Source organism: Oncorhynchus nerka, linkage group LG14, assembly GCF_034236695.1.
Source record: "Oncorhynchus nerka isolate Pitt River linkage group LG14, Oner_Uvic_2.0, whole genome shotgun sequence".
NCBI classification, from domain to species: domain Eukaryota; kingdom Metazoa; phylum Chordata; class Actinopteri; order Salmoniformes; family Salmonidae; genus Oncorhynchus; species Oncorhynchus nerka.
In genome coordinates this window covers 24,178,501-24,239,770 of record NC_088409.1, presented here as the reverse complement: position 1 = coordinate 24,239,770, position 61,270 = coordinate 24,178,501, and the positions used below count along the sequence as shown (strand labels likewise).

Below are 61,270 nucleotides of genomic sequence, written 5' to 3'. Positions count from 1 at the left end.
AAAAAAGTATTTAGTCAGCCACCAATTGTGCAAGTTCTCCCACTTAAAAAGATGAGAGAGGCCTGTAATTTTCATCATAGGTACACTTCAACTATGACAGACAAAATTAGAAGAAAAAAAATCAGAAAATCACATTGTAGGATTTTAAATTTATTTATTTGCAAATTATGGTGGAAAATAAGAATTTGGTCACCTACAAACAAGCAAGATTTCTGGCTCTCACAGACCTGTAACTTCTTCTTTAAGAGGATCCTCTGTCCTCCACTCGTTATTAATGGCACCTGTTTGAACTTGTTATCAGTATAAAAGACACCTGTCCACAACCTCAGTCACACTCCAAACTCCACTATGGCCAAGACCAAAGAGCTGTCAAAGGACACCAGAAACAAAATTGTAGACCTGCACCAGGCTGGGAAGACTGAATCTGCAATAGGTAAGCGGCTTGGTTTGAAGAAATCAACTGTGGGAGCAATTATTTGGAAATGGAAGATATACAAGACCACTGATAATCTCCCTCGATCTGGGGCTCCACGCAAGATCTAACCCCGTGGGGTCAAAATGATCACAAGAACGGTGAGCAAAAATCCCAGAACCACATGGGGGGACCTAGTGAATGACCTGCAGAGAGCTGGGACCAAAGTAACAAGGCCTACCATCAGTAACACACTACGCCGCCAGGGACTCAAATCCTGCAGTGCCAGACGTGTCCCCCTGCTTAAGCCAGTACATGTCCAGGCCCGTCTGAAGTTTGCTAGAGAGCATTTGGATGATCCAGAAGAAGATTGGGAGAATGTCATATGGTCAGATGAAACCAAAATATAACTTTTTGGTAAAAACTCAACTTGTCGTGTTTGGAGGACAAAGCATGCTGAGTTGCATCCAAAGAACACCATACCTACTGTGAAGCATGGGGGTGGAAACATCATGCTTAGGGGCTGTTTTTCTGCAAAGGGATCAGGACGACTGATCCGTGTAAAGGAAAGAATGAATGGGGCCATGTATCGTGAGATTTTGAGTGAAAACCTCTTTCCATCAGCAAGAGCATTGAAGATGAAACGTGGCTGGGTCTTTCAGCATGACAATGATCCCAAACACACCGCCCGGGCAACGAAGGAGTGGCTTCGTAAGAAGCATTTCAAGGTCCTGGAGTGGCCTAGCCAGTCTCCAGATCTCAACCCCATAGAAAATCTTTGGAGGGAGTTGAAAGTCTGTGTTGCCCAGCAACAGCCCCAAAACATCACTGCTCTAAAGGACATCTGCATGGAGGAATGGGCCAAAATACCAGCAACAGTGTGTCAAAATCTTGTGAAGACTTACAGAAAACGTTTGACCTCTGTCATTGCCAACAAAGTATTGCGATAAACTTTTGTTATTGACCAAATACTTATTTTCCACCATAATGTGATTTTCTGGATTTTTTTTCTTCTCATTTTGTCTTGTCATAGTTGTAGTGTATCTATGATGAAAATTACAGGCCTCATCTTTTTAAGTGGGAGTACCTGCACAATTGGTGGCTGACTAAATACTTTTTTGCCCCACTGTATTTATAAGGGAGTCACTTTAACTTGTTCATATGCTAACAAGTAGACTAGGCCACACTTCCTACATGATGTTAACATTTTAATATGAAATACTTATGCATTGATAGGTTCCTATGGCGAGCTTGCTTCGTGCCAACATAACCTAAAATCTCATCTGAAGAAGTGTCTGAGTATTTGTTTGAAGGAACCCAACATTTCTCAATAAGATCTATACCAAGCTCTACACAGAGGGTGGAAGTGGCAAGGTCAACAATGAACATGAGGTGAGACAGATTGAGAGAGCATGCAAGAGACCAGACACACAAGATGTCATTAGAATGTAATGACATCTTCAAACCCTTACCTGGACAAGACAAGGATATCCGAACTATGCTAACAAAGGGAATCACTGGCATTGGAAAAACAGTGTCTGTGCAGAAGTTTATTCTTGCCTGGGTGGAAGAAAAGGCAAACCAGGATGTCCAGCTCGTCTTTTCACTCCCTTTTCAGGAGCTGAATTTGATGGAGGAAAAGAGTTAATGGAACTTCATCACTTTTTTTTATTGAGATCAAAAATCTGGAATCTCAGACCTCAAGAAGTACAATGTTGTGTTTGTCCTTGATGGTTTGGATGAATGCCATCTTCCTCTAGATTTTGAGAGCAAGACCTGGTGTGATGTCACAAAGCCAACCACAGTGGATGTGCTGTCTTTACAAACCTCATCCAGGGAAATCTGCTTCCCTATGCTCGCATCTGGTTTACCTCCCGACCTGCACCAGCCAATCGCATTCCTCTAGAGTGTGTTGACCAGGTGAAAGAGATGCGAGGGTTCAGTGACTCACGGAAGGATGAGTACTTCATCAAGAGAATGACTGATCCAAACCAGGCCAGAAGAATCCTCACACACATCAAGTCATCAAGAATATTTGAAGAATATCATCAAGAATATCATGTGCCACATTCCAGTATGCTGTTGGATTTCATCCTCTGTTCTGAAGAATCTGTTAGTTGAAGCAGAGAGTAGGAAGATGCCCAAAACGCTGACTCAAATGTGCACACACTTCCTGATGTTTCAGACCAGACAGGTGAATCTGAAGTATGTTATAGAACAAGAGATGGAACCCCCATTAAATCAAAAGATAATTCTGGGATTGGGGAAGCTAGCCTTTCAACAGCTGGAAAAGGGCAACCTGATCTTCTAAGAGGAAGACCTGAGAGAGTAGGGCATCGATGTTGAAGTGTCAGTGTACTTCAGAATGTGTGCACAGGTCTTCAGAGAGGAGTGTGGGCTGTACCTGAGAAAGGTGTACTGCTTTGTGCCTCTGAGCATCCAGGAGTGTCTGACTGCTCTGTATGTCTTTCTCATGTTCAACAATGTAAATCTGATGGCAGAACAGGAAACCACACCCAATGACCCTCTGACGTCTAACGAATTCTCTACAACCATCCTCCATAAGAGTGCAGTAGATAAGGCACTGAAGAGTGAGAATTGACACCTGGACCTCTTCCTCAGCTTCCTTCTCAGCCTCTCCCTGGAGTCCAATCAGACTCTGTTAAGAGGTCTACCAACACAGACAAGAAGCAGCTCACAGAGCCATAAGGAAACAATAGAATACATCAAGGAGAACCCCTCTCCAGAGAAGTGCATCAGCCTGTACCACTGTCGGAATGAGCTGAATGACCATTTAGTGGAGGAGATCCAAAGGCACCTGGGATCGGGAATTCTCTCTAAGGCCAAACATTCACCTGCAGAGTGGTCAGCTCTGGTCTTTGTGTTGCTGACCTCAGAGATGCTAGATATTTTCGAACTGAGAAAATACTCTGGTTCAGAGGGTCTGCTGAGGCTGCTGCCAGTGGTCAAAGCCTCCAGAGTAGTGCTGTAAGTACTGTGAAACCTCAATGTATTTATAAAAAAATATTTATGTACTGTAAGAGAAGCAATCTCACGTTGTTATGTCTTATTTCATATCTCCATACTAGTTTCGAATGTATCACTAGTCACTTCAAACAATGCCACTTTATATAATGTTTACATACCCTACATTACTCATCTCATATGTATATACTGTACTCTATACCATCTACTGCATCTTGCCTATGCTGCTCGGCCATCACTCATTCATATATTTATATGTACACATTCTTATTCAGTCCTTTACACTTGTGTGTGTATAAGGTAGTTGTTGTGAAATTGTTAGGTTAGATTACTCGTTGGATATTACTGCATGGTCGGAACTAGAAGCACAAGCATTTCGCTACACTCGCATTAGCATCTGCTAACCATGTGTATGTGACCAATAAAATTGGATTTTTGATTTGAATGATCTGTTGAAGTAAAGTTTTTGACCAGTTTCATTACTCCATGGTTGATTTCTTTCCACCTATCAGTTTGAAGTCTTTAGCATTATTTTTGTCATGCATTTTCTTGGAGATCAAAACAGAGATACAATTACTGTAGTTTGTGACACTGACACACCTATGTAGACTCTATATTACTGTAATGGCATATTATTTGTAATCAGAAGCTTGTGTAACTCATTTTGTTTACAATGACGGCCTACCCCAGCAAACCCGGACCAATTGTGCACCACCCTATGGGACTCCCAATCACAGCCAGATGTGATTCAGTCTGGATTTGAACCAGGGACTGTAGTGACACCTCTTGCACTGAGATGCAGTGCCTTAAACCACTGCACCACTCATGCCCTAATGGTTTGATACTGTAAAAACTCAAATTAAAGCCATGTTTTTGTCTTCGTTTCTTATTCAGACTGATGGGTTACAACCTGACAGAAAAATGCTGTGAAGCACTGGCCTCTTCTCTCAGCTCCCCTCAACTGAGAACGCTGAACCTGAATGATAATGATCTGCAGGATTCAGGAGTGAAGCTGCTCTCTGCTGGACTGAGGAGTCCACGCTGTAAACTGGAAGTTCTTACGTGTTGGAGTGTAAAGTATTAGGTGACACATTTTTAATACACATTGTATGTTTGCATGTGAATTAATTGTCATAATGGCTTAATAACTTTGTGAAATCATTTGTCAACTGAATAGCGGTGATCATATTTGACATGGGGTGCAACTATGCCACTAGGTGAGTCCAAATCATTCATTGAATGTTCTCTTCCTGTAGTTTGTTATTATATGGAATCACAGAGGAAGGCTGTGCTTCCTTGACCTCGGCTCCGAGGTCAAACCCCTCACACCTGAGAGAACTAAATCTGGACTACAGTCACATAGGAGACTCAGGAGTGAAGATTCTCTCTGCTGCACTGGAGCATCCAGACTGTAATGTAAAACTCAGGTAGAAATAGAATGTGTGGATGTAAAATTGGTATTTTAGTTAAATAAGGTACGTGTACAAATCATTGCTTGCTCCTGATAGTTCTAGAACAGTATAGCCCTCCTGTTAAAGGTGTGTATTTTCCACACTGAACTTAAAACACATGCTGTTTGTGTCACTGTGAATCTCTAATGCAGAGCACTGGTTAAAGTCTGGCCTGAAATGTAGGTGTGTAATCATGTTTGTTGTATAGACCTGACCATCACAAAAACACACAGTGAGTTAAGATCCACATTTAGATGGAGGTATTTTGTGAACTCCCTTGTCAGTTATTTTATTCATAAATAGTCAATTGGATCTCATGATCACGATCAATCAAACATATTTGTCAAAACTACACTAAAAACATATAATTATTTGTAATGTAATTAGTCTATCTGTCTCCCCCATCAGATACCTATGAGCTGACACTGGACCCAAACACAGCTCACAGACGCCTCGCCGTCTGAGGGGAACATAACAGAGACGGGAGACAGAGGAGAAACCGTATCCTGATCACCCAGAGGAGCAACCATATCCAGATTAGAGTTGCTGTTATCCAACACATGTATGATATAGGCTACTGCACAGTACGCACGACAGACAAACATAAAAGCCCATAGATGTAGCTAGCTATATACTCTCTTAGGTAAATAAATGAAACTAGTGCGAACTGTATTACTGTACTGTATTATACTGTATTATATGGGCTGGAATTACGCACATTGTTCAAACCACGATAAAGCAGGAGAGAACATGCGATTCGTGTGCAGCACATGCAGCCTACAAAGTCACAAGTATAGGCTAAAGAATTTGATTTAAATTTTGAAATATAATAGGGCCTATTTGTATACTTAGTAGGCTGACGCATATATACCTTTCATAATATTCCCCTAATGTTATTAGCCTACTTCCTCTTTCTCTATTGTTGCTTCATTCCTTCCTCGCTTTCAACAGTTCAATTAAATACTTTTCGTTGTCCTTATCTTCATCATTCTAATGACATCCATTAATAATATTGGACTAGAATTAGAAACAGAATGCTTACACTTCTCTTCACGAAGATTGAATGGTAATGAGTCCGAATAATTAACTGATATAGCCTACCGCTATCGCGCCCATTTGCTCTTCTTTCAAACTACCCGTGAGTTCTATTGGCTGCTGTATTTAGCAATCATAAACATATTATGCCCAGCAATGTATTTTAGTCTAGTTTTTCCTGCATGGGATTGGAAGAGCTAAGGAGCGTTTTTTAAGGAGAGGTCAGCGGAGCACAGGTGTGTGTGTAAGGGATGTGAAACGGCTGGCTTAGTTAGCGGTGCGCACTAAATAGTGTTTCAATCAGTGACGTCACTTGCTCTGCAAGGGCGGCGGCTTTGGTGGAGCGATGGGTAACGATGCTTCGAGGGGTGACTGTTGTTGATGTGTGCAGAGGGTCCCTGGTTCGCGCCCGGGCATGGACGGTCTAAAGTTATACTGTTACATTGATGCTGTTGACCCGGATCACTGGTTGCTGTGGAAAGGGAGGAGGTCAAAAGGGGGGTGAGTGTAACGGATGTGAAACGGCTAGCTTAGTTATTGTTGCATGTGCGTACTGTAAATTAGACTCTTACTATGCACAACCCATTATTAATTAGCTAAATATAAGGCTATTACTGCATTGAATGTATTACCTGAAAGAGGTAGACTAGGACATCTACATATAGGGCTATATATCAATCTAGAACAAGATGATCTATTTTGGATGCCATTTGAATGGAGTTGAGAGTGCTCGCGCGTGCGTGCACTGATACAATGCAATGATGTTTGAGTGATAGGATGTTTTAAAACTGCAGCTGCAATTGAAATCTTTCAAATAAAAAAACAAGGTGACGCCCGAAAGCCAGATGGAGATGGGTAAATTATATTACTGTAGCATAGGCTATGCTGCAACAACTGTACGCCTACCTGTCACAAGAACAAACGTTGCCATGATGAAATGATAGTTCGACATGCATTGTGAACAGCGCTCCATACTGAGATAGGATGTCTGTCCCCACCTTGAGTGTTGATTCATCATACAGACACCGTAGAGAAGACCGATTTAGACATTGCATATAATTTACCAGTTCCATTTCACGCGGTGCTGTTCATATGAATGATTTATTGTAATTTACTGGTTTCTCACAGTTATTTATCCCGGGAAAGGGGAGTAGTTTTGGGGCAGTAAATCTCGGTAACTGGGCTCCAGCCATTCAACCCTAATCCCGTTCACCCAGACAGATTTCAACGCAGGCTAAAGATTTAGTGTAGTCCACAGGTTTTTCATATTGGGTTTTGTTATTGGGAGGTAGAGTGGCATGGGACAGAAATCCTAGGAATCACCAGGGGCCAACTGTCACTGGGGAGGAGGGGACTGGAACGTGATAAAAAAAACGAGGCAATGGTGTGGTTTAGGAGTGTCCTCTGGTATATTTACCCACCTGTGGACTTTAAAAACAGATCCACTGAGTCCCTCTACCCAGGGGTTTGGGTTACTAGTGTCCTGTAACCTGGCAAAACACCATAGTCCTCAAGGGATCTGTGAACATTTGAAATGTTTTAAAAACGTTGCGACATCAATTCATGTCATCTCCTGAATTCATCTGATTATATTCCAAAATCATGTGATACTAGTGATGCATCATATGGCAGGTATAAGAAAGGTGGCTTTTCTCACAGCTCCAAAAAAAGTTATCCAACATTGTTATCCAATATATCACAGTTCAGTTTCCTCTCTTAACTCTCAACTCAAAAGTGTGCATGCAGTATCTAACAGCTATATAATCACTCTGTCCATCCTTATCTTCTCTCCACTGTCACAGAGAAGAGCTCCCTCTGTCCTCAATATGCTGATACCCCCTCCAGTTTGTCAGAGATCCCCTGCTACAGCCCAGGAGAGCAACCTCAGGCTGGGAAACGTACCAGTCCTGTCAGAGCCTGCACAGAATGCTATAGAACATTGTATTGTATTGTATTCATGACGTTACTCTGAGGACTATGTCCCCTGAATCTGTGGGGAAGTGTTGTAATCCATACATTTGTAACAGTGTAAATAATCTATAAAAGTATTATATTTGATTGTAGCACGCCTTGATTTTATAGCCATTAATTATGAGTGATTTACACAGATGTACACAATAGACAAGTACAGGTTTTATGGTGTTGGTAGCATGCTGTACTACAGTACTTATCTTACTAAAGACATTCCTGAAACTAACACTAAATACATTTATGAAGATTTGTACCATATTTGTAAAGTGTGTTGTCTCTTCCTCTCTATCACTAAAAGGAGGCGTGGCGTAATGCAGTACCAGTGATGTTCTGTACACTGCATCTGGTTCTATCTTACTAAAGACATTCCTGAAACTAACACTAAATACATTTATGAAGATTTGTACCATATTTGTAAAGTGTGTTGTCTCTTCCTCTCTATCACTAAAAGGAGGCGTGGCGTAATGCAGTACCAGTGATGTTCTGTACACTGCATCTGGTTCTATCTTACTAAATAACTTCCTGAAACTAACACTAAATACATTTATAAAGATTTGTACCATATTTGTAAAGTGTGTTGTCACTTCCTCTCTATCACTAAAAGGAGGTGTGGCGTAATGCAGTACCAGTGATGTTCTGTACACTGTCTCTGGTTCTATCTTACTAAATAACTTCCTGAAACTAACACTGTGTGTCCCATGTCCTTATTAATACAGCATTGTACCAATGTTTAAAGTGCATGAAATGTGTAGAGTTAATGTCCAACTACTGGTAGGCTATCTCAGTGTACAGTACAAGAGATTATTTGTGAAAACTCATGTGCTATAGTCTGTATGAGCTATTATTCAATTGAATGTTTTTCTTCCAATTGTGGTTAATCATGAGTACATTTCATTGTACATATAATTCTACTTTGAACTCCCTTTAGATTTTGACTTGGGTCTGTCAGACACAAACACAGCACAGAGAAATAGTTTGACATGTTTATTCACAGAAACAAACACCTGTTACAAGTTTAAAAAACACCACTGAAACACAAACACACTGAGTCCTTTATATGTCAGCACAGGCTAAGAATAGACTCAAATACTGCGGAAATAGAAATGGTGGAAAAGTCATTTAAAATGCTTAAAAGAGAAATGTGATATTGAATATAAAATTCTGTCTTTAGTCACATAATATAATAAGAGACTACTGATATAAAAAAAACAACAAAGCAAAACCTGCTTTAAAACTTTAAAAACTTTAAGCTTTACAAAATGTTCTGTGTGGCTCAGTTGGTAGAGGATGGCATTTGCAACACCATGGTTGTGGGTTTGATTCCCACTGGGGGCAAGATGAAAACCACAAGACATGTGTACACTTAATACTGTAAGCTGCTCTGGATAAGAGTGTCTGTTAAATAACACACACAAATAAAGCACCTAAAATACGATTAGCAAAGAGGAACATGTCAACTGTTGTCTCTTCTAGTTACCCGACTCAAACTATCTGTTTGTGAGATCTATTTGAAAGTCCTCTTTGAATAAACTGTGTGTGTGTGTGTGTGTGTGTGTGTGTGTGTGTGTGTGTGTGTGTGTGTGTGTGTGTGTGTGTGTGTGTGTGTGTGTGTGTGTGTGTGTGTGTGTGTGTGTGTGTGTGTGTGTGTGTGTGTGTGTGTGTGTGTGTTACACACTCTCATTCCCCTCCTCATAGTTGGGTCCAGGTGAAATGATGATGTCACCATAAGGTTCATCCTGCTGCACACAGAGTCTCCTGGCAGTTACCATCTCTGTAGAGAACACACACACACACACACACACCTGACTGTTATACACACACACAAACACACACACACATCTGCATTGTCTTACCCAGTAGGGTCCAGAATGAGTGAGTGACACTACTGCGTTGGGCCAGTGGGGGCAGCAGAGAGTGGAACAGCACCCCTTCATGATCCTCAAGAGGCTCTGTCACTGTGCTAGAGAAACACACAGAAAGAGGCGGAGTGAGTTTTTTAGAAGAATAAATAAAACAGAAGAAGAAGAAATAAAACAGAAGAAGAAATAAAACAGAAGAAGAAATAAAAACAGAAGAAGAAATAAAACAGAAGAAGAAATAAAAAACAGAAGAAACAAAACAGAAGAAATAAAACAGAAGAAATAAAACAGAAGAAGAAATAAAACAGAAGAAATAAAACAGAAGAAATAAAACAGAAGAAATAAAACAGAAGAAGAAATAAAACAGAAGAAATAAAACAGAAGAAATAAAACAGAAGAAACAAAACAGAAGAAGAAATAAAACAGAAGAAATAAAACAGAAGAAACAAAACAGAAGAAACAAAACAGAAGAAGAAATAAAACAGAAGAAGAAATAAAACAGAAGAAATAAAACAGAAGAAATAAAACAGAAGAAACAAAACAGAAGAAGAAATAAAACAGAAGAAATAAAACAGAAGAAATAAAACAGAAGAAACAAAACAGAAGAAGAAATAAAACAGAAGAAATAAAACAGAAGAAACAAAACAGAAGAAGAAATAAAACAGAAGAAATAAAACAGAAGAAATAAAACAGAAGAAATAAAACAGAAGAAACAAAACAGAAGAAATAAAACAGAAGAAATAAAACAGAAGAAATAAAACAGAAGAAATAAAACAGAAGAAATAAAAACAGAAGAAATAAAAACAGAAGAAGAAATAAAACAGAAGAAGAAACAAAACAGAAGAAATAAAAACAGAAGAAGAAATAAAACAGAAGAAGAAATAAAACAGAAGAAATAAAACAGAAGAAATAAAACAGAAGACAAAATAAAAAATAACTATAATTTGATGATATAATAGCTAGATTATTACTCCAGTAGCTCTGCTGATAAATCAGCCATAGGTATGTCCTCTGCCTCTCTCTCCAGCGGTCCCTCGCCCTCCTCTGGAATGTCCTTCAGTTTGGACACAGACCTGGGGACAGGAGACCTGAACACAACACAATATGACATTATCAGGTGTCAACTGTATGTAACTACCAGTTGCACACAATATACAACTCTCTTCCTCCCCTCTTCTCCTCTCTCTTTTCTCACCCTCTGCTCTCGGGTGTGTCCAGGGGGGAGTTCTCCCGGGACATGTCTCTATCAGAGACCTCCAGGGACAGCGGAGACCGAGCTGGAGGAACACACAGAGTTAACATCTATCGTGAGATGGAGAGGGTGTACTGTCGGCAAGATGACCAAGCACATGTCCCTTAGCCTTATATTAATTAACTATGGAATGATACTACAGTATTGTAATATCTTACTGGAAACATCATGCTGGGACAGGCCAGACTCTGCCAACTCTCTAGGTACCTACACACACACACACACACGTGGATAATTGTCGATATCATCATTGTCCAGTTATTAGGTGCACACGTGTAGTCACCAAAAAAACAGTTTGATCCCACCTCACCTCTTTTGAGCTGAGCTCTCCCTCCTGCTCTCTGCCTCCCTCCTCCTTTGCCTTCATCACTCTCTCTTTATCCCTCTCTCTCTCTGACTCAGAGTCTGTCGCTGTCCTCCCTATCCGGAGGGGGGAGCCAGTGAGCGCTGCGACGATCGCCACCCGTTTCCATGGCAACAGCAGCTCTGGAGGGAGGGCTGAGGAGGAATGGAGACCTAACATTATCTCAGTGTTGATTGAAGGCTGTTAAACAGTGAGAAAGAGAGAGTATGAGTGTTGATACTCACTGGTGCATGGGTTACCAAGGAGATCAACTGGAGACACTGTTCTCTTAGAGGGACCACTGATTACAACCTGGAACACACACACATCTTACTTACTCTCACACTTTCACCAATTGATTGACTTGTTTATGAATACTTTGTTAATTATTACAGTTTTGAGTGTATAGTTCAAATGTGTGTGTGGGGGGGGGTGTACCAGGGGCCTGGTCTGTATGAGAGTGTTGTCTATCTGTTGCTGCAGTGCCTCCTGGGATATCTGTGTTTCCTGGTCGATGAAGAGCAGCTGCCTCCTACGAGGTTGCTTCACTGGGGGAGTAACATCCTGTAGGGTGAGACTATCTCTCCATCTCCCCCTCTCTCTAGCCATCCCTCGCTCCTCTGGTTCACCGGTTGTGGAAGGGGGCAGAGGGACAGACACTGGTGTCCTCTCCTCTGCGAGTGCGGCAGGCATCTCCATGGGCAGCTCTGTCTCCTCGCCAGGCAGCACAGTGGGGTCCTCGCTGGATAGGGTGGTATACGGCAGTCTGACAGAGGAGACAGCGGGAACCAAAGTTACTGTGTGTGTGTGAGTGAGTGTGTGTGAGGGTGTGTGTCTGTGTCAGTTTATATTAACCTACCCAATAAGGGATCCAATGACATCTCTCCTCCTCTCTATCGCTTCTGCTCTTTCTACTTCTTGTTCACTTTCTCCCTCTCTCTCCAAGTCCCCTTCTCCCACAGATTCTCCTTCTCTCTCCCTCTCTTCTCTCTCTGGGTCCCTCTCCCGCTCTGCCTCCATCTCTCCTGAAACACATACTCATTTTTAACTCTGCCCTGTGTATAGGGGGCAGGGACAGAGGATCATTTACCTGTCACTCACCCTCTGGGAAGTGATCTAATTGGTCCATTAGCAAGTCAATCATCCCCATGTTTTGATGTGTGACCTCAGCGAGCTCCGCCCCTTCAAACTGCCAGTGAGAGAGTTAGGAATAGAGAGAGATGGTTTGATTGGAAAGTTAGTTTGATTGACAGCTGTTCTGATTGACAGGCGTACCTCTGCTGAGGGGATGGTGACAGGTTCAGTCTCTATCAGAGTGATGGAGTCTGGAGACGCTGTGATACCTGGGAATGAACGAGGGATAAGACCATAAACAACAATAAAGGAAACACAATGGATTACCATTTAACTCATGACCACTCTTCCTTTTCTCCACTCCCCTTAATGTAGTAAACTCCCCCCTCCTCCTCTCTCACCGTCCTGAGGGGGAGTACCTGGACTCAGAAGCAGGGGGCGCTCAGGAGTGGCTTCTCTCCTAAACTCTCCACCCAGCTGACAGACAAGAAGAGGAACAAGAGATTAGAGAAAGACAAGATGTGTCAATAGAACACACACACACCACACACACACACACACACACACAGTCATTTGAGACACTGTCCGGTGTACCTGTATTAGTGTGTTAGGGCTGGGCATGGTGTACCCAGAATGTATTTCTCCAAAGAAGGGGTTCGCTGCCCACTCACTTTCCTCCAGGAGAGACAACACGTCAGGGAGAGAAAGAGTGTGTCTGCGTGAGAGAGAGCGAGAGATCCTAATTCATGGCAGCCATTTGTGTCAGTGCACTCGCCAGACGCCTCTCTCTCCACCAGGAAGAACATGAGACTTGAGAAACTGGCTTTGTTGTACCCACCTATCAGACTCATCCACATCGATCTTCTGGGCGGTTCTGGTCTTGGCTAGTCTGTCCAGAATGTGCTGGATCTCCTCTGGAAACACACACACTACAGGTCAGAGGTCATAACTCTCCTGTCACCCTACAGGTCCGGGGTCATAACTCTCGTGTCACCCTACAGGTCAGAGGTCATAACTCTCCTGTCACACTACAGGTCAGAGGTCATAACTCTCGTGTCACACTACAAGTCTGAGGTCATAATTCTTCTGTCACACTACAGGTCAGAGATCATAACTCTCCTGTCACCCTACAGGTCAGAGGTCATAACTCTCCTGTCACCCTACAGGTCAGAGGTCATAACTCTCCTGTCACACTACAGGTCAGAGGTCATAACTCTCCTGTCACCCTACAGGTCAGAGGTCATAACTCGTGTCACACTACAGGTCAGAGGTCATAACTCTACTGTCACACTACTGTCTTTTCCACACCTTCTATTCTCCCCTACATGCATAATCCCTCTCTCCAACCTTCTCTTTTCCTACTCACTCCCCCTCTACTTCCCCTTTCCCCTCCCTCTTACCCAGGAGCATCCCACACTGGCGGTGGTAGACGATGATGACACCATATTGGAGCTGGGAGGAGAGGTAGAGGGAGAAACGGGGGCGGGGCAATCCCGGCAGAGGGGGTGGGACTCGCACCAGCACATAGTCCATGATGTCATTACTGTAGATGCACAACAAATGGGAAATGGCATCAGTGTAGACTGCTATAGCACAGGGCTCAGAAAGGAATGATTCAAAACTAAATGTAACCTTGCCCTATATTTATATATGTTTTCAATTGTAGAACACTAATGATAGCTTTACACGAAAGCAAAAGTTTTTCAATGACTAACAGGCAAAGGCAAACCCTCTCTTACCATGTTCGTTGGACATTGACTTTCAGGAAATCTTTTTGTGGGATCTTTATCCCTTTGGTGGCAGCCAACCTAAAATCACCACACAACAGATGGACATTCCCATCATTACAGACAAATGGATATCAGCAATCAGATAGCTGGCCTGCCTTGCTTCTACTCTGTTTCACTGCGCTGATATGGAAAAAACACTGGAAGCGGTGTGATTGGACAGTAATGTCGACCGGAAACCTCTGAAGGGCTCTGATTGGACAAAAGTTGCAGAGCGAGGGCTAGCGGACTGCGAGGCTGGCGTGGAAATCAAACTTCTCGTTCAAGCTTTCAGACTGAAGATCTCTCCCTTCTTTAATAATTTCCGAGACGTTTAAGCGTTTTTCATTTTATGCGTCTCAGTTTAATTCTAGCGCGGCATTCACTGATGTGTATCTGTTGACAATGAGAAGAGCACAAATGTTTATTTATGTTTCCTATGTGTTTACCTGGTCTATCATTGTTATGTCTGGTTGTTGCACCTGTTCTCCTTTACATGACCCCAGACACTAGCAGCTAGATTTAACAAAATTAGAAATATCAGAAAATGATTTTAGATAAATAGGATAGGCCTAACTAATATTATAATAGTGTTACATTATTATAATAGAGTTATAATTGTGTCTTATTCATTGCAAGGTAGGCCTACTACATTCATCTTTCATGAAGTAGTCTAGGCTGATTTAGCAATTGATCACACACTAGGCTAGGTAGACATGATAAGCAGGTAATAGTCGAAATAGGCTATGCCGTGGAGCTCGTGTAGGATTATCAAAAAGTTACAAAAACATAATGAGAATCGAATGATCTATTATCCCCATACGTCATTAAAATGGTCCCTTCATCCAAATGAAACGGTTCTAGCCGACATATCAAATATCAACCGCAATCTTATAGCAACTGGCCTACTCACCATATTGTGGAGAAGCACCCTGTGTGACGATTCAAAACGCTTGGGGAGAAAAACATGACTGGTCCCTTACAAATTAACGAGCTAAATAATTCTAACTTTTAATTGAAATATTGAATGTAAACCGTTAGGCCTATGTCTAAAATAGCATTTCTCGTACTGACTGATCTGACCAAGTGGATTTAGGGAAATAATGTATCTGATGCATATACACTATCACAACTGCCAATGAGAACCGCCGCAAAGAACTGACAGAAATTAATGTGTTCGTTTTGCATGGCCTGGTACCCTGGGTTGGCGGATTTCGCATATTTTAGATCATTCCATTGGTCCTAAAGAGAAATATCCTATTACCAAGTGCACCGGGCCATGCAAAACGAATACGCCCTTTTACAGACACGGTTTACCATCGTCTGGCTCTTAACCAATAGACTGGTCGGACACCTGTTGACCTACTGAAGTGATGGGCATAGGGGAATCACATTTTACTCATCAATGAATGTGAATATTATGAACGTTGAAGTTTAATATGAACGTTGAAGTTAAACCACATTTTATCTTTTAATAACTGAAAAACTTTTTTTGAGCATTATCTCATTTAACGATGGAAAGCAGCATTTATTTTTCACTTGTCAATGAATGTTGACCCTGTCATCTATAGGCCTAGATTTAGGTGACCAAAAACAAAAAAAAGACCTAAGACCATGACAAGCCTATTGGCCCAGGAGTGGGACGGTGAACGGAAAGGCTCTGGAGCAACGAACCGCCCTTGCTGTCTCTGCCTGGCCGGTTCCCCTCTTTCCAAGCCTATTGGCCCAGGAGTGGGACGGTGAACGGAAAGGCTCTGGAGCAACGAACCGCCCTTGCTGTCTCTGCCTGGCCGGTTCCCCTCTTTCCAAGCCTATTGGCCCAGGAGTGGGACGGTGAACGGAAAGGCTCTGGAGCAACGAACCGCCCTTGCTGTCTCTGCCTGGCCGGTTCCCCTCTTTCCAAGCCTATTGTAATACATTCTCATAAAAATAAATGATCATGAATTTTGTTAAATAGAAAGTTTAATCATGGTCTTTGAAACCCATCAGAAATGTTTTAACGATTTATAAACTACCGTGGAGGCTGGTTGGACGAGCTCATTGTAATGTCTGGAATGGAATTTATGTAAAGGTATCAAACATATGAATCCACATGTTTGTCGCCGTTCAATTTATTCCATTGCAATTGTAACAGTATAGCTTCCGTTCCTCTCCTCAACCCAACCTGGGTGCGAACCAGGGACCATCTGCACATATCAACCACAGTCACTCACGAAGCATCGTTACCCATCGCGCCACAAAAGCCACGGCCCTTGCAGAGCAACTACTTCTAGGTCTCAGAGCGAGTGACATCACCGACTGAAACACTATTAGTACTCACCACCGCTAACTAGCTAGCCATTTCACATCCGCCACACAATGAGCCCGTCTTCCTATAGCTTCTCCCACCAGCCTCCTTTTATGAGCTATATCTGAAGAGTTTGTCACGTTAACGTGCTATGTCAGAGTTGAGGCTCTCAACCTGCTCCACTGCAGCCCCGTCGATGAGAATGGGGGCGTGCTCGTGTAACGGATGTGAAATAGCTAGCTAGTTAGCGGTGGTGCACGCTAAATAGCGTTTCAATCGGTGACGTCACTTGCTCTGAGACCTTGAAGTAGTGGTTCCCCTTGCTCTGCAAGGGCCGTGGCTTTTGTGGAGCGATGGGTAACGATGCTTTGTCGGTGACTGTTGTTGATTTGTGCAGAGGGTCCCTGGTTCGCGCCCGGGTATGGGCGAGGGAGTCTAAAGTTATACTGTTACACTCAGTCCTCTTTTTCCTGTAGTTCACAATCATCTCCTTTGTCTTGATCACGTTGAGGGAGAGGTTGTTGTCCTGGCACCACACGGCCAGCTCTCTGACCTCCTCCCGATAGGCTGTCTCATTGTTTTTGGTGATCAGGCCTACCACTGTTGTGTCATCGTCAAATTGAATGATGGTGTTGGAGTCGTGCCTGGCCATGCAGTCATGAGTGAACAGGTGAACAGGGTGTACAGGAGGGGGCTGAGCACGCACCATTGAGAGGCCCCTGTGTTAAGGATCAGCGTGGCGATGTGTTGTTACCTACCCTTACCACCTGGGGTAAGGTTACCTAATGACACAGTAAATATCCTGAAAACATCCAGAGGTCAACCAGAAAAACACATCACTTTTTGACAGCAACTGTCTACTATACTCTCTCTCTTGTATTGAATCATTAAAATAATTATGTTAATATTGATATCACAAATGTATGCTTTTTACATTTCTTCATAAAGTCTACAAGTCTCTGCTAGGTAAAGCCCCTCCTTATCTCAGCTCACTGGTCACCATAGCAACACCCACCCGTAGCACGCGCTCCAGCAGGTATATCTCACTGGTCACCCCCAAAGCCAATTCCTGCTTTGGCCGCCTTTCCTTCCAGTTCTCTGATGCCAATGACTGGAACGAACTGCAAAAATCACTGAAGCTGGAGACCCATATCTTCCTCACTAGCTTAAGCACCAGCTGTCAGAGCAGCTCACAGATCACTGCACCTGTACATAGACCATCTGTAAGCAGCCCATGCAACTACCTCAATACCATGCAACTACCTCAATACCTATCCCAATACTGTATGTATTTATTTATCTTGCTCCTTTGCACCCCAGTATGTCTACTTGCACATTCATCTTCTGCACATCTACCATTCCAGGTTTGAATTGCTATATTGTAATTACTTCGCCACCATGGCCTATTTATTGCCTTTACCTCCCTTATCCTACCTCATTTGCACATGCTGTATATAGATTTATATTTTTTCTACTGTATTATTTACTGTATGTTTGTTAATTCCACGTGTAACTCTGTGTTGTTGTATGTGTCGAACTGCTGTGCTTTATCTTGGCCAGGTCACAGTTGTAAATGAGAACTTGTTCTCAACTAGCCTACCTGGTTAAATAAAGGTGAAATAAAAAATTTAAAAAATTAAAAATTAAAAAATAATGTATTTGTTACATTTGACTGTGTAAAACCAGTACTACTTATTTATATGAGAATGAGGTGGATATACAGTACTGTATAGCATTTAGCAAAAAAACTATTATTTGCCTCTCTCAAATGAAATCCTCAAGTGATAGATTTTAAACAATTACATGTCTGTCATTGAACACCCATGCCCTGATAAGAGAGTGAAAAAACACACCAATAATCTCTTGCATAATTTCTTTAAACAATAAAAGCTGATTTACCAACATTTCCTAAAATGGATATATAGCGTTTAGTAATTAAACTCTTCATCTCATCATGCTCACTCATTATGTTTCTACCTCTACCTGCATGTGGTGCTTAGCAGCAACCTGGGTCTAGCCCTGTCATCTGGACTGAGCTGACGCGGCTCAGAGACATGGTGGTGAAACAGAGAGTGGAGCTGGGAAACATGGCGGCCAGAGTGACAGCTAATGAGAGCCAGGTGGAGGATCACTGGAGAGTGAAAATACAGGTAATGCATTATTTGCAGTACTGAAAAGGATCTAGTTAATATAAATGGATTTGCATCCCATCAAAATCTCGACACATTTTTCTTCGAATTCTGGTCCAAGCAGCAGAACTGTCAACCATGGGAGCCAGAGTGACAGCCAGTGAGAGAGAGGTGGAGGGGCTGAAGAGTGAGAAAACAGGTGGTATTAATTTGAATTTCAGTGTATGTTTGCAGTGGATTGCACATGTTTAATTCAGGATTAAAAAGCCTCTCTTCATGTTATTGCAGGTTTGGAGGCCAGACTCGGTGCCAGTGAGAGCCAGGTGAAGGAGCTGAAAGGAGAGGTGGAGGAGCTGAAAGGAGAGGTGAAGGAGCTGAAAGGAGAGGTGGAGGAGCTGAAAGGAAAGGTGAAGGAGCTGAAAGGAGGTGAAGGTGGAGAGGTGGAGCTGAAAGGAGAGGTGGAGGAGCTGAAAGGAGAGGTGGAGGAGCTGAAAGGGAGTGGAGAACTGAAAGGAGAAGTGGAGGAACTGAAAGGAGAGGTGGAGGACCTGAAAGGAGAGGTGGGGAACTGAAAGGAGAGGTGGGGGGAGGAGGTGGGGGAACTGAAAGGAGAGGGAGGAACTGAAAGGGAGGTGAATGAGCTGAAAGGAGAGGTGGAAGAGCTGAAAGGGAGGTGGAGGAGCTGAAAGGAGAGGTGGAGAACTGAAAGGAGAAGTGGAGGAACTGAAAGGAGAAGTGGAGGAACTGAAAGGAGAGGTGGAGGAGCTGAAAGGAGAGGTGGGGGAACTGAAAGGAGAGGTGGGGGAACTGAAAGGAGAGGTGGGGGAACTGAAAGGAGGTGGAGGAACTGAAAGGAGAGGGGAGGAACTGAAAGGAGAGGTGAATGAGCTGAAAGGAGAGGTGGAGGAGCTGAAAGGAGAGGTGGAGGAACTGAAAGGAGAGGTGGAGGCTGAAAGGAGGATAAGAACTGAAAGGAGAGGTGAATGAGCTGAAAGGAGAGGTGGAGGAGCTGAAAGGAGAGATGGGCTGGAAAGGTGGAAGCTGAAAGGATAGGTGGAGAAGCTGAAAGAGAGGTGGAGGAGCTGAAAGGAGAGGTGGAGGAGCTGAAAGGAGAGATGGAGCAGCTGAAAGGAGAGATGGAGCTGAAAGGAGGTGGAGGAGCTGAAAGGAGAGGTGGAGAAGCTGAAAGGAGAGGTGGAGGAGCTGAAAGGAGAGGTAGAGGAGCTGAAAGGCGAGGTGGAGGAGCTGAAAGGAGAGGTAGAGGAGCTGAAAGGAGAGGTAGAGGAGCTGAAAGGAGAGGTGGAGGAACTGAAAGGAGAGGTGAAGGAGCTGAAAGGAGAGGTGGAGCTGAAAGGAGAGGTGGATAAGCTGAAAGGAGAGGTGAAGGAGCTGAAAGGAGAGGTGGAGGAACTGAAAGGAGAGGTGGAGGAACTGAAAGGAGAGGTGAAGGAGCTGAAAGGAGAGGTGGAGGAGCTGAAAGGAGAGGTGGAGGAACTGAAAGGAGAGATGAAGGAGCTGAAAGGAGAGGTGGAGGAGCTGAAAGGAGAGGTGGAGGAACTGAAAGGAGAGGTGAAGGAGCTGAAAGGAGAGGTGGAGGAGCTGAAAGGAGAGGTGGATAAGCTGAAAGGAGAGGTGAAGGGGCTGAAAGGAGAGGTGGAGGAACTGAAAGGAGAGGTGAAGGAGCTGAAAGGAGAGGTGAAGGAGCTGAAAGGAGAGGTGGAGGAACTGAAAGGAGAAGTGGAGGAACTGAAAGGAGAGGTGGAGGACCTGAAAGGAGAGGTGGGGGAACTGAAAGGAGAGGTGGAGGAACTGAAAGGAGAGAGGGAGGAACTGAAAGGAGAGGTGAATGAGCTGAAAGGAGAGGTGGAGGAGCTGAAAGGAGAGGTGGAGGAACTGAAAGGAGAGGTGGAGGAGCTGAAAGGAGAGAGGGAGGAACTGAAAGGAGAGGTGAATGAGCTGAAAGGAGAGGTGGAGGAGCTGAAAGGAGAGATGGAGCTGAAATGAAAGGTGGAGGAGCTGAAAGGATAGGTGGAGAAGCTGAAAGGAGAGGTGGAGGAGCTGAAAGGAGAGGTGGAGGAGCTGAAAGGAGAGATGGAGCTGAAAGGAGGTGGAGGAGCTGAAAGGAGAGGTGGAGGAGCTGAAAGGAGAGGTGGAGAAGCTGAAAGGAGAGGTGGAGGAGCTGAAAGAAGAGGTAGAGGAGCTGAAAGGCGAGGTGGAGGAGCTGAAAGGAGAGGTAGAGGAGCTGAAAGGAGAGGTAGAGGAGCTGAAAGGAGAGGTGGAGGAGCTGAAAGGAGAGGTGGAGGAGCTGAAAGGAGAGGTGGAGGAGCTGAAAGGAGAGCTGGATGAGCTGAAAGGAGAGGTGGAGAAGCTGCAGAAAGGTGGTGAACCAGAGAGTGGAGATGAGTCACTAAGACTGAACTGCACTTCCACAAAAACAAGGTGGGGGAACTGGAGAGAGAAAATGCAGGTAACCTGAGACATCTGTAACTTATGTTATTTGATTACTGTAATTAACAAATAACTAAGTGGTGTTTTTTCATCAACAGTTTATTTGTATCTTTTTGCATCATATTCTAGGAATGGAGGCCAGAGTGACAGCCAGGTGGAGAAGCTGAAGACAGAGAATGCAGGTAATATAGAGATATAGAGAAAATATCAAACTGGTCTCAGACTACAGTCGTGGCCAAAAGTTCCACAAAGTTTGCTGCTTCAGTGTCTTTAGATATTTTTGTCAGATGTTACTATGGAATACTGAAGTATAATTACAAGCATTTCATAAGTGTCAAAGGATTTTATGGACAATTACATGAAATTGATGCAAAGAGTCAATATTTTCAGTGTTGACCCTTCTTTTTCAAGACCCCTGCAATCCGCCCTGGCATGCTGTCAATTAACTTCTGGGCCACATCCTGACTGATTGCAGCCCATTTTTGCATAATCAATGCTTGGAGTTTGTCAGAATTTGTGGGTTGTTATTTGTCCACCCGCTCTTGAGGATTGACCAAGTTCTCAATGGGATTAAGGTCTGGGGAGTTTCCTGGCCATGGACCCAAAATATCGATGTTTTGTTCCCCGAGCCACTTAGTTATCACTTTTGCCTTGTGGCAAGGTGCTCCATCATGCTGGAAAAGGCATTGTTCGTCACCAAACTGTTCCTGGATGGTTGGGAGAAGTTGCTCTCGGAGGATGTGTTGGTACCATTCTTTATTCATGACTGTGTTCTTAGGCAAAATTGTGAGTGAGCCCACTCCCTTGGCTGAGAAGCAACCCCACACATGAATGGTCTCAGGATGCTTTACTGTTGGCATGACACATGACTGATGGTAGCGCTCACCTTGTCTTCTCCGGACAAGCTTTTTTCCCCCAAACAATCAGAAAGGGGATTCATCAGAGAAAATGACTTTACCCCAGTCCTCAGCAGTCCAATCCCTGTACCTTTTGCAGAATATCAGTCTCTCCCTGATGTTTTTCTTGGAGAGAAGTGGCTTCTTTGCTGCCCTTCTTGACACCAGGCCATCCTCCAAAAGTCTTTGCCTCACTGTGCGTGCAGATGCACTCACACCTGCTTGCTGCCATTCCTGAGCAAGCTCTGTACTGGTGGTGCCCCGATCCCACTGCTGAATCAACTTTAGGAGACGGTCCTGGCGCTTGCTGGACTTTCTTGGGAGCCCTGAAGCCTTCTTCACAACAATTGAACCGATCTCCTTGAAGTTCTTGATGATCCGATAAATGGTTGATTTAGGTGCAATCTTACTGGCAGCAATATCCTTGCCTGTGAAGCCCTTTTTGTGCAAAGCAATGATGACGGCATGCGTTTCCTTGCAGGTAACATGGTTGACAGAGGAAGAACAATGATTCCAAGCACCACCCTCCTTTTGAAGCTTCCAGTCTGTTATTCGAATTCAATCAGCATGACAGAGTGATCTCCAGCCTTGTCCTCGTCAACACTCATACCTGTGTTAAAGTGAGAATCTCTGACATGGTCCTTTTGTGGCAGGGCTGAAATGCAGCGGAAATGTTTTTGGGGATTCAGTTCATTTGCATGGCAAAGAGGGACTTTGCAATGACAAATTGTATGAATTGCAATTCGGAACATATTGTATGAATTCATAACATATGAAATGGATGATGGATTAACACATACCATACGGAATTTAACATATCATTCTAAATGGAGGGTTTCGAATATACGTACAGAATAATACGAAGTGCTCTGAGACCACGCCGGAAAATATCTACAGAATTGTGTTTTCATTATTCTCTATCCGATTGAACACTGTATATATATTTCCTGTAATTCTAGTCCAAGCAGCAGAACTGTCAGCCATGGGGGCCAGAGTGACAGCCAGTGAGACAGAGGTGGAGGATCTGACAGATAATGCCGGTAATGGAGGCTGTTCAATTGATCCCACTGATTACAACATTTTGGATAATTTGTTTTTTTATTCAGTATGGATCAGAAAGTATTTTCATATGATTTTGTCTTTAGAGGGCAGAGTGACAGCCAATTGAAGGAGCTGAATAGAAGATATATATATATATATAAGATAGATACTCTCAGTGATCGGCTATGAAAAGCCAACTGACATTTACTCCTGAGGTTCTGACTTATTTCACCCTCGACAACCACTGTGATTATTATTATTTGACCATGCTGGTCATTTATGAACATTTGAACATCTTGGCCATGTTCTGTTATAATCTCCACCCGGCACAGCCAGAAGAGGACTGGCCACCCATCATAGCCTGGTTCCTCTCTAGGTTTCTTCCTAGGTTTAGGGAGTTTTTCCTAGCCACCGTGCTTCTACACCTGCATTGCTTGCTGGTTGGGATTTTAGGCTAGGTTTCTGTACAGCACTTTGAGATATCAGCTGATGTAAGAAGGGCTATATAAATAAATGTGATATTATATAGCATATTACATTATTACAGCACTCCTGTGTTCAGACAGACCAAAAGTGGCATTCCATGCTGGTTTAGAAAGAAGGATGGGATCTTTTTCTGATAGTGAAATAACTCTGGACTGCACTAATATCACCACAAATACAGCCCAGTTACAGGTACTACTTACACACCTGTACATGCATTAACTCACATGTCCACATTGGGTAGCTTCAGGCATTCACCCAAATGTTCCTCTCACCTGTCATTAAACATGATGTAAAATGACTCACCTCTCGTCTTCTCTTGATGTTTGTAGATGATAAAAGTATAGAGTAGGCTACAGAAAACAACAAAATCAAGACCAGATTGATTGAACTTTATGTGCACTTTCCTTGTATATTCAGAGGTCATCTGAAGTACATACATGAAATGAATAAATACATGAACACAATAACAACCATGCATGAAAACAAACAAAGTGGGTCGGTATTGAATAGGTGCTAGGTTCATTAACATACAGTAAATACCCAATAAAACGGAAGCAGCCATTTAGCAATGGAAATGATTTGAAGTGAGGAGTGATAAGATCAGCATGTTAGGAGCAGGGAGTTTAGTCTCAGTCTGATATCTGTCTCAGATCATCTCAATGTCAGCCTCCCTGGCAGGGTTCTTCTTGTGGTACTCCGAGATGCGGCTCTCCATGACCGGACGGAAGTGGCGAACCAGACCCTAAACAAGGAAAAGAAGGGTGGAGTGAGGGAGGGAGGAGGTCAGGGTGTTACTTCAACAGTTTCTCCAACTCCAATAGTCTCACCTGTCTAACCTCTGACCCCAGCAGACTCACCTGTTCCTAACTAACCTGACCCCAGTAGTCTCACTTGTTTCTATCTAACCTCTGACCCAAGTAGTACAGGCCATGCAGCCCCGTCCCCCAGAGGTCTCTCCTGTACAGGCCATGCAGCCCCGTCCCCCAGTAGTCTCACCTGTACAGGCCATGCAGCCCCGTCCCCCAGAGGTCTCACCTGTACAGGCCATGCAGCTCCGTCCCCCAGAGGTCTCACCTGTACAGGCCATGCAGCCCCGTCCCCCAGTAGTCTCACCTGTACAGGCCATGCAGCTCCGTCCCCCAGAGGTCTCACCTGTACAGGCCATGCAGCCCCGTCCCCCAGAGGTCTCACCTGTACAGGCCATGCAGCCCCGTCCCCCAGAGGTCTCTCCTGTACAGGCCATGCAGCCCCGTCTCCCAGTAGTCTCACCTGTACAGGCCATGCAGCCCCGTCCCCCAGTAGTCTCACCTGTACAGGCCATGCAGCCCCGTCCCCCAGTAGTCTCACCTGTACAGGCCATGCAGCCCCGTCCCCCAGTAGTCTCACCTGTACAGGCCATGCAGCTCCGTCCCTCAGTAGTCTCACCTGTACAGGCCATGCAGCTCCGTCCCTCAGTAGTCTCACCTGTACAGGCCATGCAGCTCCGTCCCTCAGTAGTCTCACCTGTACAGGCCATGCAGCTCCGTCCCCCAGTAGTCTCACCTGTACAGGCCATGCAGCCCCGTCCCCCAGTAGTCTCACCTGTACAGGCCATGCAGCCCCGTCCCCCAGTAGTCTCACCTGTACAGGCCATGCAGCCCCGTCCCCCAGAGGTCTCACCTGTACAGGCCATGCAGCTCCGTCCCCCAGAGGTCTCACCTGTACAGGCCATGCAGCCCCGTCCCCCAGTAGTCTCACCTGTACAGGCCATGCAGCTCCGTCCCCCAGAGGTCTCACCTGTACAGGCCATGCAGCCCCGTCCCCCAGAGGTCTCACCTGTACAGGCCATGCAGCCCCGTCCCCCAGAGGTCTCTCCTGTACAGGCCATGCAGCCCCGTCTCCCAGTAGTCTCTCCTGTACAGGCCATGCAGCCCCGTCCCCCAGTAGTCTCACCTGTACAGGCCATGCAGCCCCGTCCCCCAGTAGTCTCTCCTGTACAGGCCATGCAGCTCCGTCCCCCAGTAGTCTCACCTGTACAGGCCATGCAGCTCCGTCCCCCAGTAGTCTCACCTGTACAGGCCATGCAGCTCCGTCCCTCAGTAGTCTCACCTGTACAGGCCATGCAGCTCCGTCCCTCAGTAGTCTCACCTGTACAGGCCATGCAGCTCCGTCCCCCAGTAGTCTCTCCTGTACAGGCCATGCAGCCCCGTCCCCCAGTAGTCTCACCTGTACAGGCCATGCAGCCCGTCCCCAGTAGTCTCACCTGTACAGGCCATGCAGCCCCGTCCCCCAGTAGTCTCACCTGTACAGGCCATGCAGCTCCGTCCCCCAGAGGTCTCACCTGTACAGGCCATGCAGCTCCGTCCCCCAGTAGTCTCACCTGTACAGGCCATGCAGCCCCGTCCCCCAGTGGTCTCACCTGTACAGGCCATGCAGCCCCGTCCCCAGTGGTCTCACCTGTACAGGCCATGCAGCTCCGTCCCCAGAGGTCTCACCTGTACAGGCCATGCAGCCCCGTCCCCCAGTAGTCTCACCTGTACAGGCCATGCAGCTCCGTCCCCAGTAGTCTCACCTGTACAGGCCATGCAGCCCCGTCCCCAGAGGTCTCACCTGTACAGGCCATGCAGCTCCGTCCCCAGAGGTCTCACCTGTACAGGCCATGCAGCCCCGTCCCCCAGTAGTCTCACCTGTACAGGCAATGCAACCCCGTCCCTCAGTAGTCTCACCTGTACAGGCCATGCAGCTCCGTCCCCCAGAGGTCTCACCTGTACAGGCCATGCAGCTCCGTCCCCCAGTAGTCTCACCTGTACAGGCCATGCAGCTCCGTCTCCCAGTAGTCTCACCTGTACAGGCCATGCAGCCCCGTCCCCCCAGTAGTCTCACCTGTACAGGCCATGCAGCTCCGTCCCCAGAGGTCTCACCTGTACAGGCCATGCAGCCCCGTCCCCCAGTAGTCTCACCTGTACAGGCAATGCAACCCCGTCCCTCAGTAGTCTCACCTGTACAGGCCATGCAGCTCCGTCCCCCAGAGGTCTAACCTGTACAGGCCATGCAGCCCAGTCCCCCAGTGGTCTCACCTGTACAGGCCATGCAGCTCCGTCCCCCAGTAGTCTCACCTGTACAGGCCATGCAGCTCCGTCCCCCAGTAGTCTCACCTGTACAGGCCATGCAGCTCCGTCCCCCAGTAGTCTCACCTGTACAGGCCATGCAGCTCCGTCCCCCAGTAGTCTCACCTGTACAGGCCATGCAGCTCCGTCCCTCAGTAGTCTCACCTGTACAGGCCATGCAGCTCCGTCCCCCAGTAGTCTCACCTGTACAGGCCATGCAGCTCCGTCTCCCAGTAGTCTCACCTGTACAGGCCATGCAGCCCCGTCCCCCAGTAGTCTCACCTGTACAGGCCATGCAGATCCGTCCCTCAGTAGTCTCTCCTGTACAGGCCATGCAGCCCCGTCCCCCAGTAGTCTCACCTGTACAGGCAATGCAGCTCCGTCTCCCAGTAGTCTCACCTGTACAGGCAATGCAGCCCCGTCGCCCAGTAGTCTCACCTGTACAGGCAATGCAGCCCCGTCCCCCAGTAGTCTCACCTGTACAGGCAATGCAGCTCCGTCCCCCAGTAGTCTCACCTGTACAGGCCATGCAGCCCCGTCCCCCAGTAGTCTCACCTGTACAGGCAATGCAGCCCCGTCCCCCAGTAGTCTCACCTGTACAGGCCATGCAGCTCCGTCCCCAGAGGTCTCACCTGTACAGGCCATGCAGCTCCGTCCCCAGTAGTCTCACCTGTACAGGCAATGCAGCCCCGTCCCCAGTAGTCTCACCTGTACAGGCAATGCAGCTCCGTCCCCCAGTAGTCTCACCTGTACAGGCCATGCAGCTCCGTCCCCAGAGGTCTCACCTGTACAGGCCATGCAGCCCCGTCCCCAGTAGTCTCACCTGTACAGGCCATGCAGCTCCGTCCCCAGAGGTCTCACCTGTACAGGCCATGCAGCTCCGTCCCCCAGTAGTCTCACCTGTACAGGCCATGCAGCCCCGTCCCCAGTGGTCTCACCTGTACAGGCCATGCAGCCCCGTCCCCCAGTGGTCTCACCTGTACAGGCCATGCAGCTCCGTCCCCAGAGGTCTCACCTGTACAGGCCATGCAGCCCCGTCCCCAGTAGTCTCACCTGTACAGGCCATGCAGCTCCGTCCCCCAGTAGTCTCACCTGTACAGGCCATGCAGCCCCGTCCCCCAGAGGTCTCACCTGTACAGGCCATGCAGCTCCGTCCCCCAGAGGTCTCACCTGTACAGGCCATGCAGCTCCGTCCTCAGTAGTCTCACCTGTACAGGCCATGCAGCTCCGTCCCCAGTAGTCTCACCTGTACAGGCCATGCAGCTCCGTCCCCCAGTAGTCTCACCTGTACAGGCCATGCAGCTCCGTCCCCCAGTAGTCTCACCTGTACAGGCCATGCAGCTCCGTCCCCCAGTAGTCTCACCTGTACAGGCAATGCAGCCCCGTCCCCCAGTAGTCTCACCTGTACAGGCCATGCAGCTCCGTCCCCCAGAGGTCTCACCTGTACAGGCCATGCAGCTCCGTCCCCAGTAGTCTCACCTGTACAGGCAATGCAGCCCCGTCCCCAGTAGTCTCACCTGTACAGGCAATGCAGCTCCGTCCCCCAGTAGTCTCACCTGTACAGGCCATGCAGCTCCGTCCCCCAGAGGTCTCACCTGTACAGGCCATGCAGCCCGTCCCCAGTAGTCTCACCTGTACAGGCCATGCAGCTCCGTCCCCCAGAGGTCTCACCTGTACATGCCATGCAGCCCCGTCCCCCAGTAGTCTCACCTGTACAGGCCATGCAGCTCCGTCCCCCAGTAGTCTCACCTGTACAGGCCATGCAGCTCCGTCCCCCAGAGGTCTCACCTGTACAGGCCATGCAGCCCCGTCCCCCAGTAGTCTCACCTGTACAGGCAATGCAACCCCGTCCCTCAGTAGTCTCACCTGTACAGGCCATGCAGCTCCGTCCCCCAGAGGTCTCACCTGTACAGGCCATGCAGCCCAGTCCCCCAGTGGTCTCACCTGTACAGGCCATGCAGCTCCGTCCCCCAGTAGTCTCAACTGTACAGGCCATGCAGCTCCGTCCCCCAGTAGTCTCACCTGTACAGGCCATGCAGCTCCGTCCCCCAGTAGTCTCACCTGTACAGGCCATGCAGCTCCGTCCCCCAGTAGTCTCACCTGTACAGGCCATGCAGCTCCGTCCCTCAGTAGTCTCACCTGTACAGGCCATGCAGCTCCGTCCCCCAGTAGTCTCACCTGTACAGGCCATGCAGCTCCGTCTCCCAGTAGTCTCACCTGTACAGGCCATGCAGCCCCGTCCCCCAGTAGTCTCACCTGTACAGGCCATGCAGCCCCGTCCCCCAGTAGTCTCACCTGTACAGGCCATGCAGCTCCGTCCCCCAGAGGTCTCACCTGTACAGGCCATGCAGCTCCGTCCCCCAGAGGTCTCACCTGTACAGGCCATGCAGCTCCGTCCCCCAGTAGTCTCACCTGTACAGGCAATGCAGCCCCGTCCCCCAGTGGTCTCACCTGTACAGGCCATGCAGCCCCGTCCCCCAGTGGTCTCACCTGTACAGGCCATGCAGCTCCGTCCCCCAGTAGTCTCACCTGTACAGGCAATGCAGCCCCGTCCCCAGTAGTCTCACCTGTACAGGCCATGCAGCTCCGTCCCCCAGAGGTCTCACCTGTACAGGCCATGCAGCTCCGTCCCCCAGTAGTCTCACCTGTACAGGCAATGCAGCCCCGTCCCCCAGTAGTCTCACCTGTACAGGCAATGCAGCTCCGTCCCCCAGTAGTCTCACCTGTACAGGCCATGCAGCTCCGTCCCCCAGAGGTCTCACCTGTACAGGCCATGCAGCCCCGTCCCCCAGTAGTCTCACCTGTACAGGCCATGCAGCTCCGTCCCCCAGAGGTCTCACCTGTACATGCCATGCAGCCCCGTCCCCCAGTAGTCTCACCTGTACAGGCCATGCAGCTCCGTCCCCCAGTAGTCTCACCTGTACAGGCCATGCAGCTCCGTCCCCCAGAGGTCTCACCTGTACAGGCCATGCAGCCCCGTCCCCAGTAGTCTCACCTGTACAGGCAATGCAGCCCCGTCCCCCAGTAGTCTCACCTGTACAGGCCATGCAGCTCCGTCCCCAGTAGTCTCACCTGTACAGGCCATGCAGCCCCGTCCCCCAGTAGTCTCACCTGTACAGGCAATGCAGCCCCGTCCCCCAGTAGTCTCACCTGTACAGGCCATGCAGCTCCGTCCCCCAGAGTCTCACCTGTACAGGCCATGCAGCTCCGTCCCCCAGTAGTCTCACCTGTACAGGCCATGCAGCCCCGTCCCCAGTAGTCTCACCTGTACAGGCCATGCAGCTCCGTCCCCCAGTAGTCTCACCTGTACAGGCCATGCAGCTCCGTCCCCAGAGGTCTCACCTGTACAGGCCATGCAGCTCCCCAGTAGTCTCCCCCAGTAGTCTCACCTGTACAGGCCATGCAGCTCCGTCCCCAGTAGTCTCACCTGTACAGGCCATGCAGCCCCGTCCCCAGTAGTCTCACCTGTACAGGCCATGCAGCCCGTCCCCCAGTGGTCTCACCTGTACAGGCCATGCAGCTCCGTCCCCAGAGGTCTCACCTGTACAGGCCATGCAGCCCCGTCCCCCAGTAGTCTCACCTGTACAGGCCATGCAGCTCCGTCCCCCAGTAGTCTCACCTGTACAGGCCATGCAGCCCCGTCCCCCAGAGGTCTCACCTGTACAGGCCATGCAGCTCCGTCCCCCAGAGGTCTCACCTGTACAGGCCATGCAGCTCCGTCCCCCAGTAGTCTCACCTGTACAGGCCATGCAGCTCCGTCCCCCAGTAGTCTCACCTGTACAGGCCATGCAGCTCCGTCCCCAGTAGTCTCACCTGTACAGGCCATGCAGCTCCGTCCCCCAGTAGTCTCACCTGTACAGGCCATGCAGCTCCGTCCCCCAGTAGTCTCACCTGTACAGGCAATGCAGCCCCAGTAGTCTCACCCCAGCAGTCTCAGGTCCTGTACAGGCCATGCAGCTCCGTCCCCAGTAGTCTCACCTGTACAGGCAATGCAGCCCCGTCCCCCAGTAGTCTCACCTGTACAGGCCATGCAGCTCCGTCCCCCAGTAGTCTCACCTGTACAGGCCATGCAGCTCCGTCCCCAGAGGTCTCACCTGTACAGGCCATGCAGCCCCGTCCCCCAGTAGTCTCACCTGTACAGGCCATGCAGCTCCGTCCCCCAGAGGTCTCACCTGTACAGGCCATGCAGCCCCGTCCCCCAGTAGTCTCACCTGTACAGGCCATGCAGCTCCGTCCCCCAGTAGTCTCACCTGTACAGGCCATGCAGCTCCGTCCCCAGAGGTCTCACCTGTACAGGCCATGCAGCTCCCCAGTAGTCTCACCTGTACAGGCAATGCAACCCCGTCCTCAGTAGTCTCACCTGTACAGGCCATGCAGCTCCGTCCCCAGAGGTCTCACCTGTACAGGCCATGCAGCCCAGTCCCCCAGTGGTCTCACCTGTACAGGCCATGCAGCTCCGTCCCCCAGTAGTCTCACCTGTACAGGCCATGCAGCTCCGTCCCCCAGTAGTCTCACCTGTACAGGCCATGCAGCTCCGTCCCCCAGTAGTCTCACCTGTACAGGCCATGCAGCTCCGTCCCCCAGTAGTCTCACCTGTACAGGCCATGCAGCTCCGTCCCTCAGTAGTCTCACCTGTACAGGCCATGCAGCTCCGTCCCCAGTAGTCTCACCTGTACAGGCCATGCAGCTCCGTCTCCCAGTAGTCTCACCTGTACAGGCCATGCAGCCACGTCCCCAGTAGTCTCACCCAGGCCATGCAGCCCCGTCCCCAGTAGTCTCACCTGTACAGGCCATGCAGCTCCGTCCCCCAGTAGGTCTCACCTGTACAGGCCATGCAGCTCCGTCCCCAGAGGTCTCACCTGTACAGGCCATGCAGCTCCGTCCCCCAGTAGTCTCACCTGTACAGGCAATGCAGCCCCGTCCCCAGTGGTACAGGCCATGCAGCCCCGTCCCCAGTGGTCTCACCTGTACAGGCCATGCAGCTCCGTCCCCAGTAGTCTCACCTGTACAGGCAATGCAGCCCGTCCCCCAGTAGTCTCACCTGTACAGGCCATGCAGCTCCGTCCCCCAGAGGTCTCACCTGTACAGGCCATGCAGCTCCGTCCCCCAGTAGTCTCACCTGTACAGGCCATGCAGCCCCGTCCCCAGTAGTCTCACCTGTACAGGCCATGCAGCTCCGTCCCCCAGTAGTCTCACCTGTACAGGCCATGCAGCTCCGTCCCCAGAGGTCTCACCTGTACAGGCCATGCAGCCCGTCCCCCAGTAGTCTCACCTGTACAGGCCATGCAGCTCCGTCCCCCAGTCTCACCTGTCTCACCTGTAGTCTCAGTACAGGCCATGCAGCTCCGTCCCCCAGTAGTCTCACCTGTACAGGCCATGCAGCTCCGTCCCCAGAGGTCTCACCTGTACAGGCCATGCAGCCCGTCCCCAGTAGTCTCACCTGTACAGGCAATGCAACCCCGTCCCTCAGTAGTCTCACCTGTACAGGCCATGCAGCTCCGTCCCCAGAGGTCTCACCTGTACAGGCCCCCAGTCCCCCAGTGGTCTCACCTGTACAGGCCATGCAGCTCCGTCCCCCAGTAGTCTCACCTGTACAGGCCATGCAGCTCCGTCCCCAGTAGTCTCACCTGTACAGGCCATGCAGCTCCGTCCCCAGTAGTCTCACCTGTACAGGCCATGCAGCTCCGTCCCCAGTAGTCTCACCTGTACAGGCCATGCAGCTCCGTCCCCAGTAGTCTCACCCAGGCCATGCAGCTCCGTCCCCAGTAGTCTCACCTGTACAGGCCATGCAGCTCCGTCCCCCAGTAGTCTCACCTGTACAGGCCATGCAGCCCCGTCCCCCAGTAGTCTCACCTGTACAGGCCATGCAGCCCCGTCCCCAGTAGTCTCACCTGTACAGGCCATGCAGCTCCGTCCCCAGAGGTCTCACCTGTACAGGCCATGCAGCTCCGTCCCCCAGAGGTCTCACCTGTACAGGCCATGCAGCTCCGTCCCCAGTAGTCTCACCTGTACAGGCAATGCAGCCCCGTCCCCCAGTGGTCTCACCTGTACAGGCCATGCAGCCCCGTCCCCCAGTGGTCTCACCTGTACAGGCCATGCAGCTCGTCCCCAGAGGTCTCACCTGTACAGGCCATGCAGGTCTCAGTAGTCTCACCTGTACAGGCCATGCAGCTCCGTCCCCCAGTAGTCTCACCTGTATGCAGGCCATGCAGCCTGTACAGGCCGTCCCCCAGAGGTCTCACCTGTACAGGCCATGCAGCCCCGTCCCCCAGTAGTCTCACCTGTACAGGCAATGCAACCCCGTCCTCAGTAGTCTCACCTGTACAGGCCATGCAGCTCCGTCCCCCAGAGGTCTCACCTGTACAGGCCATGCAGCCCGTCCCCCAGTGGTCTCACCTGTACAGGCCATGCAGCTCCGTCCCCCAGAGGTCTCACCTGTACAGGCCATGCAGCTCCGTCCCCCAGTAGTCTCACCTGTACAGGCCATGCAGCCCGTCCCCCAGTAGTCTCACCTGTACAGGCCATGCAGCCCGTCCCCCAGTAGTCTCACCTGTACAGGCCATGCAGCTCCGTCCCCCAGTAGTCTCACCTGTACAGGCCATGCAGCTCCGTCCCCAGTAGTCTCACCTGTACAGGCCATGCAGCTCCGTCTCCCAGTAGTCTCACCTGTACAGGCCATGCAGCCCGTCCCCAGTAGTCTCACCTGTACAGGCCATGCAGCTCCGTCCCCCAGTAGGTCTCACCTGTACAGGCCATGCAGCCCCGTCCCCCAGTAGTCTCACCTGTACAGGCAATGCAGCCCCGTCCCTCAGTAGTCTCACCTGTACAGGCCATGCAGCTCCGTCCCCAGAGGTCTAACCTGTACAGGCCATGCAGCCCGTCCCCCAGTGGTCTCACCTGTACAGGCCATGCAGCTCCGTCCCCAGTAGTCTCACCTGTACCGTCCCCCAGTAGTCTCACCTGTACAGGCCATGCAGCTCCGTCCCCCAGTAGTCTCACCTGTACAGGCCATGCAGCCCGTCCCCCAGTAGTCTCACCTGTACAGGCCATGCAGCTCCGTCCCCAGTAGTCTCACCTGTACAGGCCATGCAGCTCCGTCCCCCAGTAGTCTCACCTCTCCCAGTAGTCTCACCTGTACAGGCCATGCAGCTCCGTCCCCAGAGGTCTCCTGTACAGGCCATGCAGCTCCGTCCCCCAGTAGTCTCACCTGTACAGGCAATGCAGCCCCGTCCCCAGTAGTCTCACCTGTACAGGCAATGCAGCTCCGTCCCCCAGTAGTCTCACCTGTACAGGCATGCAGCTCCGTCCCCCAGAGGTCTCACCTGTACAGGCCATGCAGCCCCCCCCAGTAGTCTCACCTGTACAGGCCATGCAGCTCCGTCCCCCAGAGGTCTCACCTGTACAGGCCATGCAGCTCCGTCCCCCAGTAGTCTCACCTGTACAGGCCATGCAGCCCCGTCCCCCAGTGGTCTCACCTGTACAGGCCATGCAGCCCCGTCCCCAGTGGTCTCACCTGTCCCCCAGAGGTCTCATGCAGGCCATGCCCGTCCCCCAGTAGTCTCACCTGTACAGGCCATGCAGCTCCGTCCCCCAGTAGTCTCACCTGTACAGGCCATGCAGCCCCGTCCCCAGAGGTCTCACCTGTACAGGCCATGCAGCTCCGTCCCCAGAGGTCTCACCTGTACAGGCCATGCAGCTCCGTCCCCCAGTAGTCTCACCTGTACAGGCCATGGTCCCCAGTAGTCTCACCTGCAGGCCATGCAGCTCCCCCAGTAGTCTCACCTGTACAGGCCATGCAGCTCCGTCCCCAGTAGTCTCACCTGTACAGGCCATGCAGCTCCGTCCCCAGTAGTCTCACCTGTACAGGCCATGCAGCTCCGTCCCCCAGTAGTCTCACCTGTACAGGCAATGCAGCCCCGTCCCCCAGTAGTCTCACCTGTACAGGCCATGCAGCTCCGTCCCCCAGAGGTCTCACCTGTACAGGCCATGCAGCTCCGTCCCCCAGTAGTCTCACCTGTACAGGCAATGCAGCCCCGTCCCCCAGTAGTCTCACCTGTACAGGCAATGCAGCTCCGTCCCCCAGTAGTCTCACCTGTACAGGCCATGCAGCTCCGTCCCCAGAGGTCTCACCTGTACAGGCCATGCAGCCCCGTCCCCCAGTAGTCTCACCTGTACAGGCCATGCAGCTCCGTCCCCAGTGGTCTCACCTGTACAGGCCATGCAGCCCCGTCCCCCAGTGGTCTCACCTGTACAGGCCATGCAGCCCCGTCCCCCAGTGGTCTCACCTGTACAGGCCATGCAGCTCCGTCCCCCAGTAGTCTCACCTGTACAGGCCATGCAGCCCCGTCCCCCAGAGGTCTCACCTGTACAGGCCATGCAGCTCCGTCCCCCAGAGGTCTCACCTGTACAGGCCATGCAGCCCCGTCCCCCAGTAGTCTCACCTGTACAGGCAATGCAACCCCGTCCCTCAGTAGTCTCACCTGTACAGGCCATGCAGCTCCGTCCCCCAGAGGTCTCACCTGTACAGGCCATGCAGCCCAGTCCCCCAGAGGTCTCACCTGTACAGGCCATGCAGCCCCGTCCCCCAGAGGTCTCACCTGTACAGGCCATGCAGCCCCGTCCCCCAGAGGTCTCTCCTGTACAGGCCATGCAGCCCCGTCTCCCAGTAGTCTCTCCTGTACAGGCCATGCAGCCCCGTCCCCCAGTAGTCTCACCTGTACAGGCCATGCAGCTCCGTCCCTCAGTAGTCTCACCTGTACAGGCCATGCAGCTCCGTCCCTCAGTAGTCTCACCTGTACAGGCCATGCAGCCCCGTCCCCCAGTAGTCTCACCTGTACAGGCCATGCAGCCCCGTCCTCCAGTAGTCTCACCTGTACAGGCCATGCAGCTCCGTCCCCCAGTAGTCTCACCTGTACAGGCCATGCAGCCCCGTCCCCCAGTAGTCTCACCTGTACAGGCCATGCAGCCCCGTCCCCCAGTAGTCTCTCCTGTACAGGCCATGCAGCTCCGTCCCCCAGTAGTCTCACCTGTACAGGCCATGCAGCTCCGTCCCCCAGTAGTCTCACCTGTACAGGCCATGCAGCTCCGTCCCTCAGTAGTCTCACCTGTACAGGCCATGCAGCCCCGTCCCCCAGTAGTCTCACCTGTACAGGCCATGCAGCCCCGTCCTCCAGTAGTCTCACCTGTACAGGCCATGCAGCCCCGTCCCCCAGTAGTCTCACCTGTACAGGCAATGCAGCCCCGTCCCCCAGTAGTCTCACCTGTACAGGCAATGCAACCCCGTCCCCCAGTAGTCTCACCTGTACAGGCCATGCAGCCCCGTCCCCCAGTAGTCTCACCTGTACAGGCCATGCAGCTCCGTCCCTCAGTAGTCTCACCTATACAGGCCATGCAGCTCCGTCTCCCAGTAGTCTCACCTGTACAGGCCATGCAGCCCCGTCCCCCAGTAGTCTCACCTGTACAGGCCATGCAGCTCCGTCCCCCAGTAGTCTCACCTGTACAGGCAATGCAGCCCCGTCCCCCAGTAGTCTCACCTGTACAGGCCATGCAGCTCCGTCCCCCAGTAGTCTCACCTGTACAGGCCATGCAGCCCCGTCCCCCAGTAGTCTCACCTGTACAGGCCATGCAGCTCCGTCTCCCAGTAGTCTCACCTGTACAGGCCATGCAGCCCCGTCCCCCAGAGGTCTCACCTGTACAGGCCATGCAGCCCCGTCCCCAGAGGTCTCACCTGTACAGGCCATGCAGCTCCGTCCCCAGTAGTCTCACCTGTACAGGCCATGCAGCTCCGTCCCCAGTAGTCTCACCTGTACAGGCCATGCAGCTCCGTCCCCCAGTAGTCTCACCTGTACAGGCCATGCAGCCCCGTCCCCCAGTAGTCTCACCTGTACAGGCAATGCAGCCCCGTCCCCCAGTAGTCTCACCTGTACAGGCAATGCAGCTCCGTCTCCCAGTAGTCTCACCTGTACAGGCAATGCAGCCCCGTCCCCCAGTAGTCTCACCTGTACAGGCAATGCAGCCCCGTCCCCCAGTAGTCTCACCTGTACAGGCAATGCAGCTCTGTCCCCCAGTAGTCTCACCTGTACAGGCCATGCAGCCCCGTCCCCCAGTAGTCTCACCTGTACAGGCAATGCAGCCCCGTCCCCCAGTAGTCTCACCTGTACAGGCAATGCAACCCCGTCCCCCAGTAGTCTCACCTGTACAGGCCATGCAGCCCCGTCCCCCAGTAGTCTCACCTGTACAGGCCATGCAGCTCCGTCCCCCAGAGGTCTCACCTGTACAGGCCATGCATCTCCGTCCCCCAGAGGTCTCACCTGTACAGGCCATGCAGCTCCGTCCCCCAGTAGTCTCACCTGTACAGGCCATGCAGCTCCGTCTCCCAGTAGTCTCACCTGTACAGGCAATGCAGCTCCGTCCCCCAGTAGTCTCACCTGTACAGGCCATGCAGCTCCGTCCCTCAGTAGTCTCACCTGTACAGGCCATGCAGCTCCGTCCCTCAGTAGTCTCACCTGTACAGGCCATGCAGCTCCGTCCCTCAGTAGTCTCACCTGTACAGGCCATGTAGCCCCGTCCCCCAGTAGTCTCACCTGTACAGGCCATGCAGCCCCGTCCTCCAGTAGTCTCACCTGTACAGGCCATGCAGCTCCGTCCCCCAGTAGTCTCACCTGTACAGGCCATGTAGCCCCGTCCCCCAGTAGTCTCACCTGTACAGGCAATGCAGCTCCGTCCCCCAGTAGTCTCACCTGTACAGGCCATGCAGCCCCGTCCCCCAGTAGTCTCACCTGTACAGGCCATGCAGCTCCGTCCCCCAGGGCACAGATGGTATGGCCCTCGATCTGTTTACTCAGCTCCCAGATCATATCAATCTCAGAGTTGGCCGCGTCGCCACGCACAAACCGCCACATCATCTTATCCATCCAGTCCACTCCTGGTGGGGGGGGGGGATAGAACGAAATAGGAGAGAGAGATGAGATCAACTTATCCACCCTGTCATTTTTGTGGTATTCAGATATCAGATTATCAGAAGTGGGATGGGGTTTTATGTTTGAGCAATAAGCTATGTAGGAGCAAAACCCGTGGACATTCAATTATAAAGACTGTGTAGTTCCTTACCTTCCCTGCAGGGGGTGCACTGGCCACAGCTCTCATGTTTATAGAACTCAACCAGACGGGCGATGGCTCTGATTACATCAGTCTGGAAGAATAGATGCAACTATTTGTTTAGTTTGATGTGTCTTAAATATAATGTTCATCAATATAAAGTAAATAGAGTGTGTTCTTACAGATTTGTCCATGACGATGACGGCGGCGGTGCCCAGAGCGGACTCTGCGCGGACGAGGTCATCAAAATCCATCATGACATCATCACACACAGAGCGAGGGATAATGGGTGTGGAGGAGCCTCCAGGGATCACTCCCAGTAGGTTGTCCCAGCCGCCCCTCACACCTCCTGCACCAATCAGAGACGAGAGGAGGGTCAGGCGCACAAATATCAGCAGCACCAACAATATACACACTCATACACAAACCCACTCTTGGATACACACACAGTAACACAAATACAGACAGTACTAGAAAACTTGTCACACTAATACTTGCACGAACACACACACCTGCGTGTCTGTCTATGAGTTCTCTGAGAGGAATGGACATCTCTTCCTCTACTGTGCACGGAGTGTTTACGTGACCAGAGATGTTGAACAGCTTTGTCCCAGCATTCCTCTCTCTCCCGAAGCTCGCAAACCACGCTCCACCACGACGACAGATAGCAGGCGCCACGGCAACCGTCTCCACATTAGCAACTGTTGTTGGGCATCCGAACACCCCTGGAGACCCAAAGACAAGGTGGTACATTGAGGGAAAGTCATTAAGAAGAGCATTTATTTTCACAGTCTACAGAAAACAACTGAACTGTCAGAAATGTAATGTACACTTCCCTTTCGGAAAAAACCACATGAACCAAGTTAATGTGATAACGTGACAACATGTAAAGAAACATGTGATAACATGAAACTACACATTTTCCACATGTGAAATCATGTGGTTTTTCCGTTAGGGTTTTGGTAGACCATATTATCATTATTTTGATAGTTTATTTTTTGGTGAGATTTAGGTAAATCCAAAGGTGGTAGGTAATTTCCTCACCTATGTCGGCGGGGAAGGGTGGTTTGAGTCTGGGTTTCCCCTGCTTGCCCTCCAGGGACTCGATGAGGGCCGTCTCCTCCCCACAGATGTAGGCTCCTGCCCCCCGCATCACAAACACATCAAAGTCGTACCCAGAGCCACACGCGTTCTTGCCTATCAACCCTGCTGCATACGCCTCGTTTATCGCCACCTGGTGGACAGGACATACTGTAAGTGTGTGTGTGTGTGTTCGTTTGTTGAGGAGACAGGAGAAGGACAGGACTCCAGCCAGCCTAAGCAGGTAGTCTGACCTGTGTATTGGAGGACTCGTTGTAGAACTGACCTGTGTATTGGAGGACTCATTGTAGAGTTCTGACTTGTGTATTGGAGTACTCGTTGTAGAACTCTGACCTGTGTATTGGAGAACTCGTTGTAGAACTCTGACCTGTGTATTGGAGAACTCGTTGTAGAACTCTGACCTGTGTATTGGAGAACTCGTTGTAGAACTGACCTGTGTATTGGAGAACTCGTTGTAGAACTGACCTGTGTATTGGAGAACTCGTTGTAGAACTCTGACCTGTGTATTGGAGAACTCGTTGTAGAACTCTGACCTGTGTATTGGAGAACTCGTTGTAGAACTGACCTGTGTATTGGAGGACTCGTTGTAGAACTGACCTGTGTATTGGAGGACTCTTGTAGAACTGACCTGTGTATTGGAGGACTCGTTGTAGAACTCTGACCTGTGTATTGGAGGACTCGTTGTAGAACTGACCTGTGTATTGGAGGACTCGTTGTAGAACTGACCTGTGTATTGGAGAACTCGTTGTAGAACTCTGACCTGTGTATTGGAGAACTCGTTGTAGAACTCTGACCTGTGTATTGGAGAACTCGTTGTAGAACTGACCTGTGTCTTGGAGGACTCGTTGTAGAACTGACCTGTGTATTGGAGGACTCGTTGTAGAACTGACCTGTGTATTGGAGGACTCGTTGTAGAACACTGACCTGTGTATTGGAGGACTCGTTGTAGAACTGACCTGTGTATTGGAGAACTCATTGTAGAACTGACCTGTGTATTGGAGAACTCGTTGTAGAACTGACCTGTGTATTGGAGGACTCGTTGTAGAACTGACCTGTGTATTGGAGAACTCGTTGTAGAACTGACCTGTGTATTGGAGAACTCGTTGTAGAACTGACCTGTGTATTGGAGGACTCGTTGTAGAACTGACCTGTGTATTGGAGGACTCTTGTAGAACTGACCTGTGTATTGGAGGACTCGTTGTAGAACTGACCTGTGTATTGGAGGACTCATTGTAGAACTGACCTGTGTATTGGAGGACTCGTTGTAGAACTGACCTGTGTATTGGAGAACTCGTTGTAGAACTGACCTGTGTATTGGAGGACTCGTTGTAGAACTCTCCTCTGATGTAGATGTAAGCGGCGTGGGCTCCCATGGCCCTCCCAGCCACCAGGCAGCCCTCTACCAGCTTGTGAGGGTCGTGACGCATGATCTCTCTGTCCTTACACGTCCCTGGCTCTCCTTCATCTGCATTCACTACCAGGTACTTAGGTCTGAGATACACAGACACAGATACTGTATGTTACACACCAGTGGAGGCTCCTCAGGAGAGGAAGGAGAGTGAATTTCAGAAAAATGTAAATAGTTAGACATTTAAAAAGTTGTCCTTTTTAGATACAACTATACTAAATATATTCACCTCACCAAATAATTGATTAAAACACAATGTTTTGCAATGAAGGTCTACTGTAGCCTCAACAGCACTATGTAGAGTAGAGCCAAAGGCATACCTGGAGGACAGCTAGTTTCCCTCATCCTCTGGGCACATTGACTTCAATACAAAACCTAGGAGGCTCGTGGTTCTCACCCCCTTCCATAGACTTACACAGTAATTATGACAACTTCCGGAGGATATCCTCCAACCTATAAGAGCTCTTGCAGCATGAATTGACATGTTGTCCACACAATAAAAGGATCAGAGAATTAATCTAGTACAGAAAGCATAAACTACACCTACACACCTACAGTGGGGCAAAAAAGTATTTAGTCAGCCACCAATTGTGCAAGTTCTCCCACTTAAAAAGATGAGAGGCCTGTAATTTTCATCATAGGTACACTTCAACTATGACAGACAAAATGAGAGAAAAAAAATCCAGAAAATCACATTGTAGGATTTTTTATGAATTTATTTGCAAATTATGGTGGAAAATAAGTATTTGGTCACCTACAAACAAGCAACATTTCTGGCTCTCACAGACCTGTAACTTCTTCTTTAAGAGGCTCCTCTATCCTCCACTCGTTACCTGTATTAATGGCACCTGTTTGAACTTGTTATCAGTATAAAAGACACCTGTCCACAACCTCAAACAGTCACACTCCAAACTCCACTATGGCCAAGACCAAAGAGCTGTCAAAGGACACCAGAAACAAAATTGTAGACCTGCACCAGGCTGGGAAGACAATCTGCAATAGGTAAGCAGCTTGGTTTGAAGAAATCAACTGTGGGAGCAATTATTAGGAAATGGAAGACATATAAGACCACTGATAATCTCCCTCGATCTGGGACTTCACGCAAGATCTCACCCCGTGGGGTCAAAATGATCACAAGAACGTTGAGCAAAAATCCCTGAACCACACGGGGGGACCTAGAGAGACCTGCAGAGAGCTGGGACCAAAGTAACAAAGCCTACCATCAGTAGCACACTACGCCGCCAGGGACTCAAATCCTGCAGTGCCAGATGTGTCCCCCTGCTTAAGCCAGTACATGCCCAGGCCTGACTGAAGTTTGCTAGAGAGCATTTGGATGATCCAGAAGAAGATTGGGAGAATGTCAGATGAAACCAAAATATACAAACTTTTTGGTAAAAACTCAACTCGTCGTGTTTGGAGGACAAAGAATGCTGAGTTGCATCCAAAGAACACCATACCTACTGTGAAGCATGGGGATGGAAAAATCATGCTTTGGGGCTGTTTTTCTGCAAAGGGACCAGGACGACTGATCCGTGTAAAGGAAAGAATGAATGGGGCCATGTATCGTGAGATTTTGAGTGAAAACCTCCTTCCATCAGCAAGGGCATTGAAGATGAAACGTGGCTGGGTCTTTCAGCATGACAATGATCCCAAACACACCGCCCGGGCAACGAAGGAGTGGCTTCGTAAGAAGCATTTCCAGATCTCAACCCCATAGAAAATCTTTGGAGGGAGTTGAAAGTCCATGTTGCCCAGCAACAGCCCCAAAACATCACTGCTCTAGAGGAGATCTGCATGGAGGAATGGGCCAAAATACCAGCAACAGTGTGTGAAAACCTTGTGAAGACTTACAGAAAACATTTGACTTCTGTCATTGCCAACAAAGGGTATATAACAAAGTATTGAGATAAACTTTTGTTATTGAACAAATACTTATTTTCCACCATCATTTGCTAATAAATTCATTAAAAATCCTACAATGTGATTTTCTGGATGTTTTTTCCTCATTTTGTCTGTCATAGTTGAAGTGTACCTATGATGAAAATTACAGGCCTCTCTCATATTTTTAAGTGGGAGAACTTGCACAATTGGTGGATGACTAAATACTTTTTTGCCCCACTGTACACACACAATCTCTCTCTTTCTTACCTGCCATCGCTGGGTTTGTTCATGAAGCCCCACTTCATGCCGGTAGGGAAGCCAGCTCCTCCTCTCCCTCTCAGACCAGACACCTTGACCTCATTCAGGATCCAGTCTGTCCCCTTCAGAAGGATCTCTTTAGTCTTATACCAGTCACCCCGACACAGAGCACCCTTCAGACTGGGGACTCAATGGGAAATATAGATTGAGTTTTAAATAGACCACATTCACCTAATAATTCCTATGTACCTGATGTATGTATTGTTTTCACATATCATGCATTCTCGGGTAGGTTGAGGGAAGGGGACAAGTAGACAAGGACACTTTATGGATGGTGAAGAAGAGAAGAGTACTGTATATGCATAGATTTGATGGTATCTAGAGTGTGTCTGTGCACAGTGATGTTAAGTTTGGGATGTTACTACCTCCAGTCATGACGGCCATACAAGTTTGTGAAAATTCGGTCTTGATCACTCAAGGGCCCAAATGTAGTCTTCTTTGGATTCTCCTAGCAACCCAGATAAACACACAAACATAATCGTTTATGTAACGATAATAGGCTAGATGGAGACCTAGGCAGCTGTAGCCTAGTCTCGAAAACAGAAATTGTTTTAAACTACACTAGGTGATAGAAGGCTACCTGTTGCTTTGCTGCGGTGCTGTAGCGCTGGGCCAGATGAGGCGAGACGCACTGCTGCGCCGCGGCGGAGTGCGCACCTCTGCTCGCTAGCATCCGACGTAGCGTCAGCATCCTGGAACAGAGAACTTTGTTTGGAGCAAACTAGCTAGTCCAGTTAGCCAGCTACAGAGTTATTACCCTAGTTCTCATTTAACAGTCTATACTTGAATAAAGTTACGATATCTTAAGCAGCATATGGCATCTTATATGTACATTTGGCCAAACAAATTTTAGAAAGCGCACTTGCAGATAAATTAGCCTTGATGAGCTGATTTAGCTGCTATTTTGTGCTGCTAAGAATGTTCTAGCTAACTAATCTCCATTCACCTTCCTGCCATCAGATGACCAATGATGTTGTTGATAACCTGAAAGGTTTCCCTCTTTGGGTTGTTGATTCACTCCTTGACTTGTTCACTGCTGTCTCAAAAATGACACAACATTCACACGTTTAGTTTAGTTAGCAGTGCAGTCGGTTGTTGGCCAGGCTAGCTAGTTGGGTTAGCGAACTCAACTAGTGCTGCTAATTGGATTATGACGTTCCGTCTGCCTGCGACAACCCAAAGCCACCGGTGTCGAGGCTGGTTGACATTCCTCCCTGCATCATTGGCAGAAGTGAATCTGGGTACAGTGTGTGAAAGACTGCAGCTGAGAAGTTAGGCCTAATCAGTGCATACACTTTTGTTGTGAATAACAATCTACTATAATTTAATACTTTTTGCTGTGGGAAATCTATTGCATTGGGAATTTGAATTAGGCTCTGATCTTGTATTGGATGAATAAATGCACTAAATAAACGTTCAGATACCAAATGACAGATCGAAGTTACAACTCATTTTCTACAATGTAATACAGTAGGAAACAGGCTGTAGACTAATACATTAGGCCTACCCAGGCTACCATCTATGGATATGGAACCGTGCACTAGTGTCAAATAAATAAATAACAAACAGACAGGGATAGATATCTTTGTTTATTTATCTGTTTTCTTTACATTATCTGAAACAAATGGGAAAATGAATTAATATCTCTGACAGAAACGGAAAGACAAAAATGTATCCCTGATAGTGGTGTCTCTATTCAAAACAGACCCCAGATCCCTTCACCAAAGCCAAATAAAACGACATAAAGTTCCATAGAAACACCACGCTTCACAGCTGGCATAATGTTTCCCTCTCATTCACTCCCCAAGTTCTCTGAATGCTGGTAGCAACACCCCTCAGCACAAAAAACCTTTCAGCACAATGTGTGACTGGCTGGTTTCAATTGATGTACACTACATTGTACATGTTTTACCATACAAATGGATATCTACTATTTCTCTATTTGCTTTTATCTGACTTCCTCATAGTCATGTGGTACAAGGGGTTATATTGGAACCGTACTATTGAGTGAAAGGTGTCACTACCTCTTCAGACACATGTATGAACATACATAGGCTACATATATATACACAGCATATCTCCCCCACAATTTTGCATAATTACTTAGTGCATTGCTCAAGATTTCCTGAGAATAGTTGCAGCACAAAACTAAAAGTCCAAGGCAGCTTCACCCCTTTACATTGCAATCTCTTATCATGATTATTACACTACGCAGTAGAAAGAATATAGACCAATGTTATTATCAAGAATTGAAGGAACAATATACAGATATCTTCTCTTACAATCATAAACGATACTGAGTGACGTCATGGAATGGATAAGGAGGTGAAACAAAAAAACATAAAAGCTCTCAATATTTTAGTGCAAATAAATCAGAAACAAGGAAAGTTCTTCTACATAGCGCGGAATGGATAGCACACACAGGTCCAGTCTGCTAGAGCTACATAAGCTTCAGGCTAGAGTTACAGCTCTCGTAAATAGTTGTAAATAAAGAACATAACTCACTATCACCTAAAGAGTGACAGACTTTGAAGAAATAGTTGATTATCTGTAAGCAAAGTAGCCTTACACCTGCAATGGGCCACCCAAGATGGTCGCTGGTCTCCTAGAGACAGGCCCCCTAAGGGCCTATCTGTGACTTATACACACAGCGTTGACAGAAAACACAATAACATACAGTACATGTTGAATCAACAACACAGTTCTCTCCCTAAGTGCAGTTGATGCTTATCTCTTTAACTGAAAGTGTGAAATGGCTACGGGTGGTGCGACAGTTGTCTTGTGCTCTAAAGAGAGAGAGAAAGGCTCGGTCTGTCTCTTTTCCCCCTCTCTTTTCTGATCCCTTCTTTCTCCCCCGGAGGATGGAATGTGCCAGTATTATTGCAGTACCTTTTCAGGGTGTGATGTGTTGTGCAAAACAAATGCAAAAGGAGGGAGAATAGCCAACAGAGGACCTATCACCCAACATGGCACTGGGTGTACGGGTCTTTGTTAGCCGTCACGTTAAGCACAATGCAGTTTCTCTTAAGACTCTAAAGGAAGCAGGTACAGAGCACTTCAACTGTGCCAGAAGGGGACCGAGCCGAGTGGTGTTGCGGGTCACTGTATCAAACCCAGGTCAGGTCACTGTGGATACCCTGGGCCAGGTCACTGTGGATACCCTGGGTCAGGCCACTGTGGATACCCTGGGTCAGGTCACTGTGGATACCCTGGGTCAGGTCACTGTGGATACCCTGGGTCAGGCCACTGTGGATACCCTGGGTCAGGTCACTGTGGATACCCTGGGTCAGGTCACTGTGGATACCCTGGGTCAGGTCACTGTCGATACCCTGGGTCAGGTCACTGTGGATACCCTGGGTCAGGTCACTGTGGATACCCTGGGTCAGGTCACTGTGGATACCCTGGGTCAGGTCACTGTGGATACCCTGGGTCAGGTCACTGTGGATACCCTGGGTCAGGTCACTGTGGATACCCTGGGTCAGGTCACACACACAGTTTCAACTGGAAAGCCACAATAAATAACAATAAATAAATAAATACAGAGCAATCAAGAGATCAAGGTCCCTCCTTCCCTTTTGGTCTCGCTCTCTCCTTTTCTCTCGCTCTTTTTGCAATCAACAAAAAACGAGGAGTGCATGATCAGAAGACATTTTAAAGAAGGAAACTTTGGAAAGGAATTGTCCCCTGTCGATGTCAAAATGTAAACGCTAAAGCAACAAACACACCTCTCATTAACAATCATCCAATGACCCTGCAGATGTAGTCTAGTTTTGGTCAGGCATTTTTCACAGAGCACTAGACTACCCTACCAAGCAAAAAGGCAGTAACTGCTCATTTGGTCGAACATTTTTGCTACATTAAATACATGCTTAATCATGAGGACAAATATCCTGCCTCTTTTGTATTGTATTCTGGAGAAAATGTGGGTCATGTTAGCAGGAACTATATAAAGTTACTGTGAAACCAAGGTAAATGAAATACATTTTTCTCAGTTCCACTCTATGAGCAGTCACTGCCATTTTGCTTGGTAGGGTAGTAGAGCCCCACAGAGAATCGAACCTATGGAAGCAGTGTCCAACCCTTCTAGCAGTCTGCAGCAGAGAACCGGGCAAATGAAGACACGTCTTTCAACCAAACCTTGGCTCTAAAATCCCAGGATACCCTTAGAGCCATCCCACTGGGAACAGACATCAATTCAATGTCTATTCCACGTTGGTTTAATGTAATTTCATTGAAATGACGTGGAACCAACAATGATTCAACCAGTGCGTGCCCATCTCAATCTATAGCTCTGGTGCTCCTGTGCTTGATCAAACTGATTGATTAGGAAGAAATAAACTGAAATCTTTGGTATCATCGGTGCCTCATAAAAGGGCATGAAAATCTACTTACAACAGACAGCAAAATAATAAACCTTATTAAAATATGACTGTTACTGTTAGATAATGTCTTCAATAGGAAACCTGGTGACTTGTTGCCATTGGCGACTAGCTCCACCAATAACCACTAGAGGGTAGTAGGGTACACCCAAAGTCAAACAGCAGATTCCACACCTACTACTATACTTACCTAACTTAGCAGGCGTAAAACAAATGCCTGAGCGGGTCGGAAGGAACCGGAAGCTACCGGTTTTCAGGCTTTGTGTCTCCGGATGATTCTGGTTTCTTACTACCCCGCTGAGAGTGCTAGTATAGTGACATGAAGAGTGATAGGGTTTAGTAGTGCCAGATGGATGTTGTTTGAACTTCAATAACATTTGATTGTTATATTACTCTAACAGCACTCTGCTCAAAAATACATGATTTCTTTTCTCTGCTTTTTTTTCTTTTCTTTTTTTTTTTTTTTTTTTTTTACACCTGGACACATCATTTTTCTCATCTCCTGACTTCAGTTTGCATAGTGAGAGAAAAGAACCCCATATCCCCATCAGCACATCTATGTGCAAAACATTCCCTCAATAAAGCCTTTTTTATGTACAGCTAATAAGAATAACCACAGCATGAAATCAAATAGAAATAATGGAAAATAGAAATAAAAGACAACTGAAATAAAAACAGAGCCATGAAACAACAATAACAAATCAGAAAACCCGTTTTCCATTATTCTTTTTGTATCGTTTAGTCTTTCTCTATCGTTTAGTCTCTCTAAGCGCTTTGTAAGAAGGAGCAGGTCCAGTCACCTGAGTGAGATCCCCACCCATACTGTAGGTGCCACACACGCACGCACAAACACATGCACACACATACACATCCATGCACGCTCTACTCTTCCTCTCTTCTCACTCGTCTTCCTCATCCTCCTCTGCCTCCTCCTCTGCCGCCTCCTCTGCCGCCTCCTCCCATCTTGCATGCTGAAGTGCAGGAGAGTGGCCCCCGCCTGCCTCCTCCCCCTCCACCCCTCTCACCCCCAGCTCCAGGCCTCTCCACAGCAGACCAGAGTAGGGTAACCTGTGAGGCCCTAGGAGGGCTATAGCTTGCTCCCCGTCAGCCTCCTCCTGGTACACCATTTGACCTCCAGCCCCAGCCCCATCTCCCAGGCCAACCATCCCAGCACGGGGTGGAATGCTGAGGCGTGGGGCTGCAGGGCCAGATTCTCAAGTTGGTCTGGAGAATACCCTCCTCCTCCTCCTCTAACCCTTCTGCCCTCTTCCCCGTGGTCAGCCCCAGGCCCGCGCCTCGGCCGTGCCCGGGTACGGACCTCCAGGCAGCTGAGGCCCTTGCGGTGGCGCTGGAGGTGGTCCTCACGGGCGAAGGCCTTGTGGCAGAGCGGGCACTCGAAGGGGCGTGCCCCACTATGGAGAGACAGGTGGTTCTTCAGGTCGTAGGAATGCAGGAAGCGGGCAGGGCAGTGGGGGCAAGGGTACGGACGCTCCCCTGTGTGTTTACGCATGTGGATCTTCAACTTGTCATTCCTGAGAGAGAAAGGAAAGAGGATAATGGCTCAGCATCATATGTAGAACAATGCTAGCTCTGTAATCTGTTATAGATAATAGTGTTAAACACACAGGTACATACCTGGTGATAATAGTATTAAACACACTGGTACATACCTGGTGATAATAGTGTTAAACACACTGATACATACCTGGTGATAATAGTGTTAAACACACAGGTACATACCTGGTGATAATAGTGTTAAACACACAAGTACATACCTGGTGATAATAGTGTTAAAACACACAGGTACATACCTGGTGATAATAGTGTTAAACACACTGGTACATACCTGGTGATAATAGTGTTAAAACATACAGGTACATACCTGGTGATAATAGTGTTAAACACACAGGTACATACCTGGTAAAGCGGACCCCGCAGGTAGAGCACTCGAATGGTTTCTCCCCGGTGTGTGTTCTCATGTGTCTGGGCAGCTTCCCTGCTCCGTGGATGATCTTCTGACAGACAGGACACTGCTGGGGGGTCTGAGACTTCCTCTTCCTACCCCCTCCTCCTGCCCCTGTGGCCACCTCTTGCTCTGCCAGGGGGGCTGAAGTAAAGCTGGGCACCCCACCGTTCCCCATCTCCTCCTCGTCTTCTGACAGCCTGTCGTCTGAGAGGGGAATAGGGGGGTGGGGGGCGAGGAGGCGCTCCTGAGGCCAGTGCACCCCTCCGTTGACTGCTGTACTCCCTCTCCCTGCATCCCTGCCCTGCTTCCACTCCCCGTTCTGTCCCGTGGTGGGGGGGTGTTCATCCTGCTCAGGGCTGGGGGGTCGGGTGGAGGGATGAGAGTGGGCCCCGTCTTGAACAGGTGAGGAGTGTGGAGGAGGAGTGGAGGGGTGCTGGTGTGTGTTAATGTTGGGGCGATGAGGCAGTGGCTGGTGGTGCGATGACTCCACCTTGGTGACTCTCCGTCTGTCTATCTTCCTCCGGGAGCCTTTCTTCACCCCCCTCTCCACCCTTCTCTCCCTCTCCACCCTTCTCTCCCTCTCCTCCCCAGTCTCCCACTCTACCTCCCCCGCTGCCTCCCCCAGTATGTCTCTACAGGCATCAACCACACACTGGATCCCCAGTAACTGAGCTCCTCTCAACACATCTCTCATGCCAGAGCTGCGGATGGTCAGGGTGGCCGTGTAGGCAAACTCCAGCAGGGCATCCAGGGCATCGGGCGCGACACAGTCCAGCTGGCACACACTGAACCCTCCTCCTCCTCCCCCCGCCTCGGCCCCTGCCTCGGCCCCCTCCTCCGCTCCAAACAGCCCGCGGAAGTAGAGGCTGACGGCAGCCATGACGGAGCGGTGGGTAGGGTAGCGGGCACCCCGCGAGGTCAGGGTGAGGTCACAGAGTAGCCCCGCCCTGCGCTGGGCGTTGAGGCGGAACAGGATCTCGCTGCTGTGCTCTGGGAAGGGGATCCCGATCAGACCGTCCTCTCCTGGAGACATCGCCACCTGCAGGAGGGAACAGTTGGTTAGAATAACACAGACATTGAAGTTCAGGCTGAATCAAAATAATTCAGTGGCCACAGATGTTTTTTTTACATGAAAAAAAAAAAACAAGAATCAGCCAAAGTTTTTTTTACATTTCTTCTGGTGTGGTGAATGTCAAGCAATGACATCAGAACAATATTGTGTATGCTTTTGATATAGATCACATTTCATGGCTTTGAATACCAGAAAACAAATGCTGACATACCTAGAATACCTCAGTGCATGGACGTGTCCTTTGTCAAGTAAAACTGTGTTAGTTAATGCAGTCACGGTGCAGAGATATTTTGGTTGGTACTGTAGCCTCTCATTACTAGCGTGACTTCCACAAAGAGCTCTCCTTCACGTGAGGGACCATATTAAACAAGAGCTTAGTGCTATCCCTCCTTCACGTGAGGGACCATATTAAACAAGAGCTTAGTGCTATCCCTCCTTCAATCACTCCTCCCTTCTCCCTCGAACTAACACCCCCTCAACCCTAGATTACGACATCAGGAAAAAGTGATTTTGGCAGAGGGGGTGGGAAGGGGGGGACAACTGGGAGGATCAGAGGGGGTGCCAGAGTGTGTGTGTGTGTCAGTGGTTGATAGTATTAGCTCCTTGATTAAAAATAGAGAGAGAGACGAAGTTGAGGAAGAGACAGAAAGAGGAAGGTGAAAGAGAGGAGTCAGACAGTACTGGGGACGACGTCCACACACACACACAAGGTACTAGAGCTTTTGCGTATGTCACATCGTCAAAGGAAGATTCAAGTTATATGGATGTATTTTAAGTCAGGATTCTGCTCACTGAGTCTAACCTTAACAGTGTGCGGTGTGGTATTTCCTGAAACAGAACTTTGACTTTAGGAAAGTGAAAACAGAGAAGAGTTCATGTTGGGTAAAACATGACGTGTTTAGAAGTGTTTATGCGAGGATAACAGAAGCTTGTTCTTCTCCTCCCTTCTTTTCAAGCCCTCATCACCCACTCTGTGTCCTCCCTTCTTTTCAAGCCCTCATCACCCACTCCGTGTCCTCCCTTCTTTTCAAGCCCTCATCACCCACTCCGTGTCCTCCCTTTCACACATGCCCTCCAGGGGAGGTGTATAATGGAGGAAGAGAGTGAGAGAGTGTGAAACAGAGAGAGCATTTAGGCCTACAGCGGAAGTTTGTGTCTTACTCCATTTTACTAATCCATAGACTACTTTCTAGGTAGGTTACCAGGTCTATAGAAGTCTATATTGTCTATGTATCCATATGATGAGGTTCATTTATAACACCCAAGGGCTCTCCTCTCCTGTTCCCCTGGCTCTCACCTAACCTCCTCTCCTGTTCCCCTGGCTCTCACCTAACCTCCTCTCCTGTTCCCCTGGCTCTCACCTAACCTCCTCTCCTGTTCCCCTGGCTCTCACCTAACCTCCTCTCTTGTTCCCCTGGCTCTCACCTGACCTCCTCTCCTGTTCCCCTGGCTCTCACCTAACCTCCTCTCCTGTTCCCCTGGCTCTCACCTAACCTCCTCTCCTGTTCCCCTGGCTCTCACCTAACCTCCTCTCCTGTTCCCCTGGCTCTCACCTAACCTCCTCTCCTGTTCCCCTGGCTCTCACCTAACCTCCTCTCCTGTTCCCCTGGCTCTCACCTAACCTCCTCTCCTGTTCCCCTGGCTCTCACCTAATAGTGTTAAACACACTGGTACATACCTGGTGATAATAGTGTTAAACACACTGGTACATACCTGGTGATAATAGTGTTAAACACACAGGTACATACCTGGTGATAATAGTGTTAAACACACTGGTACATACCTGGTGATAATAGTGTTAAACACACTGGTACATACCTGGTGATAATAGTGTTAAACACACTGGTACATACCTGGTGATAATAGTGTTAAACACACTGGTACATACCTGGTGATAATAGTGTTAAACACACTGGTACATACCTGGTGATAATAGTGTTAAACACACTGGTACATACCTGGTGATAATAGTGTTAAAACACACAGGTACATACCTGGTGATAATAGTGTTAAAACACACGGGTACATACCTGGTGATAATAGTGTTAAACACACTGGTACATACCTGGTGATAATAGTGTTAAACACACTGGTACATACCTGGTGATAATAGTGTTAAACACACGGGTACATACCTGGTGATAATAGTGTTAAACACGCGGGTACATACCTGGTGATAATAGTGTTAAACACACGGGTACATACCTGGTGATAATAGTGTTAAACACACGGGTACATACCTGGTGATAATAGTGTTAAACACACGGGTACATACCTGGTGATAATAGTGTTAAACACACTGGTACATACCTGGTGATAATAGTGTTAAACACACTGGTACATACCTGGTGATAATAGTGTTAAACACACTGGTACATACCTGGTGATAATAGTGTTAAACACACTGGTACATACCTGGTGATAATAGTGTTAAAACACACAGGTACATACCTGGTGATAATAGTGTTAAAACACACGGGTACATACCTGGTGATAATAGTGTTAAACACACTGGTACATACCTGGTGATAATAGTGTTAAACACACTGGTACATACCTGGTGATAATAGTGTTAAACACACTGGTACATACCTGGTGATAATAGTGTTAAACACACGGGTACATACCTGGTGATAATAGTGTTAAACACACGGGTACATACCTGGTGATAATAGTGTTAAACACACGGGTACATACCTGGTGATAATAGTGTTAAACACACGGGTACATACCTGGTGATAATAGTGTTAAACACACGGGTACATACCTGGTGATAATAGTGTTAAACACACGGGTACATACCTGGTGATAATAGTGTTAAACACACTGGTACATACCTGGTGATAATAGTGTTAAACACACTGGTACATACCTGGTGATAATAGTGTTAAACACACTGGTACATACCTGGTGATAATAGTGTTAAACACACAGGTACATACCTGGTGATAATAGTGTTAAACACACGGGTACATACCTGGTGATAATAGTGTTAAACACACAGGTACATACCTGGTGATAATAGTGTTAAACACACAGGTACATACCTGGTGATAATAGTGTTAAACACACTGGTACATACCTGGTGATAATAGTGTTAAACACACTGGTACATACCTGGTGATAATAGTGTTAAACACACTGGTACATACCTGGTGATAATAGTGTTAAACACACTGGTACATACCTGGTGATAATAGTGTTAAACACACTGGTACATACCTGGTGATAATAGTGTTAAACACACTGGTACATACCTGGTGATAATAGTGTTAAACACACTGGTACATACCTGGTGATAATAGTGTTAAACACACTGGTACATACCTGGTGATAATAGTGTTAAACACACTGGTACATACCTGGTGATAATAGTGTTAAACACACTGGTACATACCTGGTGATAATAGTGTTAAACACACTGGTACATACCTGGTGATAATAGTGTTAAACACACTGGTACATACCTGGTGATAATAGTGTTAAACACACTGGTACATACCTGGTGATAATAGTGTTAAACACACTGGTACATACCTGGTGATAATAGTGTTAAACACACTGGTACATACCTGGTGATAATAGTGTTAAACACACGGGTACATACCTGGTGATAATAGTGTTAAACACACGGGTACATACCTGGTGATAATAGTGTTAAACACACAGGTACATACCTGGTGATAATAGTGTTAAACACACAGGTACATACCTGGTGATAATAGTGTTAAACACACTGGTACATACCTGGTGATAATAGTGTTAAACACACTGGTACATACCTGGTGATAATAGTGTTAAACACACTGGTACATACCTGGTGATAATAGTGTTAAACACACAGGTACATACCTGGTGATAATAGTGTTAAACACACTGGTACATACCTGGTGATAATAGTGTTAAACACTATATTGTCTATGTATCCATATGATGAGGTTCATTTATAACACCCAAGGGCTCTCCTCTCCTGTTCCACAGTACCACTCACACCTGAGCAGACCACATTTTCCACAAACAACAGACTAACTCCCCCCTCCTCCCCCACCTTTGTCTCCCTCCCATAGCAACCACCATCAGCCCCCTAACCATCCTATAATACTGTCCACATAGCACCCTGGAGGGGCTCTCCTCGACGACAGTACATTCTGTTTCACCTGACTAACCTGCTACAAAAGACACACCCCATTAAATACACACAAAAACATACACACCCCACCCATAAAGTCCACACACTAACGTTCATATCATCGCTCTTCAACAGAAACCCCAATCCCACCTGTATCAACAGAACCTTACCCAAACCTTACCCTCCCAACCTCAACCCATCAGCTGTGTCTAAACCCAAACGGCACCCCTACCTTTCCTGCCTTCATGGCTGATAGAGGGACCGTCGACTGGAGGCGATGCTGTGTCTGTGTCATGGCATAAGTGTTACTTCAGTCTTCCTCGCTCTTACTTGCTTCTTCCTTCCTATGTTACAGCCTTCTATTCTCCCTCGCTCTCCTTAAACCTTTAACTCTCCAAGTTCAGAGAAGTTGGGGTTTCGCGTTCATCCTTGGGGATGTCTACCTCTTTCTCTCTCGCTCGTTCTCTCTCTTCCTGTTTTATGAAAAGAAGGTGCTTGGCGGCGGAGAGAGAGATTGAGAGATACCCCTCCCCCCTTTTCGCCCACGCGCCCCTCTCTCCAAAATACAGTGGGTCCATTTTCTGAAACGAGCGATAGTAAGTTTCCGAAATACACAACTTCCTGGCCTGCCCCTCCCCGACCACAGATCTGACCTCTGACCTTGGCTGATGGACAGGTAGGAGGGATGTTTGTCCATCTGTCTAGACAGGTGGGGGGGAACTTGGGTACAATAGTCTAAAGTGGCTTCTTCTCCTCGAAGAAGAAGAAAGAAGAGGAAGGAAGCCGTGCGGGGCTATTGAGATGCAGCCCGTGGTCTCATCCTTCAGCCACCAGCCACTTATGCACAGAATTAAGGATCTCTATGTACCTACATTACTGATGAGGGACCTTGAAAGAAGCTCAAAAATACCCTACAACATTGTCAAATATGTGCAAATTTAGCCAAGTCAGCCAACATCAAAATTGTTAAAGTAGAAGTAACGTAAGAACCAAAATCATATTGGTGCTGTGAGTCATAATAGACCCAGCCACAGACATCAAGGTAGGTATTAGATGAACCAACCAACATGCCATATTACAGATGGTCTGTGATGATGATAAAGTCACATTAGAACAATCCATAAGGCAACTTTGACTGACTCTGTGAAGTCTTCTCCAAATGAAAGCTTGTTCACTAAAACAACTCTTAACATGTAACATTCTGGGTTTGATGCGTCAAGCTATCGACGCTGGCATGGGTTTGTGCCACTGCCGCTCTCAGAGCAGGTAGGAAGTGATTTCAGGGAGATTTGTTCGAGGTGTCTCCTACGCTCGTAAGCATCTAAAACAACGCCCTGGAAAAAGCTGTAGACGAGGAGGACATCGACGGTGCTGCCAGAAAGGTCAAAATCCCCACCGAAAACACTGTGTGTGTGTGTGTGTGTGTGTGTGTGTGTGTGTGTGTGTGTGTGTCATGAGGCACAAAACAATAAGCCAGTAGAAAAGACAACTGTCCCAGCTGAGAGAAGGTTTGTTTAAGAGAAAACTCAATGCTAACAGAATCCCCCTCCTAGAAATCAGAGGAGATAAAAAGAGAGATGAAGTGAACAGAGAAAGAGAGGGGGAGTGAGAGATAAAGACATATGAAGAGCAATACTAGTGTTTAGTTTCCGGTGTAAAATAAAAAAAGCTGTAAGGGGTGGTTTTCGATTCCTCAGAAGGGGGATGTAAGTGTTGCTCAGAAGGGGGATGTAAGTGTTGCTCAGAAGGGGGATGTAAGTGTTGCTCAGAAGGGGGATGTAAGTGTTGCTCAGAAGGGGGATGTAAGTGTTGTTCGGAAAAAGGGAAGAGATTCCTGTTAATCGAACTGTGAGTCAATTTATAAATGAGACACGCACACACACATACACAGTTAAAAAGTAGGAATGATCTTTGACGGTAAGACATTTTCTTTCTCTGCCTTCTCTCTTTCTCCCCTCGTCCCCTGTCGTTTCTCGCTCTCTCTTAGTCACCCCGTTTCTAGTTTCTAGTTGTTCAGCAGCCCCTGTTCTAACAGTCAGGGACAGCCATCTCTGGCTGCTGATCCCTCTTTAACTAACATACAGCACTATAGATTACACAGCCACCCAAACATACACTGACATGTGTTTAATCAACACATAGATTACACAGCCACCCAAACATACACTGACGTGTGTTTAATCAACAGATAGATTACACAGCCACCCAAACATACACTGACGTGTGTTTAATCAACAGATAGATTACACAGCCACCCAAACATACACTGACATGTGTTTAATCAACAGATAGATTACACAGCCACCCAAACATACACTGACATGTGTTTAATCAACAGATAGATTACACAGCCACCCAAACATACACTGACATGTGTTTAATCAACAGATAGATTACACAGCCACCCAAACATACACTGACGTGTGTTTAATCAACAGATAGATTACACAGCCACCCAAACATACACTGACATGTGTTTAATCAACAGATAGATTACACAGCCACCCAAACATACACTGACATGTGTTTAATCAACAGATAGATTACACAGCCACCCAAACATACACTGACATGTGTTTAATCAACACATAGATTACACAGCCACCCAAACATACACTGACATGTGTTTAATCAACAGATAGATTACACAGCCACCCAAACATACACTGACATGTGTTTAATCAACAGATAGATTACACAGCCACCCAAACATACACTGACGTGTGTTTAATCAACACATACAAATCATTTGAAACACAGCTCCTTTTCCCACAAGAATGGAAGTAAAAACGAAGAAAAAACAACCAAGTGGAAAGTATGTGGAAAAACATGTCAGACTGTTATGTTGAAGAAAACACAACGGCACATCACTTTACAAAACACTTTGTGGAAATGTCAAAGACATTAGGAAGCAGTGAAGACAAACAAACGTGACAAATGAATATAATAGTAACTAAAACCCATATTAAGAATGATTGTTGAAATATGCTGTACAATTGGTATAAAGTGTAGGCCATATTACAGTGAAAGACTCACTCCTCATGCTTCAAGTGAATTAAAACCAACAAATTAAACTAAAACTATAACAATGGAACCAGTTGAAAACTGTTTATGTAGTAAATAAGTTCATTTTATTTTCAAAAAATAAAACACTTCGTCATCCCCTTTTCTTTAATGATTGGTGGCCAACTTATCTCTCCGTTTCAGAGCGGATTCTCAACTCCCACTCCTCTGTCGACAGTTGACTACCTTTCCTCCCCTCCGACAATACGGCTTCCTCTTCCCTCGCCTTCGTCATGTACGTCACCCACTCTCTAAAAGCTCTTAGAATGGTTCACGGCCCCATTCGAACTCAACATGTATTGGAGAAATATACATATTTCTAGACAGGAAATAACAACACTTTAAATGGGGTCCTGATAGAATGAATAAGTAAAAAACAATTGGACCATCAAAATAATGATGAAACGTATTGTCCTTTTGACTGCAACTTGAACAGAGTTCACCAAGTGAGAGATCAATAGTAGTTGACACAAACAAGACATTAGACTGTTATTACACTGGTGCTTATTTCCCCTTACAGCCTGTAACATCTCCCAATCCACACCAGTTATATCATCTCTGAACAGCCCAGGGGGGAAATATGACTTCACACAAATGTGTTTCAATTCATTCTGATGTCAGACGCTTTCCGCGTGTGTTCATTCATAATATGTTCAAATGCGTTTCACTCGCAGTGTTTTTAGCAAACTTCTAATGCTCGAATGTATTTCACATCCACGTTTCACAGGCCCTAACAATCCACAGCTTACCAGAAATACTGTACAAATGTCAAATGCAATGTAAGTTTGCAAAATATAGCTACTTCTTCATTTAGTTTAATTTAGAAAACAACATTTTTTTTCAGTGAAGGCTTAAATAAATGACTATAAAGAAAACAACGAAACAAGGTTTATGGAAATAATTGCACAATGTACGAACATAAACTCAATAAAGGACATTTGTGAGCAACATTTGTAACCCTGAAAGATGTATTTAAATTGTGTGTGATAAAATATTACTTTTTTTGTTCTGATACAATAAAACGATTTATGAATTTCTTAATATGTAATAAAGATTATTATGCAAAGCTTGAGAGAGGGGTGGGTGGCAGTGAAATGTATTATTCCATGATGGCTTAAAGAACACACAAGCAGACCTACGGAGATGTGTCATTACACACAACATGAAAAATACTCATGGGAGGATAACATACTAGGTCATTTCAGTCCATCAGAACTACACACAAACCAAACTAAACGAGAACTCAATTAAACCAAAAATCAGTTTAAATATGTATAATTTACACGAGACAACCAGAACAGCACAGGTGGAACCAAACAACTGCTGTTCCCAAACAAAACACAACACAGCAAGGCCTGAGAGAAGGAAATTAGGAGTCATGATTCTCTGCTCATACCGTTTCTCCTCCTCCACGTGCTCCTCTGGCTCTCAGTGCTTCTCTATCTCCTTCTCTCACACACTCGTTTAAGCCTCTCTCCCCCTCTTAAACATAGGAGGCTGGGAGAGAGGTGTTGGTTTAGGTGCATCTTCTCAGAGGAGGGGTGAAAGAGAGGTAAAAGAGGGGATGATGAGAAGAGTTCCTGCCCCACACAGAACCTTATTCAGCCCAACACAAGTTGGCACCACTATGTACCTCCTGTATGTAATGAACTATGAATACATTTACAGGCATTGACAAAGCAGCTAGAAAACATTCGCAACATGTCATGAAGGCTTATTGCAAGTATGAATAGTTATTAAATGTGAGACACATCCCCATTCTCCATCTCTTCCTCCATCATCATCTTCATCATTTACAGTATATCTTGACCCTGCACCGTTTCTGAAGTGCAATAAAACCCAGACCCTCTCTACTCCCTCCACTGATAACTCTCCCTGAAACGGATATTTGCATCTTACAAAGAGATATAAAAACAGACCCAACCAGAGAGAATTTGAATCTTCATTTGAATTCGTTAAAAGGCTGGATAACAAGAATAAAGACAACATTATGGTAATTACTGGTACATCCAAGACGTGGCTTAAGCAATTCTATAAAGATGAAAACTATGTGATTATATAGGGAATAATAATTGCACTCAACCATGCAATAAAGATCTGCCAGGATGGAGGACATTCTTAATAGTGGCAAAGTAACAAAAACACACAAATCATATCCAGGAAAAGGTTCCAATCTTACGATCCTTTTGTACCTGCATCCAGCCCCTCTGCTTAGCTAAACTGGGGCAGTGTGTGTGTGTGTGTGTGTGTGTGTGTTGAGGTCTTAGTTCCAAGAACACATTACATTATTCATTTGGCTGGCAGAGCAGTACAGAGCGGAGGCCCTTAACCCAGCCCTCCCACCACACCGAGGACATTTTGCATGTTATCCCAATTTACCGATGGGAATCAAGGGTTTTATTCAGGAGGGACGAACGGTACAGAACCTTCACATAGAAACGTATTGTATAGAGCAGACACGCCTCTCTGCCAAAAACAGGAGTGAGGAGAGAAGAGGGAGGAAAAAAGAGAGAAATGTGAGGTTGGAAAGAGGAAAGGGGGTCTGAGATTTGAGGGGAGATCAAGGAGATGAGAAGAATACGGCTGAGGTTTGTTTGACTTTAAAATAGACGTTTTCCTAGAGAACATACCAGGAAAGCAGAGAGTGGGAGAGGAGAGGTGGTAAAAGACTGTCAGCCAACGAGTGAGTGAGGGGTGGGGGTAAAAAAGATGTAAAGATAGGTATAGAATAAGGCAGGGTGGGGGTAAATCTCACAGGAAAATCAAGCCTTTACCAACAACCTGTGTCAGAGACAAGAAATAAGAGAAGAGTTCTGTTACAAAGAGAGGGGGGACAGAAAGGCAGAGAGAGGTGAGAGGGTGGGGGGGGGAGAATGGGGGACAGAAAGGCAGAGAGAGGTGAGAGGGTGGGGGGGAGAATGGGGGACAGAAAGGCAGAGAGAGGTGAGACGGAGAGGAACAGTGACGTGAACAGAGGTTAGAGAAACAGAGAATGTTAGAAGAGAGAAAGAAAGGGGGAGGGAGCGAGAGACTGTGACAGGAAGTAGCTGCAGTGAGTCCTTGCAGGTGTGTGTCTGCAGATGTCTGAGGGGAGATGTGGTAGCAATCGCTATCATTAGCAATCAGTGAAAGGGAGTTTCACAAAGATGGGGAACACACACACACACACAGGCCTGAGAAAGGATTATTTGTGTTCGTGTGTGTCAATGCATATGTGTGTGTGTGTGTGTTTGGGAGGGCTTTACTAGTTCTAACACATGCTGACAAAGTGGTTTCACACCTTCTATCTGTATCTGGTCAGCAGTTTCAGCCAGCCCCCAAGACAACATGTGTGAACAGCAGTGTGTGAATGAGTGGTCCATTTATGTGCAGAACTTGTGTGAGTTTGTGTGTTTTTACAAACGGGTGAAAAAAGCTTGTGTGTCTTTCAATGTGATAGTGTGTGTGTCTGTGTGTGACTTGTGTACTTGATGCACTGTGTGTGTGTCTGCTTGCTGGGTGAAGTTGCCACATCATAAGGGAGGGTCTCGACAGCTGTTCCTCTGTCTTACACATTACCTCCCTTTTCAGAGAATGATGTCGCAAAACACACGCTAGGATGGGGACACATACACCCACAGAGATACATGCTCATAGACACATACCCCTACACACACACACACACACACACACACACACACACACACACACACCCACACACAGAGATACATGCTCATAGACACATACCCCTACAAACACACACACACACCCATACACAGAGATACATGCTCATTTAAAAATTTTTTTATTTGACCTTTATTCAACTAGGCAAGTCAGTTAAGAACAAATTCTTATTTTCAATGACGGCCTAGGAACAGTGGGTTAACTGCCTGTTCAGGGGCAGAACGACAGATTTGTACCTTGTCAGCTCGGGGGTTTGAACTTGCAACCTTCCGGTTACTAGTCCAACGCTCTAACCACTAGGCTACCCTGCCGCCCCACAAGCACACACAGACACATACACACCCACACACACAGACACACACCCATACACAGAGATACATGCTCATAGACACATACCCCTACAAACACACACAGAGACACACACACACACACACACACACACACACAGAGATATACATGCTCATAGACACATACCCCTACAAACGAACACAGACACACACACCCATACACAGAGATACATGCTCATAGACACATATCCCTACAAACACACACATACACACCCATACACAGAGATACATGCTCATAGACACATACCCCTACAAACAAACACAGACACATACACAGAGATACATGCTCATAGACACATACCCCTACAAACGAACACAGACACAC

General features: G+C 47.7%; 3 protein-coding genes and 1 long non-coding RNA gene across 4 annotated transcripts; 1 reads left to right on the top strand and 3 right to left on the bottom strand.

The window, feature by feature from the left end:
* The first annotated feature begins 1,588 nt into the window (after window positions 1-1,588).
* On the top strand, window positions 1,589-8,539 carry LOC115123817 (uncharacterized). Its single transcript, XR_010465743.1, has 5 exons — window positions 1,589-3,400; window positions 4,292-4,481; window positions 4,654-4,824; window positions 5,257-6,384; window positions 7,686-8,539. It is a non-coding gene; the product is annotated as an uncharacterized LOC115123817 (long non-coding RNA).
* A 982-nt stretch (window positions 8,540-9,521) lies between these two features.
* LOC115123818 (meiotic recombination protein REC8 homolog) lies at window positions 9,522-15,168 on the bottom strand. Its single transcript, XM_065027802.1, is given in 17 exon segments — window positions 9,522-9,625; window positions 9,708-9,814; window positions 10,685-10,801; window positions 10,909-10,990; window positions 11,124-11,172; window positions 11,276-11,463; window positions 11,554-11,620; window positions 11,747-12,074; window positions 12,168-12,316; window positions 12,399-12,497; window positions 12,584-12,651; window positions 12,784-12,859; window positions 12,977-13,097; window positions 13,221-13,296; window positions 13,783-13,925; window positions 14,122-14,190; window positions 15,062-15,168. Coding segments are annotated over 17 exon segments (1,899 nt in total). The 5' UTR covers window positions 15,118-15,168.
* An 8,641-nt stretch (window positions 15,169-23,809) lies between these two features.
* On the bottom strand, window positions 23,810-43,487 carry LOC115123787 (NADH dehydrogenase [ubiquinone] flavoprotein 1, mitochondrial-like). The gene is made up of 11 exons (XM_065027804.1): window positions 43,273-43,487; window positions 42,907-43,018; window positions 42,692-42,774; window positions 42,276-42,446; window positions 40,027-40,210; window positions 38,663-38,852; window positions 38,131-38,343; window positions 37,801-37,967; window positions 37,631-37,712; window positions 37,300-37,445; window positions 23,810-24,177 (listed from the first exon to the last, which is right to left on the bottom strand). The coding sequence occupies exons 1-11, from the start codon at window positions 43,281-43,283 to the stop codon at window positions 24,082-24,084; spliced, it is 1,455 nt and encodes a 484-aa protein (XP_064883876.1). The 5' UTR covers window positions 43,284-43,487; the 3' UTR covers window positions 23,810-24,081.
* A 415-nt stretch (window positions 43,488-43,902) lies between these two features.
* On the bottom strand, window positions 43,903-54,357 carry LOC135575184 (zinc finger and BTB domain-containing protein 7B-like). Its single transcript, XM_065027801.1, is given in 4 exon segments — window positions 43,903-47,879; window positions 47,882-48,237; window positions 48,623-49,710; window positions 54,105-54,357. Coding segments are annotated over 4 exon segments (1,782 nt in total). The 5' UTR covers window positions 54,168-54,357; the 3' UTR covers window positions 43,903-47,604.
* Between the last annotated feature and the right edge of the window lie 6,913 nt (window positions 54,358-61,270).

Bases quoted from the DNA above. Each gene is read 5' to 3' on its own strand.
- LOC115123787 (XM_065027804.1), bottom strand. The intron at 42,447-42,691 runs GTAGTAACATCC...TTGAGTCCCCAG, and splicing joins TATGGCCGTCATGACTGGAG to TCTGAAGGGTGCTCTGTGTC. The intron at 24,178-37,299 runs GTGAGACTACTG...TTCCTTGTTTAG, and splicing joins GAGCTGCATGGCCTGTACAG to GGTCTGGTTCGCCACTTCCG.